This window comes from Ochotona princeps, chromosome 30, assembly GCF_030435755.1.
Source record: "Ochotona princeps isolate mOchPri1 chromosome 30, mOchPri1.hap1, whole genome shotgun sequence".
Taxonomy (NCBI): Eukaryota; Metazoa; Chordata; class Mammalia; order Lagomorpha; family Ochotonidae; genus Ochotona; species Ochotona princeps.
Window position 1 is genome coordinate 472,424 of NC_080861.1, and position 72,089 is coordinate 544,512.

Consider the following 72,089-nt stretch of genomic DNA (forward strand, 5'->3'; position numbering starts at 1 on the left):
CGGGCAGCAGAGGTGATCTAAGCTTCCCTTAGTGCTGCTCCATGGAAGCAGGCTTTCAGTGTCTACTTGTTTGCCCTGAATATGTGCAGCTCACTGCTAGCGAGGATTCTACAACACAGGCCAATCTGAAGAGGACTACCTTACACCAGAAACAGATGAAAACAAAACACGGTCTACCGAAAAAGTCCAACACTTCGAGCATACAACTTCTTGTTAAACATTCAAATCAGTTAAAATCCTTTCAAGAAATGTTCTCAGACAAACTTTAAAGAACTTTGGTGAATCATCCCTATTATACATGAGATCTATTACACCAGATGGTGTTTAGGGGACAAAAGCACCAACTTCAACACTCCTTTCTATTTGTTGGGAAAAAAAAAAGGGTCTGAAACTGCTCCTGCTAGTGCATACATACATAACATTTTAACAAGATGAATACAGTGCACTGAAGGTCAAGGGCAACTGTACTTGCTAGACACAAACAGAGGTGGAACAAATGTCCCTCCTGAAGGACTCCTGCTATGCGTGTGCCACAGCTCAGTCAGTGTCCTCCCGCCACACATCCCTCCTGATGGACACAGCTCAGTGTCCCCCCGCCACACATCCCTCCTGAAGGACACATGCTAGGGACGTGTCACAGCTCAGTCAGTGTTCCCCGCCACACATCCCCCCTGAAGGACTCCTGTTATGCGTGTGCCACAGCTCAGTCAGTGTCCCCACTGCTGGTTTACGCATTATCCCCACCACTTGCTGGTACTGAGATCAGCCCTGCACACAACATCTCGGAACTGAAGTGGACGGATGCTCAAAGACAAATGGCACTGGGCTAGCAGGCAGTATCAATGGCACCCAAAAAGGTACACACCACAGACTGAGACCTCGAATCTCCTGCATGTCTTCTTCTGTTTTTGGTATGTTCCTCACAAAGCTGAACTTTACCACAAAAAGCAGGGAAACTGAATTTGACTTTGGTCTCCAAATGGATTGGAATATTTTTAACTCCAATCGAGCACCTCAGAAACATCCAGTTATTGTTGACTACAAGAATTTAAGAGGGCACTACGCGACACTGGTGATAGCAACATGAGCTTGCCACGACACATTGCCCCTAAACCAATGTGAATACCTTTGGGGCAATACAGGGTATAGAATACTGAAAACATTAAAGATCTCCAAAACAATACATACAAACCCAAAAGTTATCAACTCTATTTCTGCCCAATACATGGCCAATACTTCAAAAAATAAGAATTTTAACGTGAAATTCTTATTCTCACACCCCAAAAGAAGGCCACAAAGTACATTCACAAGGAGTCATTTTTTAAGATGAAGCCATTGCAAAAAATGCAGTTAAAGCATACTGAAATGAATACCGCACTGGCGTTTATCTGTAGAAGTTCCATACAGCAGAGCAACTTCCAAAGGCAAAGCCCCTTAGAGAATCACAATAGCTTCCTAAGTGTCATACATGATACATTTAAAGCACTAGAAGGTACAGTGTCCTCAACAGCAAAATTTAACAGTTCTGTCCTGTTAGCATTCAACCTGAACGCGACCATTTACCTTTCAGAAAACAAGCACAGATTTCTTATCAGACTCAATTAAGATAATGACCTGATGGTTTGGATGGCAGAGAGCCCCTTGTCTTTAATATTTTACTGTCCCACATATTAATGTTATCTTAAAAGTAAAAACTTATAAGGGAAAAACACAAAATTACCAGTTTCTCTACAAAATAGTTAAATGAAATCTACGCAGACTTAGAAACAACTCAAAGTCTCAAATTCTTACAGTGAAAACAGGAGCCAGAGAACATCGAAAAGACTACTGTGTTCATTCACACACTCCAAGGCTAGGAGACCAGGAGAGCATGCCCAAGTCACTGACAGGGCTGGCCATCAACATCTGACCCATTTCTTTTATATTCCAAACCATTAGGGTATGACTGCTACTCTGGCAGATTAAAATTCAGAGTATGTGCAAGATCAAGCAGATGCTAGCTGTGGAAAACAAAATATTTTAGATGCTATTTCATCGGTTGTCAAAAACAGTGACTCTTAATGCCAAAGCAGTTGAGTTTAAAATATTGAGCCAGGTTCTCTTGGGAAAATGTGGCAATAATCCCAAGGTTTTCCCTAATGCTGTTGTCTTAGTAAGATTATAGAAACTCACAGCCAGAGGTTAGAAATTTATGTCTGCCAATATTATCTTTGGATAGTTACAGTGTAGCACATCATAGTGGATGGCCTTGTTTAGAAGGTTGGAAAAGTGCTCACGGAATAAGCAACCCTACATTCTGACTGCTGTAAGCCAATGAAACATAACTGTCTGGTGGACATGGGAGAGAAAATGGCAATTTTGAGAAAGGGGTGCTTTGAAAGGCATTTCCTTGGAGGCAGCCAAGGTATCCCTTTTCCACATTACTGAAAGACCAAGTAACGTGGGATGGTTACTTCCACTCCAACAACCAAACTCCCACTTAGGCATAGTTACATGTTCCAAAATTGCTGTTCTTCTGTGCACCACGCTGGCTTCGATACTCCATGGTCCACTGCAATCTTTTGGTCTTCTCTCTTCAAAGCAGCCCCACACTGCTATCCATTCAGCAGGTAGACCACCAGTTCATAGGTGGCCATCATAATGGCTGTGTTTGGGATCTGTCTCACCAGATGAGTGGTCAGGCCACGATAAAGAGACCCGTAACCTTCTTCCTGAACAACCAAGGACAGTGTCTGAAAGAACGACCTGTATTTTGTTCCCTCTTCACGTAGTCTTGTTCTTACAACTTCTGTTTGGGAAATCAAATTAAAAACATATTAGCTTTGCTTAAACATTACTGATATCTTCACACCATCCTAATTAGAAGCAGCACATCTCACTTATCAGTTAAAGCATATGTTTAGGAGAAATACTGATTTTAAATGTGTAGCTGATTGAAACAAGAAGCTATAACCACAGAAAGTGAACACAATGTAATGAAAATGACACACTATGACATTTTATATGTCTGTAGGTATAAAAATACAATGAAACAATAACCTACATAAACCACAATGAAATGTCAAATGGGCAAGAAAGGGAAAGTATTTATTTATTTATTATTTAAAAGTTTTACTTTTTATTGAAAAGACAGATTTACAGAGAGAAGAGACAGAAAGATTTTCCATCTGCTGTTTCACTCCCTAAGTGGCCACAACAGCCAGGGCTGAGGTGATCGGAAACCAGGAACCAGCCAGGAGCTTCTTCTTCTTGTGGGTCTCCCACATGGGTGCAGGGTCCCAAGGTTTTGGACTGTCCTCTACTGCTTTCCCAGGCCACCAGCAGGGAGCTGGAAGGGAAAGTGGGGCCGAGTACATATGGGATCCTGGCGCATACAAGGCGAGTACTTTAGCCACTAGGTTACTGTGCAGGGACCAACATGGGAAGCATTTAAAACATTAGCTGCCACTGCAAGGCCAAGCCTGGAACTGGACTAAGATTCCCAGTGGACCCTAAGGATGACTCCAATTTTTCTTCATTTGAAAGGTGAGAAATGGAAGCTACTAGGAGACTTTAGTTCTAAGCTTGGATAAGAATTTGATTTTCATTGACAAATGTAATGACTCTATTTTCCAAATATTTCAACAAGCTACTTGTTGGAGGACCTAACTAAGACAGTTCTCAGAAATGGAAAAACAAGCTACTTGTTGAAGGGCCTATGATAGCTCCTGGAAATAAAAAATGCATTTGAAACGTCCCTGTCATGTTTGAGTCACTCCAAAACACCTCATTTATCAACTTAGACCTCTTACCCTAATGACATCACTTGAAGGGTTAGGGCTCATATATATTTTAAAAGACTGACTTATTTGGAAGGCAGAGTGACAGAGAGCAAGGGAGAGAGCTTCCATCTGCTGGTTGATACACCAAATGTACCTAGTGGTTGAACCCAGGCCAGGCTGAAGTCAGGAGCCAGAACTTCACCCAGATATTCCTCATGGGGTGTCGGGAGCCCCAATACTTGGGCTATTTTCCGCTCCCTTCCCAGGAACACTAGCAGGGAGCTGCCAGGACCTGACCTGGTGCTCATGTGGGACTCCAACTTCATCGATGGTGTCTTAATGTGCTGCACTGTGCTCCTGGCTCCAAGACAAGATTTATAACTCCCCAAGTGCTACCCCTTACTTCAGCAGGCACTCTCCTACCCCAACAAGGTTGTGGAGATAGGTTTCTCTGGCGCCTATTAGTAACACCTGTAACTTGCTTCAAGAAACAGATGGGTTAGTTCACAGTCCAATTTGCAGAAGAGTTGCCCTCATAAATTATATTTTAGAGCAAATACTCTCTCTTTAGTCCTATTTCATTTATCCTGACAGGATATACAGGGAGAACTAAATGCTTAAAAATGTATTCTCATTTTCCATTTGAAAATGAGGACATTTTTGATCTTGTTCTAGTAGACCTATACTTAGACACACAGTAAGCTCTGCAGAGCATTTTATACAAAGTAGCAGCAACACATTTAAAGACTCTGCTATTGTCCCTATTTATAAATACATGCATAGTGTTTGAAAACTGAAACTTGTTGCAAGGTCTGACTCCAAAGCACACACAGGGATCACCACCATGCTCCTACAGCCTGGCACACGCTGCCCCTTTAACCAGCTCCTGACTACTTACAGATTTCACCCCATCACTAATTCCCAAGGAACTATTTTGCTACCCAACAGTTCAGTAAAATTATAAATGCTCTAGCAAGCAAGTTATTGGCTGGCACGGGCCAGATTTGTTATGTTACTCGACATTCCGGATAAGAGCTCTACTCTTCTTACCATGTGGATACGCAAGAGTTGTGGCACACGTCTTGGAGGTGGCAGCGGCTAGCATCATTCCCACAAAATCTGATGGCTCCTTCACAGACTCCTCCTCGCTTTCCATCACAGAGGCAGTCTTACATTCCAGCAGTTTTTGCTTTATACTCTCATAAATAACAAAATGGATAACAGTCTCTGATATGCCAGCATAGGAGGCAGACATGCCCCTGTAAAATCCTTTAAGTCCATCTGTCTGATACACTTTGCGAATACATTCAAAAGCACCCATTCGCTTTTCCCCACGGCTCCTGAAAAGGAAAAGGGAGATGTCCTATTGACATAAACAAATTATTACAGCTTTTCAGATAAAACATGCTATTGCAGCCCATAATGCACCAACAGGCAGCCAGGACTTGAGTTGATCTCCTACGCCGAGCAGTGCAATGCCTGCCTGCTTACAGTCTGAGCTCTAAGGCATCACTCACATTTTCTATCTCGTCTTAAATCTGTCTTATCAGATGGGTAACACATGGAGATATTTCACTTCCTGCAAAATTCGTGACACACAACCAATACTGCTCACCCATCCCTGTGAGCCTAACACTGAACTAGGCTGTGTGACAGTCTGAAGTGGAAAACAAAGTTCTACACTGACACATGACTCTGACAGCCTACAAGGCTATCAAGTGGACAGGCAGCTCCAATTTTAGGCTTAGTATTTATCAGTCATTACTTTTCAGATCTATGCTGTTAAACTGGATTTTGTTACACTGACGATTTTACTAAAAGGAGCGTTCCAGATTCAATAATGAAACATCCAATGATACTAACGTACTACACCAGGTAAGACCCTTACCACCTGACATTCCAGATTCAATAATGAAACATCCAATGATACTAACGTACTACACCAGGTAAGACCCTTACCACCTGACATTCCAGATTCAATAATGAAACATCCAGTGATACTAACGTACTACACCAGGTAAGACCCTTACCACCTGACATTCCAGATTCAATAATGAAACATCCAATGATATTAACGTACTACACCAGGTAAGACCCTTACCACCTGACATTCCAGATTCAATAATGAAACATCCAGTGATATTAACGTACTACACCAGGTAAGACCCTTACCACCTGACATTCCAGATTCAATAATGAAACATCCAATGATATTAACGTACTACACCAGGTAAGACCCTTACCACCTGACATTCCAGATTCAATAATGAAACATCCAATGATATTAACGTACTACACCAGGTAAGACCCTTACCACCTGACATTCCAGATTCAATAATGAAACATCCAATGATATTAACGTACTACACCAGGTAAGACCCTTACCACCTGACATTCCAGATTCAATAATGAAACATCCAATGATATTAACGTACTACACCAGGTAAGACTCACCACTGAAAGTACTGATGCCCCATTCCACACTTTAAGGCTGCAAGCAGCTGACACCGGAAACCCTGAACCACACTGCTTCTGGTTTTCCCAGTCCCCAGGTCACATCAAATGCCTAGGCTTCAGGAGTTTTACAATGATTATTTCTTCTGCTTCAAATGGGCTTTAAAAAGCATCTTGATCAGCCCATGTGAAGTTCTGATTAATACAACATAGCAGTGCCTATCTGTTTACTACAGATTTGCTCAATGAATGAATCTTGCTCTTGCTAAGCAGTCAATTTAAGCAAATGCAATTTACACATACGAGTGCAACAAAATCAGGCAGTAAAAAGTAAGGGGAAAAGACAGATACTTGGCACCAAAATCTCAAGAAATAAATTTATCGAGAAAATATGTCCAAGCAACTTTAAAGAATTACCATACCTTGCATCAAGCTGTAACCGAGTCTTTATAAGCCAAATGGGGTTGGTTGCTGTGATTGCAGTAAAACCTAGACAAACACGTTTAAAATGAATTCCAGTAAAAATAAGGAACAGAAACATTTAAAAATTATTCTAAAGAATATATAGAAATATTTAAAGTGCTAATTGATGGGTGCTTTACACTGCTAATTTACAAATCCACACAACCACGAACCTCTCCCTTGACTTTCAATCTGCACGGATTTGCAAGTTCTGCCTCCACTCAGAGCTTCTTTGAAGAGCAGCATGTGCTCGTGTCTAAGAGCTGGACAGCTCTTCCGCCTGCCACCTACACGGAATCCACACGGGGTCCTCTGTACTCTAGGACAGGAAGCATGCAGTCTAGGGCGGCTAGCTGGGGGTGCGATTAGGATCAAGAATCGCTACCTTCAAAATGAATTCTGTTGAAATTCAAGCATTTACTATAACTTATCTTTAGTGGATTAAATAACCAAAAAGACTACTGTTCGACCCCACAGATATTTTCTATAAACATGCTTACTAATACTATTAAAATATGATTATTACAAGTAGGTTTCTGTTAGGGTTCTAATAGGACAGATCTGCTTCCTCATCTACTTGAACACATGAAAAAATTTCAAAAATCTGAAAATCATTTTTATAGACACTGAATAAAGAAATTCACAAAAGAAATCAACTCTAATTTACTTAAATAACACAAGCATTATCTCTTAACTGCTAGTATAGGATGGTTCATTCCAAGTAATAAAGTACAACTTATGGGGTAGTAGTATGTGGCTTGGCTAATGCGTTAAGTTTACTGCCATCTTCCTATTTATAGGAAAATTGCACACAAAATACAATATTGAGATAGGAATTTAGGAAGACTGCTTTACCTACACCAAACAGGATTGTGGATACATTTAAGAACAGCTGCACAAACTTCAGAGGAACCACTCCCACCAGGCTACATTTATTCAACGGGCCTTCAAATTCAATGAAAACTGACATGAAGAAATGTCTAAGGATCTTAACTGTTTTAATATTTTTTAAAAATGAAATGCTAGTAGGTCAAGCATATCAGGTTGAGAAAGGTAGACCACAACCAGCACACTCCACATGAGTACACTACTCTGAGCAGCAAAATGCTGGTGTGCACTTAGGAACATACAGTGCAGAACCAACTGTAATACTAGCGTTTCAAAACTCCTGCAAGTAGATCTATGTATGTGAAATACTTTTAAAACTACATTCTCTACAGAGCTGAATTTGGCCTTATAAGGTTTCTTCCCTCTCCATGATGTCAGATAATTAGCTAAACTCAAATTTTACTCCATTGACCCTGTTTAACACCATAATAATGGCCAGATATTACACAAAATAATGTTCCTATTTGTGTATTCAGGAAGTAGGATAAATGGAATGGACTGTTAGTAACAATGGCCTCTTTTTCTCTTAAGTGCTTTTATTATTACATATCCAACTATAAAATTAAAATGAGAAATTCTGGAAGCATCAGCCAGCATTAACATGATATAAATGTAAAAGGTTAGACAGACCACCAGGAACATCTTTCTTACTGAAAGGTTCTCTCCATACACGTTTCTGTGGGAGGGAAGAAAACGTGCAGCTGCCAGCACAGTGCATGTGGCCTCAACTGAGAACAAAGTTCTGAGTATCACTTTTCGATTCTTTGGAATTTCATTTTTCTAAGTGAATTATTAAATTATTTTAAATTAAAGATATTTAGATTTATATTTTAAAGCAATCAGACATTATTCTGACCAAGCCCCAATTTTGTATTCATATTTTTTAAACTTAGAGATTTATGTTAACAAAATGTCTGCAATTAAGATGAAAGGCTTATTAGCGAAATGCTGCTCAGTACAAAAACAGTCTACATTAGTCACAAGGATCTTTATTAATCTGTAGAAATTTTAAATTAAAAAAAATCAGCTTTTTACTCAATTTCAGAAAAAAATATGCTGCTCCCCCAAATTCTCTATTATGTTTTCTTTCAAAAGACGTGCAATAAAGTTATCTTACTTTTAAATAAAAGGCCTACTTATAAAAATATGGCAATATCAAAGTTCTACTCATAATACTCTCCCAGGTCATAAATTCCTTAATTTGAAGCTGGGAAAAATCGACATCTATATACACAAACCTTAAAGTCACAACAAATATTTTATAATCTAAAATTATTCCCTGTACATATTAATAAACAATACAGGAAGTAAACACAGGTATTTCTCACTTAACTAAAACTCATTTCCAGGTACAAATGAACCTGTATCAGAGGACTGCATAGGCCCGAAGCTATTAAACTCTGACCCCTAACTTCTATGGCATTACTTTCTCTTGAACAAACTCAAGCAGATACTTCAGGCTAAATTAAACTTTAGTAAATAAAGAATTGAAATAAACAAAGAAAAATTGTTACCATTAACTTAGCATTTTATATATATGGTAAATACAACTTGAAGTTAGCCAAATCTAAATAATTTCCTTTCACTTCTAAGACAAAGACATACAAAGGTATTGAGAATGGTGCTTCTCAAATTTATAAATCGGTTATTACGTTTTACTTTGCATTTTAAATTGGTGACATTCTGATATTATATTACTAACTTCTACCAATATTCTGAGTATCTGATGACATATAAAACAGATTGAAGAGTATATGAGGGATCCATCTGGAGGAGAAGGATTAAGACTGCTCCATAGTCACTTAAAGTGATTATTATCCAGTGGCAACAACATTAGTGCTTTATAAGAAAGTCCTAAACAGCTTAATGCAATTTCCAGTCTTTATCTAAGAGTCCAACTGATCTAATTTCATTTGATATTGAAAAGCCAATAAAAAAACCAAATTAACAGAAAAATCTGTTTACAGCAAACTTGCTGAAAATGTTCATTTTATTAAGTGAATGACACCTGCAGTGTTTCATTTTCAGTATATTTTATTTCAACTAACATCTGGAAGAACAAAATCCATCTAGCTTCCTGACAGATAATTATCATTTAAGTATTTTAAAGTGTTATTATTAAAACTAAAACAGATAAGATCCCATTTTTTTAATCCTTCATTTACTCAAAAAATTGGTATTACGATTTGCTCTTCTGGCAAGAATTGAAAGCCAAGCACTAATGCACAAAAGAATGGAAAGCAGTGTGGTAGGACTGTGTTAGGCTAAGCAGAGAGCTCCAGCTTATCTAAGCAGTGTGGTAGGACGGAGTGCTACGCTAAGCAGAGAGCTCCTACCTTCTCTCAAAGGAGTTGCATGATGATAGCATTTACAGCTGTGTGTATGTACATGGCTATCACACTCTTTGAAGGCCAAGGCTGCTATGGCCAAGCCAAGGACCCACGCTTTTACTACGTGATGACTGCAAAGTCCCCTGTCTTTCCCCTACTAAAAGGATTTTTAAAGGGATCAGATTAAAATTTCATGAAACACTCAATTAATGCACACAATAATGCACTCAATAATAACACACAAATTCAGGAAATAAAAGTTCATTTCCCGCAGCTATCCTAAAATCCCAGGGTGTGTTTCTTACACTAGAGGCTGCAAGAGATGCTCAGATCAGTACTCACGAGGTTTAAGTTAGTCCATATTTCTACAGGAAGTGACCTGCGGGTGGGGAGCATGAGATGGCACGATCTCACTCTTTTCTCGGGAGAAATGTACAGTAAATGCCTAAAATAGACACAGGCTTTTCTGTATCATAACAACAAGCAGTGACCTCATCAGAAACATGTGTACAAACCGAATCCCATTGGAAGGATCTGAGAAATAGTTACGGTGAGATCTAACTTTTTAAAAAGTTTTAGGTTAAAAAAAGAATGGATTATTAGAACGGGCCATATTTAAAAAAATTTACGAGTACTGAAAATCCTGCCATCTAGAGCAGTTTCAGAATCCAAATACTTACCTAAAAGAAGATCAACCTTCCTTTTAAAGAAAAAATGCTAACCTTGTCAAAGGGAAATCTAAGAAAATATCGAGAGGGGAGGTTATCATCTTATCTTCCTATCATTACCTAACACAATCAAAGAGTTGAAAACATAATTCATCTTTTAACAATCACTCTTCTAGTAAATCTTTAAAAAAGAAGTCCAACAGAATACTCAGATAACTTTATTTTGGAACTAATGATAATTTCTTTTTTTTTTTTTATAAAATAAAGCATATGTTGCTACAATAGTACCTTCTACCTTTTGCACTATGGCCAGTAACATTGCACATTCATACTTATGGAATATTTTGGATTATTTTGTATTTAACTTCTTGTATTCTACAAAACAACAACAAAAAAACAAACCAGGAAGAATGTTTAAACACACAAACATCTGTGCGGCCCCCATCTGGCTGAGCTGCAATGGACAGATGAGATAATTTAAGAATGTTTCATATCTGCTAGACAAAACTTGTATTCAATGAATGAACTTTACCTCAGATAGAAAAATAAATCTTGAAAAATAAAAGAGCATGCCATAAACAAATAAAATCGAGTAGGTATGTAGAAACATTAGCAATTACATTACTGCTATTTTAAGAATTGAGTAGTAACGCATGCGTGCAGGTGTGCAGGTGTATATAGGGGCTATTCGAGTTCACAAGCAAAATCAGAAATTCTCAACAGCAGGATAAATTCAGTTCTACAACTTTGTAGCCATATGTTGGGGAAAAAAATGGGTAAAACATAAAAGCAACATCACTTGATTGGATTAAATGTTCTTCACTGGAAAGCAAATTCACAGATCAATTTTAGAGGCTTACAAATTCTCATAATAATCACTTTGTAGAGCTACAAAGAATGAAAATTCTCCTTTGCAACAAATGAAAGTTCTACTTTCAATAGACTTACTTTTTTTTTGCATCTAAAATTAAATACTTGAGTTTGCACCCAAAGTGTGAACTGAAGCTGAATTAAGAGATTACTGGAAATTAAAATTACAGTAATCTGAAATCCTTGCTTTCTGTTATTTTGGTGTGGCAGAATCTCACAGGTGGTATTTTTAATAGTTTATTTTAATGTGGATTTTACAGTGAAGTGACAAGGTTAGCATTTTTTGGTTGTTGTTGGATTATTTTTCACATGATTATCTCTAAGGAGGACATGGCACTCCCACATTATTCTTATTTAGATCTCTACAGAAAACCCAGGGCGACCTGGTGCAGGCCGCTGAGAATGAAGGGGCAAATGCTACCTCAGTGAGCCTGCACTGCCCCACTTAGTTACACCAAAACCAAAAATGGCAAAGGTGTTTGTTAATCTCATCAACAGTGCAAGCAAGCCTGAAAGCGCATTTCTCAGAATAAAAGTGCAATAGAAGTATTTTTCAAATTATACAGTCAGTATACAGTGCAATAACTCCAAACATATATAAGATTACCAGTTTATCAAAAGTCAAGGAATCTAAGCTGGACCCCCCCCCCCAAAAAAAAAGGACTACTAGCTAATATTTGTACACATTTGAGGGAAAAAAAGTGCAAAATGACAATCCTATTGAAACTTTTTGCAATGTGAAACAAATACAGGTATAAAATTCTGATGAGATATTCTAACTTTGGGAATCGACGTTCTGAATGTCTAAATTTAAATATTCTACTTAAAATGACTGCTCATCAATTCCTTGATCTCAAGTCTTTAAAAAATAAAAAATCATAAATGTATTTATGATAATCCAGAACACATTCTTACACAATCAAATGTGTTTGCTAAAAAGTTTGACCTAGACCATTCACTTTCAACTTTATACCCACGAAGAGTAAAGGTGAAGATGGTATCACTAAAACAAGCTATCTGTAACTAGGTAATGTCTATGGCACCAAATGAAAAAAGTAACTCTCAAAACCCCACTCAATGTAAACCAACTAACTCATACCACCAACAAAGGTAATAGAACTTGCACATAAATTTACAGGACTTGGCCCAAATTTTCTTCAGGGGAAATCAGAGTATTCACTTTCCTGTTGTCCTTTCAGCTTTAAAACTTGAATCAATCAACAATTTCTAAACAGAAAAAGCCCTGGAAGTAATTTCAGGGTATATGCTAGAGTTCTCACATGGTGTAGAGTATCTCACAACCTTTTCAGAAATCCGTATTTCAAACTTAACACTCAGTTCCAAGTTTTAAATATGTGCTTCAAATTGATGTAATTTATTTCTAAAAAAGCCAAGGTTTCTTTTTTCTTTTTTTTTGCAGATTAAGACATTCATTAAGCACATAGCTGATCAGAAAACTGCAGATAATTTTTGTTGCAAAGTATATGGCTTTGTTTAACATGAATGGCAAAATGAATCCAGGAGGAAACTGGCCAAGCCAATCCCCTGCAGTATATGTTCAAGGAAGTGCAGAGATGGGGGCTAGTTAAGTGCTATGTGGTCTGATTCGTGTGGAATCACAGATTTTTACACATTATTGAAACTGAGTTATTAGTAACATACCAGTCACAAAAAATTCAGCATTTCAGCACAGGACAAGATGAATACTTTACCAAGAACTGCCGGCACATTTCAGACAGAAGCCAAAACATGCAGCGAAAAGGGAAAAGGCACTAACAGAAATCGAGGAGAAAACAGTAAATTACAGCTTTGTGACATAAACTGGAACTGTGTTTGGATTCTTCCAAGTGCTCACTAAATATTCACTGGACTACCTGGATTTTATCACTTAAACTAATTCCAAAAACGCTGCTTAGCAGACTTCACACATGCCTGATCAGATCCATCTTACGCTAATAAATGCAAAAATCATCTTTGCAAGTGTTAATCAGTAAAAACTACACTCATTACCTAAACTAGTCAATAGGAACTCATCATAATTCAACAATTTCAAAAAGATTTTGTTTTTTAATATTGTACTTTCATACCTGCCATTGCGGCTGAAATCATGTGTACCTGGGTAGAATCAGGATCAAATACACCATTCAGCTTTTCCTTGCAGTTTGAATAAGCAGCAAAGTATATTGCTCTAAAATAAAAATTCAAATGTATTAATAAGTATGTTGCTTCATTTATATAACTGCAAACTTATCTTGGTTTGAGAATAGAGAAATATGAAAACAATGTCTTACCTCCATTTCCCTGAAATGCCAGATTAACTCTTACACCTTTCAGTGAATACACTGAAGTACCTTTTCTATCAACTTATTTAAAAAAGGCACTCCAAGATATGGCTCCTGATGCCCATGTTCAAACAGACCCCTACTCCCACCACTCCGGGGCCACGTGGAAACAGACTAACTGAAGCAGAGTGTCTGTGTAACATTTTGATGACTGGAAATGGCATGAATGAGCTAAGAACGTAAGGTCTGTGTGATGCTAATGCTAAACCAAGCATGCTTAACCAAGCCAAATGGTATCAGCACTTACCAAATATACAGTTTTTTTGCCAGGAGCTAGGCAACGAGATAAACCAACTGATTAAAGCGTATGTTAAGCACTTTGAAATACCATAATATATTCTAATCTATACTACACAGAGTGGGTCATGGCCAACAAAAGACATCAGGTGTCCTGGGTAGCACAGAAAATGCCTCTTGAATCAGCCCTCCTTCAACCTGGAGCAGACAACAAAGAATCACAGGACCGTGTTGGAAGTTGGTTCCAGCTGACCAAACACACATCCTATTCATCCCTGTCCCAGGCCAGTGCCAGCACACAGCCTCTGGACAGGGCCCAGAGCAGTTCTGTGGGCTTACACTGCAGTCGGCAACACCAGTGGCCGATAGATAGGCACCTGCCTAGATGCAAGGTGAGTTCTGGTCCTCCTCCCAGGCTGCACTGTTCCTTGGGCAGCAAGGCATTTCTGGGCACAGGAAATGGAGCCCAACCCTGCACAGGCTTTAAGCGGCCTACACACAGATACCCTCTTCGAGGCAATTCCTCAGCTGACACTGAACAATAACACATCAACAAATTTTAGTTTGGAATACTGCAGAACTGAACTTGTACAATCATATCAACACTAGACCTGGGGCAAACTGTGATTTAGGGTGCCACTGAACGCTAGAGCCGAAGTGGCCATAGGTGTAGAGAAACAGACTGGTCAGAAGTTCAGAAGACAGGGACGTGCCAAGGCAGATCACCAGGCCTCCCAGGAGCACAGCATCCATGCCAGCCAGCACCCAACAAATTCTAGAGAACCACGACTTCACCTAGGAACCGAAATCTCCAAATGCTTGGGTGAATATTTCAAAATAGGTGTTTTGAACAAACTCAGTAAAATTCAAGCACAGAGAAATGATTCAATATCTTAATAGAGATTTGACAGACAGGAGGAAATAACTAAGTAAAATCAGGCAGAAATACTTCCACTGATAATGTACGCAGTGAAATTAGAAACCCTACAGAAGGCCATCAACAGACTAAGAGACCAAAGAGAAGAATCAGGAGCTTGAAGACAGGGCGCTTGAAAACACACGCTGGAGGGGAACGATGAGAATGCATGGAAGGGCAGCCAGCCTAGCAGCTCTGAGATTCAAGGAGGCTTGAGAATGTCAAAGGAGCAGAAAAGGACAGAAAACTTCCCAAACCTTCAGAAAGACACGTGTCCAGCTAGAGCTACATCAAAGGACAGCAGCAACACTCAAAGCAAGTCCAGCCCAAGACATCTGATAGTCAGCAGGTTAAAAATAAAGCTGATCCTCAAAACTGCAAGAGAAAACACGACAACACCTACAGGGGCTTGGTTTGTCCGACTGACTTCACCACAGAAACCTTTCTGGCCAAAGGCACTGGGTTGGGACTTCCATAGCTCTGAGGGGGTAAAACTGGACCATGTGACAAGAAATGCTAAAGGAATTCTTCAACCTAAAAGAGATCTTAGCAAGTAAGAATATCAGAAGGCAAGCTGACTGGAGTTGAAAGTAACAATACAAATTCGAGATGATTTAGCATTTATTGCTAACATGGGGTACAAACCATTTATGTATACTTATGGTGAAGACCAAAAAGTTTACACTTGTTACATTAACATACAGATAGGAGAGAGCAAATGACATCAGGAATTCAAAAGGTGGAGGGCAGGGAGCACAAAGGCAGAGTTCTTTATCAGGACTTCCTGCCTCTATATTCCTCTTTCCCTATCATTATAGTCAGCATTAAACTGTGATTTCAACAAAGTCCATTATGCCAAATGAAGCACAAAGCAAGAATCCGGTAAAGACCTCTGAGAATAAGCAAAGTATCAAGGCAAATATTAGTGAAAACAAACCAAACAACCACAAATGAAGATAAGAAAGCACCAAGTATGAAAATGGGGGCATTAAGATCTTACCTATAAATGACTACTAGGAGAAAGTGAAAAGATGAGTCAAGAGACTAACTCCACCTGGCTGTCAGAAAAAGAGATTCCGGGCCCGGCGCCGTGGCCTTTGGCTAAAGTCCTCGCCTTGAACGTCATGGGATCCCATATGGGCGCCGGTTCTAATCTCGGCAGCTCCACTTCCCATCCAGCTCCCTGCTGTGTGGCCTGGGAAAGCAGTCGAGGACGACCCAAAGATTTGGGACCCTGCACCCACGTGGGAGACCTGGAAGAGGTTCCTGGTTCCTGGCTTTGGATCCGCACAGCACCGGTCGTTGCGGCTCACTTGGGGAGTGAATCATCGGACGGAAGATCTTCCTCTCTGTCTCTCCTCCTCTCTGTATATCTGACTTTGTAATAAAATAAATAAATCTTTAAAAAGAAAAAAGCATACCCAAATACATACAGAAGGTATTAACAGACCTAAGGATATTAACACATAATCACAGCAGGGGGCATTAACACTGGTTTCAGAAACTGAGACATTTACACAGATGACCAACAAAGAAAGTCCAGCTTTTCCTTTGATCTACTGGACCTAACAGGCACCCAATAATGCAGAGTGCATACTCTCAACAGCACGTGGAATGATTTCCAGCAGAGATCAGGCCAAGTAAGAAAACAAGCCTCAATACACTTAAGAGTGCCTCAGGATAAAGGTGACTTTGCTGACCGCAATACAATAAAACTAGAAAATAACAGCAAGAGACACTCTGCAAATCATACAACTACATGGAAGCTAAGCAATGTATTCCTCAACCATCAACACAGCAAGCAAGAAATCAAAGAGGAAATTTAAAACTGTCTTCAAGTAAATGGAAATGGAAACATGCCAAACCTGTGGCATACGTGCAAAGCACAAGCAAGAGAAGCTTTAGCAGTGACTGGATACAACAAAGAAAAAATTCACTTCCAATAAACCATCTAATGATGCAACTCAAACACTTAGAAAAGGAAGAAAACAACAAACCTACACTTAGCACGAGGCACAAAAGATAAAAAAGAAGAGTTGGTTTTTGGAAATAACAGACAAATCTATACATACAATGATTAAGCCTAGGTGCTGTGAAACAATATCTTTAACTTTATAAAAAAATGTGTTTACCTGGAAGGGGCTACCCCTACTAAATTGGGGCCTAATCCTCTAAACAGAGAGCGAGGCCCTTCTTTTTCTAAGATTACCCTGAAAGAGAAAAATATATTAGAACAAAATAACCTTCCAATGCTGGTACTTTAAAGATTTACTTAAATGGCAAAATCAGAACGAAATTCCATGCTTGTACTATAACACAATATGCTTTTGTGGTCACTTAACCTTACTTAGGAAAATCGGCTTTTGTATGACATGGTAAATCATTAAAGATTAATAACTGATTTACTAGGGTTACTAAAAATACTCAGTTCAGGTTCTTTCCTAAGAGTAAAAAAATACACACTAGAGAGTTCTACATCTATTTCCCCATGACTGCTATTCTTACTTCAAATTTTCTCAATTTTAGGTTCTTTGCCAGCAAGTCCAATTTCCAACAAAAAGGGAGAGGCTGTGATGCAGCATGTGGGGCGTTGCCTGTGACACTAGGGTCCCACACAGACACAGGCTTGAGGCCGCAGTCTGCTCCCAGGCCTGGGAGGGCAGCACAAGACTCAGGAGGCAAACCCAGCTGGAGTGCCAGGCTCCTTACTTCTGGCCGACCCGCCCTCAACAGTTGAGGGAAGAGCCCTCTCCCTCCCTGCTCCCCTCAGTGTGCCCTTTCAAGTAAATAAATAAATCTAAATCTAAAAAGAAAAAAGAGGTGGGAGCCCGGCGTGATAGCACAGCAGTTAGGGTCTTCATCTTGAAAGTGTCAGGATCCCATATGGGCACTGGTTCTAATCCTGGCAGCTCCACTTCCCATCCAGCTCCCTGCTTGTGACCTGGGAAAGCAGTTGAGGACGGCCCAAAGCCTTGGGACCCTGCACCTGCGTGGGAGACCCAGAAGAGGCTCCAGGCTTCGGATTGGCTCAGCTCTGGCTGTTGCAGCCACTTGGGAACTGAACCATCGGACGGAAGATCTTCCTCTCTGTCTCTCCTCTCTGTATATCTGCCTTTCCAATAAAAATAAATAAATCTTTAAAAAAAAAAAAAGGTGGTTCCTTTGAGGTTTTCAAGTCTTCCATTTGCGCCTGAGCAGCTTAGGGTATGGCAGCACCCGTCCCTGCCCTCAGCCGGCACCCGTCCCTGCCCCCAGGTGGCACCCGTCCCTGCCCCCAGGTGGCATCTACTGTACTCTGCATGGATTGGAGCAACAGAACATGCCAAGCAGGCCTTCACACCGAGAACTATGCTGAGCCAAGTAACAGACATTCAGCAGCAAACTCTGAACACCCCCAGATACACATATGCTCAGCAGAGCAAGCAGCAGAAGTGTGCCTGCATCACACAGGCTTTCTAAGAATAACACATTCAGTGAAGTTCCAGAGCTGACAAGAACACAAATTAACATAGTTAACAGACCTGCTACGCAAAAACAGTTCTCAAACATTTACATGTTTAAGAATGATTTCTTGGGCCCGGCACCGTGGCCTAGCGGCTAAAGTCTTCGCCTTGAACGCCCCGGGATCCCATATGGGCGCCGGTTCTAATCCCGGCAGCTCCACTTCCCATCCAGCTCCCTGCTTGTGGCCTGGGAAAGCAGTCGAAGACGGCCCAATGCATTGGGACCCTGCACCCGCGTGGGAGACCCAGAAGAGGTTCCTGGTTCCCGGCTTCGGATCGGCGCGCACCGGCCCGTTGTGGCTCACTTGGGGAGTGAAACATCGGAAGGAAGATCTTCCTCTCTGTCTCTCCTCCTCTCTGTATATCTGACTTTGTAATAAACTGAATAAATCTTTAAAAAAAAAAAATGATCTCTTGATGAGTGGTATATTTTTATTTTATTACTGTTTATAGCTCTTCCTTATATTCTTGCTTAACTATGCTCTTTTTATTTCTTATTTGTTTAATGCAGCATTAAGACATTGACTATAATGCAAATTCATTATCTGAAAAAAAAGTTAAAAAAAAAACTCTCTTAAAGCAGTTGAGCTTGATGCTAAATTAAGGGTCTAAGTTGAGGGCCTGACCATGCCGCTCAACACTGCTGAGCTAACTCCAAGACACAAAGCAACCTTCCCCTCACTGAGAGAGCCACGGCAGGCCCCATTACTGGCCTCAATGAGGACTAAGCAAGCGAGCACTCAAAAAGTCTACAGCAGGGCTGAAACCCGAGGAACACACAGATCCCAGGGGCATCAGTCATGAGAAAAATGTACAACTGCTGAAAAACTAGTTTAAAAAGGTATCACAGAAGACAAAGGAAGAATGTTAAACATTTTTAACAAATGTTAAAATAGTGATATTCAATTACTTTTCTTTAAATCAGGAATCAAACAGTATCCATAATTATGACAGTTAAATTCAAAATTGTTAACAGTTTTATTCTACCTGCTGAGGTACTGAGGTAACCAAGCTTGGGGATGGGGGAAAAGTGGTTGAAATCTTCTGGTAGCCAAGATAAATACACAGGATGAGCTTATTTGCAACCACAAAGTAAACAGGATCGAGCTCAGTTCAAACAGATCGGCCCCGCGAGCTGATAAGGCAGACATGCACGGTCCAGCTATGCACACAAGCTTAGACATGTTAAACATGATCTTCATAGTAAAGATTTATTCATTATATTACAGCCAGATATACACAGAGGAGGAGAGACAGAGAGGAAGATCTTCCATCCGATGATTCACTCCCCAAGTGAGCCGCAACGGCCGGTGCTGTGCCGATCCGGAGCCAGGAGGCAGGAACTTCTTCCAGGTCTCCCACGTGGGTGCAGGGTCCCAATGCACTGGGCCGTCCTCAACTGCTTTCCCAGGCCACAAGCAGGGAGCTGGATGGGAAGTGGAGCTGCCGGGATTAGAACCGGCGCCCATATGGCATCCCGGTGCTTGCAAGGCGAGGACTTTAGCCACTAGGCCACGTCACCGGGCCCCCCGCCTTTACATTTGATTACACTTCATTATATTGCAGCTGAATTTTAAATTCAAAATTAATCGGGCCCGGCACCGTGGCCTAGCGGCTAAAGTCCTCGCCTTGAACGCCCCGGCATCCCATATGGGCGCCGGTTCTAATCCCGGCAGCTCCACTTCCCATCCAGCTCCCTGCTTGTGGCCTGGGAAAGCAGTTGAGGACGGCCCAGTGCATTGGGACCCTGCACCCACGTGGGAGACCTGGAAGAGGTTCCAGGTTCCCGGCTTTGGATCGGTGCGCATGGGCCTGTTGCGGCTCACTTGGGGAGTGAATCATCGGATGGAAGATCTTCCTCTCTGTCTCTCCTCCTCTCTCTCTATAGATCTGACTTTGTAATAAAAATAAATCCTAAAAAAAAAAAAATGTAAAGGCAAATCCTTAAAGAACCATCAGGGGATGCCACACACACTGAGCAGCTTCTAAAAATCAGAATAATCCTACTTTTAAGTCTCAGGTTACATAAAAACTAGACGGCCATTCATTGGGTGTACTTGTTTTGAGTATTTGGAAAATTAAAAACAGATGTAAAAAGAATTAACAGTATCTCAGTTCATAAAAGAATAAAGAATCTAAAATAAAATACTGATAACATCTTTAGAAAATATTCATTGGATAAAGGTAGGAAAATAGTTTAAATATATGATTAGAAACAATGTATTATTCATCTAGCCTTCTTCATTTGAAATTTCCAGTCCTATTGAATATAATTTAAAAGTAACAAAGCTGTCGTTACATTTGTCTTCAAACTTCTAAAATGTGGCTGAGATTTGCATTCCCAGGCACTGTCCGGGAAGCTGGCATCCTGCCCCGCCCCGCAGTGGGTTCAGGCCTCCTCAGGGAGCTGGCATCCCAACCCGCCCCGCAGTGGGTTCAGGCCTCCTCAGGGAGCTGGCATCCCGCCCCGCCCCGCAGTGGGTTCAGGCCTCCTCAGGAAGCTGGCATCCCGCCCCGCCCAGCAGTGGGTTCAGGCCTCCTCAGGGAGCTGGCATCCCGCCCTGCCCCGCCCCGCAGTGGGTTCAGGCACTGCCCAGGAAGCTGGCATCCCGCCCTGCAGTGCACTGCTTCTTGCTCCAATCACCTCCTGGCGGCTCAGGCAAGTGGACAGTGGCCCAATGGGTCTCCGCTATCCATGTGTTAGACCAAGATGGACTTTCTGGCCCCTGGGTTTATCTGGCTGGCCCAACTTCCAATGTCACAGTCACGTGGGTAGTGAAACAGTAGATCTCTCTTTCCCGACCTGTCCCTCTGCCTTTAAAGAATTGGGGGCAGGTGCTGTGGTATAGCAGGTGAAGCCCTCACCAGCAACTCCGGCATCCCGTGTGGGCACTAGAGAAGCAGTGCCCTGTTAATGGCCTGGGGAAGCAGTGGAAGATGGCCCAAAGTCCTTGGGTCCTTGCACCAACGTGGGAGACCCAGGAGACACTCCTGGCTTCCAACCATCCCAGCTCTGACCATTGCAGAAACTGCAGGTAAGACCTCTCTCTCTCTTTCTGTAACTCCATCTTTCAAGTAAATAAATAAATAAATAAAAAAAACCTACATTATTATTTTTGAGCTACATTATCTTAAAAACCAAAATGTGGCAGAATGCGCACACACGGACCCCACAAGGTAAAAGGACTAAGAAGCACGCTGGGCACGCTCTCACTTTAGGCAATGGAGAGGGCCCGGTGACACGACACGGTTGACGCTGGCCCCGGCCGTGGCGTTGAGCTGAACTTCAGAGATGTACAGTGTCACGGATGAGGACTGCAGCCTTGTCTTCACAACCTCCAGCGGACATGTCAGAATAGCTCCCACTGTACCGCCACATCTGCAAAAAGAACAGAGCTCAACACTCAAGCAGAGCCGCAGCCCAATGTAATAAAGCTAAAAATAAGAACGGTAAATTTACAACTGCATACAAATGCCTTCAGTAGTCAAGAACAATCAAGTTTAACATCTACTTAGCAAAGTACTTAGGTGAAGACTTGAAAAGGTTGCTAAGATTCACTAGCAACTTATTAGGTATTTAAATACCACTTGAAGGGGGATTTAGTGTTCCTTGCCTATGACGAGCTGTGGTTCTGCCTCCTCTTAAAACACTTGAGGTACAACCATCTTTCAAATTCAAGAAATGGTCCTTTGATAATCATATTTCAAAGAATCTGGACACTCAGCATCAGTACCCACAGGTGATGCATGGTTGAATGGTAGGCAGACTCAGTTGTAAAATCTATTTGAGGGCCTGCCATGATGGTTCAATCGGCCAATGCTCCCCCTGCTAGCTGCTCCACTTCCCATTCAGCTTCCTGCTTTTAGCCTGGGAAAGCAGCGGAGGATGGCCCAAAGCTTTGGGACCCTGCACCCACATGGGAGACCAGGAAGAGGCTCCTGGCTTTGGATCAACTCAGCTCCAACCATTGAGGCCATTTGGGGAGTGAACCAGTGCATGGAAGATCTTAAATCGAAAACCATATAAATGTGTATACGTGAAATAAACACTGATCATTAGAATAATACAAAAATGCTCTTAATAAATTACATAAATACTGCTTAAAAGATACATAAAAGATCAGCTGAGTAATCACGATTTTAAATGCAAGAGTGGAAATAACAGTAGCAGCTACCCGGTGAAGCCCTGGTGGCCACAGAGGCAGAGCACGGAGGACAGCAGTGGACGCAGCCAAGGAGCAAGATAGGGCAGCTGGGTGGGAGGCTACTGTGCGCCTCCACATGCACCTTTTAATACTGAAGGATGGGAGAGACAAGGTGCCCTCCACAGCAATAAACTAATTCTAAAACACACACATGACACACAGGTATAATAAATGGCACAAGGAAATGGCATTTTAACATTAATGCCAAGTAAAATTTAACATGAGAAATCATTATAAAAGATAAGCTACTTAAAACGGATCACAGAAATAACTGTATAGCTGTGGAATGAGAAATCTGACTTGGGGTGAGCAACAGAAAAAGCGTGACTCACAAGAGAGAAAACTGAGAAAACAAACTTCACTGAAACTCAAGGCTGCTCTGATAGAAAAGGGAAACAGCGACGAGTTCTTGCGAATCCCATGCCTACGTGCTCATGCCCAGAAACAGCCCAGTTAAGGAGGCTCAGACAGCTCTTCAACGACACAGAAATCCAGGAGCTGTGCACCCATCAGGGGCTGAAGGTTAAAGCTCTGACAATAAGGCTGAAGAACAGCCAGACAGCTCTTCCATGGCTGCTGGGAAGGAAAATAGGCACAGGCATTTTAGAAAACAGTGTGCCAGTTTCCCACACAATCCCGTATGTCACTTCTGGGCAATGATGCAGAAGTGAGCAGGTTAGGCCCACTTGCCTTGTCACCAATGGGCACCTGTTTTTAACAATGGCTGCTTTGGGTGCAGGATTTGGAAACATTTTAAAGTTATGTTTTATTCATTTGAAGAGACAGAGAGGAAGAGAGAGAGATTTTTCACCTGCTGGTCATTCCCCAAAGAGCCAGGAAGCCATCTTTTGGGTCACACTGAGGAGCCAGAAGCCAGGAAATCTGTCTTGCCTCTGGCTGGGAGGGAGCCAAGTAGTTAAGCACTCATTGGGTGACTCCTGCATCAGTAAGAAGTTAGAAGGGAAACGGAGACAGACTCTCCGTCAGCTGTTGGCTGTTCCACAGTGCCCCTTTGGTTACCTTTAAACAAAGGCTTGAAGAGTGAACCTGCCCACCAAGCATGGAACTCCAAGTTTCAGGAATTCAGAAAGCCTGAACACAGGAAGGACTCTGAGAGCAGCAAGCCTGTGGCTCACTTTCTGAAAGGCAGCCGGATGAATGCTCAAGGGATGGAGATTACAGTTTTCAAATTTTTTTTTTTAATTCAAAAGGCAGAGCTGCTGAGAGAGGGAATCTGGGAAAGAAGCAGGGAGGAAGAGGAGGAGAGGAACAGGAGGGGAGGGGAGGGGAGGGAGAGGGAGGGAGCATGAACAGATAATCACTCTCCGATGGCCACTGGCTGAATTAGGAACCTCGAGTTCTGTATTCCGGGTCTCTCACACGGAAGGAAGAGCTCGGGTGCCTGGATCACCTTGTGTTGCATTCCCAGGCACTTCAGCAGGGAGCCAGAGCAGCTGGAACTTGAACTGGCATTTGGGGTGCTGGACTGCAGGTGGCAGCTTAACCCACTGCACCACAATGCAAGCCTTCAAGCACCTTTCAATACTGACAAGTTTCTGCAACCAACCCCTCTCCCTCATAATAACCAATCCAGATGAGAACAAATGACCCATTCAGCCCAAGTGCCGTAGATCTGAACCTTTAAGATCTAAGGCAGAATTGTGACTGCTTCTTGCCACTCGTGTCCTGAAAAAGGGGTCATAAACCAACCAAACTGGCTTCACTGTCCACCATTCTTGCAGCCACTATAGGGTCTTACTGATAGCAGCACTCTGCCTTTACCCTTTCCCAGCTCCGTATCGCCCCGTATCCCCAGGGACTTTGTACTACTCCTTACAATAACCTGTCCAACTTCACATGACCTATTCTCACCGTCCAGGCGCTCTCACTGTAGGGCCACAATGGCATCTACTGACCAGAGCTGAAGGCACCCAACTCGCTCCTGCCTAAGGATCTCTGAGCTGTTTCTAAGCCTGCACTATTCCTGTCTCCTCAAGTAGGTGCACTGTTTCTTTCTTATCTTTGCTAGCAATGCCCTGCCTGACCACTGTGTAAAGACCACACTCACCTTTCTATTTGCCCTCTAACCTGTTCTCTAGCACAAATACTGCCACCAACACAGAAACAGGACATTTGCCTTATCTGCCCTAGAATGTGAGTATCAGGGAGGCAGCAATTTTGTTCCATCTGTGACAACACTTAAGGCCCAAAAAGCATGGCTAAGTAAATGAACATCACAGCATTTGCAACCTAAATGTTAAAAGGCAGGAGACTGTATCTCGTTCAGCTTTGTAGGCAAAAACATACAAGCTTTTTTGCAAAAGAAGTTACTTGCTCCAAGTTAACAGCCAGTTAAAGAACAAACTGCTGCCTGCTTCTCAGCCTTGCTCTCTCCTTTATCAGTGGCTTTCAAATCTTTGATTTCAACAAATGAGAAACGTTTTATATTAAAACGTGGCTCACCCACAAGCATACACAAGTACTTCTTGGAAATGAGAGCGCTTCATAAAGCTGTGATCCAGAACCCACTTCTGCAGCACAGTTCTGGGTCCCTGTGCTTCATAAAGCTGCGATCCCACAGCACAGTCCTGGGTCCCCGCCTAGCTTGGTTTCCCGCCAGGCTCCCTGCCAATGTAGATCCTGGGAAGAACAGTGAAGCACCACCCGCTCATGGACACCTGGACCCTGACCCCAGCCAGTGTGGGCCTTCAGAGGAACAGGCAGTTGGATGCTCTCTCCATTTCTCTGTGTCTGCCTTTCAAAGCATATTTTTTTAAAGTTTCATAGAAGAGCTCCCATTCACAAATAAATAAAGCTTCATAGAAAACGGAATTAAGGGCCCGGCGGCGTGGCCTTCGGCTAAAGTCCTCACCTTGAACATGCCGGATCCCTTATGGGCACTGTTTCTAATCCCAGCAGCTCCACTTCCCATCCAGCTCCCTGCTTGTGGCCTGGGAAAGCAGTTGAGGACGACCCAAAGCTTTGGGACCCTGCACCTGCGTGAAAGACCCGGAAGAGGTTCGCGGTTCCTGGCTTTGGATCAGCACAGCACTGGTTGTTGTGCTCAATTGGGAAGTGAATCATCGGACGGAAGATCTTCCTCTCTGTCTCTCCTCCTCTGTATATCTGTATTTCCAATAAAAATAAATAAATCCTTAAAAAAGAAAGAAAACGGAATAAAAAGATGAGCTTATTTTGACATAGAAAATTTTGAGATCAATGCGTACATTTATCCTTGTTGAAAGGGTGGGTTACAGGGCCAGCCAGTGTGGCTTCAGAGCAAACTAACACTCTGCCTCCATTGCCAGCATCCCCTATGGGTGCAGGTTCATGACCTGGCTGCTCCACTTCCCATCCAGCTCTCTGCTTATGTCCTGGAGAGTAGTGGAGGACAGCCCAAGCTCGTGGGCCCCTGCACCCACAAGGAAGGCCAGGAAGAAGCTCTTGGCACCTAGCTTCAGATTAGCTCAACTCAGCCACTTGGGGGTGAACCAGCAGACAGATCTATCTCTTCTTTACTATGTAAATGTGTTTTTTAAATAAATACATTTTTAAAAAAGAAAAAGAGTCACAAATAAACCAAATGGGTTTCATAACCAACTAACAGGATGCTCTGCAATTGGAAACACCTGTGGTATAATTTAGGTGCAATTTGACCAGAAAGAGTATGAGGTTAGCTACAAGGACCAGAATGGGCAAAGAAGGCAAGCTTTTCTACACTGTGATTACTACATACCTTCTGGAACTTGAGGGTAAAAGATGTTTTCACAGGCTTGTCAAGTTAGCGTACATTACAAGGAGCAAGGCCTCTACCAGAGGCCTCATGCCAGTCTCCCACAGCAGTGTCGGCAGCACAGGAATGTGCGGCCGGGCATGGGAGATGAGCGGAGCAGAAGCTGTGCACGGGACTCACATGGACAGCAGGCAGAGCAATCCCAGCCCTGTGCAGTTAGGACCCCCGGTCAGGGGCTCAGACACGCAGCCCTTTCAGCCGGAGAGCCTCCTGCCTAGCTTCCAAGACCCTTCCCAGGCTGCGGGGAGACCTGAGGCACTCAGGGCTTCTGCAAGGGAAGGTCTAGAAAGAACAGTCGTCAGGCGTGTTCTCAACAGCAGCGCTTCGAGCACACGTGACTTATACATGGACAAAATATTTTCTGATGAGATCCAACAATTAAGTGTGTGATAGTGTATATTTAAAAAGGTACTTTACAATTCATTTTTGCTTACTTTAAGCAAACCTGCTCTCAGACAACCAGTGCTTAACTTTTTAAAACAATAGGTTCAAGTATCTTGTCAGTTTCCTGCTCACACAGTCTCCACTGCAGTTCACTTACTTGGCCCTTGGCCAGATTAGGAAACACTCACTGCAGGCTCCGCTCAAGTGCGAGCCAAACGCAAGGAGGTTTCTGGTCTCAACATGTATAGCCTAGCTTGGAAATTCTATAAAACCCATTAACAACATTCTGCCAAGAAACTGTAGTAATATTTTCTCCAAAGCTTGTGTTTGGGCAAGAAACAAATTTTTAAAATAGTAAGGGAAACAAACGTGAAATGAGGTAGATACAAAAACAAAAGAGACTAAAAGAATATTTTTAAAGATACATGTAGCATTTTGGGACAGGAAAAAATGAAGCTATTCTCATTTTGAATGCTGAAGCAAGGCCAAAGTGCCGGTGAGCAGCACAGAAGCACAGATGGAAGCACAGATGTACACGGCACAGCGCACACACTTGCAGTGTCCATCTGCAGGAAAACAGTGAACTGTCACCTCACTACAGAAACACCACTGCTTTGCGTCTTTGTTCACATGGATAGGAAATTTCAAAAGGATACAATTCTTGTCTCCAATGTCTCTCCCACAGCCAGGAGACTCTGGCTCTCCTGCCCTGTCTGCCACCAAGAGTGCCCCCACTGCTGTGGGTAAGAACTTTCGGAGCTCACTATCTATGAGAGCGGCAGCGGACAGCTGGACCCTCACTCCTTCCTGAGACACATTTGCTTCCTACAGATCTCAGGACATCACATTTCTTGATTCCTTTCGAGCCTAGTTCTTCCTCCTCTTCTTCTTTTGTAAAGCTATTTATTTTTATTGGGAAGGCAGATTTTACAGAGAGAATGGGGAGGAGACAAAGAGAGATATTGCACCCACTGGTTCACTCCCCAAATGGCCGCAATGGCTGGAGCTGAGCTGATCTGAAACCTAGGAGCCAGGAACTTCTTCTGGATCTCCTACGCAGGTATAGTTTCAAGGCTTTGGGCCAGCAGCAGGGAGCTGGCTGGAAGTGAAGCATCCAGGCCATGAACTAGTACCTATCTGGCATGTTGGCACCACAGGACACAGTGTAAGCCTGTTGAGTCATCATGTTGGCCCTGGTTCTTCCCCTTGTCTTACTGGGATCCCCAGCCCTTGGTCCTTTCTTCCGTAATTTCCCTCCCTTAGTGACATCTAGGGACTGATGGCACCACCTGTGGTCCGATGCCCATTTCTATCCAGTCCACCTCTCTTTCCTACAGATCACTGTATGCAGTCACCTAAATAACTGTCCACGACCTCTTCACTCCTCAGACTCGGGACGGGGGCAGGTATTTGCCATCTGGCTAAGGAGCTTTTTGGGGTGCCTGGGTTCACATCCTGCCTCCATTTCCAATTCTGGCTTCCTGCTGATGTAGATCCTGGGAGGCAACAGATGATGACTCCTGGCTCTGGCTGTTGCAGGCACTGAGGAGTGAACTAGCAGCTCCAAAATCCGTCTCTCTAAGGGAAAATTTTTCTACAGAAACACAAAATTAATTGGGCAGGTCTAAAAATGGAACTTTTGCTCTCTCTTCCTCCAGCCCTGCTCCATCTACAACCCTGTCCATTTCAGCTAACAACTCCATCTTTCTGGATACCCGGCTAAACACCCTGAAGTTACTCTTACTCTTTTCCCCTACATTTAAAACCCAACCAGGATCTAACCACTTCTTACAGTGTCTGCTACTCCCTCCAATTTAGTTGGACCTAACATTCTTGGTCAAACAGCCAAGTTTCCTCTACTTGGCCTTGTGTCAGGTAGTCAGCCAGGGCAGAGGGGAAAGGAGAGGGAAAGCCACTCCCTGACTGCTGCTGCAGGCTGAAGTCAGGAACTCCATCCGGCCCAGTCTGCCCAGGTCCTTGAGCCATGCCCCATACTTATCCCAGGCGCATTAACAGGCAGGTGCAGAAGAAGTGGAGCAGCTGGCACTCGAACAATGCCCCCATGTGAGATGCTGGCATTGCGACATTTAACCCACTGCCCAGTGCTAACGGCCCAATAAGGCTCCACTACTCTGGCAATACTGCGCTCATATCTTAGGGTCTTTTCCTGCATAGTTAGTTCTCTCCTGTACTACCTGTATTTTTGCTACCAAAGCAGACACCCGAGAAAAGCAACTTAGAAAAATTTCAGCTCGTACTTTGGGAGGTTTGATGCAGTACCTCAGCTGGGGTGGTGTGTTGATGTGTGTGCTAGGTGGGAGAACGCAGGAGACGGCAGGGCACCCTTCCCTCTATGCCATTACAACAACGCTGTCCCTACCACACAACACTCCAAAGACCACTCTTTTTACCCTATATGGTTAGTATTAAAGTGAAAACAATGTTAACCTCCAGTTTACATAATTCTATCAGAATAAGCATTTTTAAGTGAGAGCATGCTACAAATGACTGCTTCAGTTAAGAACAATGCTACCAACAACTGGCTGCTTTGTGTTTGCACAATGCTAAGCACAAACTTCCAGAATATTCCAAGGAATTGAATTTATATGAGGGCTGGTAGGATCTTACAGGATTACTTAACTTTCACGTTATAAGCACAAAAAACGGCCTGATCTTGAATAAGGAAATGTTTAGACTTTGGTATTTTTCCATATTTTGAACAGACTAATCCAGCTGGCTTTCCTCACCTTCCTGGTTCTAAAGTCTCACTAAAAAAGCCTGTCAGATGAAAAGCTCTTTTGCAACCACACAAACACAAAACTAAGATGCAGGCACAGCAATGACCCAGGCAGGGCAGCTGCCGGACAGCACGAGCACCTCATTTCACGCTCCACAGAACTTGCATACAAGTCTTACCTGGAAATTCCCCCTTTATCCCCTTCCTCAATTCCTGTTTATACAAAACACATCTACTATCACTTCTCTCACAAAAAAACTACATGCGCTGGTATATACAATAAAGTGGTAGACCTTGAAATCCAAACTTTAAAATTCTTCCAATTCAGTCAACATGTATCTCAAAGGAGTGTGCTTCACATTTTAACAAAATTTGACATGTGAATCCTGAATGCAGGATTAACAGAAATATTAGAATCTAAGGGGAAAAGCTTTTGAGATCATACACAGTACAATCCCCTCATTTTACAAAGAAGCAATGGAAGGGCTTGGTCCACTTAGCACAGAATGCGCAGGGGGCCCTTTGAGAAGTTACCTCAGGGGTAGTTGTTGAGGGAATGCAACTATTTGCATAACACTGCAAACATCTACACAGCTTCTGTATTCAAAAACAACTGATCAATTCCTGGCAGCATATCTTCTAGAAAGCAAACTAAACTGGGTACCATGAACTAAGGGAATCCATGCTAAAACTATGGCTGCCCCATCATTGATATTTCTTCGACAGTGTGTTCTGACCTAAGGAAGCTATTGCCACACTGTGACAGTCAGCTAGTGCGGCTCACCCTGAACACCGCTGCATCTTGTATTTCTTCAATATTCTTCTTGCTGCGTATCTAAAATCAAACTGCGGGCCTCAGGACGCGCTACTACTTGGAACAGATGTCTAGGCTAGTTCAGCTTCGTCGTCTCCGCCCATCAAGAACTGGTAAAAGGCTTCCAAATCTGGAGGAAACAACCCTACAGGGAATCCTTGCCCAGCTCGGTGAGCTAGGGTGGCCATTCGAGATCTGAACTCCGGGTTTAGTTCTAACCGGGTACCCGGAAAACCTTCTCCAAGGCGTCTGACCTCTCCCACCCCTAATCCGAGTAGCAGAAAAGCGGCGACTGTGCACAGGAGGGTTGCTTTCCACCCCAAGACCACCCCAGCTGCACGCCATCTCCCACCTGCACCTGGGAGCCAACCGGCACGCCCCGGGCACCCGAGCACCGCCCAAGCCCACTCCCCCCAGGCAGCCGGAGCCCCTCAACACCGCCTGAAACCCCCCCAGCACCATCCAAGACCGCGAGCACGGCTCAAGCCCTGCCTGAGCTCCCCCGGAAGCCGGAACCCCCCAGCACCGCCCGAGACCCCCCGAACTCCCCAGCACCGTCTGAAACCCCCCGAGCACCACCCAAGATCCCCCAGCACCGCCCGAGTCCCCAACTTCGCCCCAGGCGGCCTGCCCGGAAATCGGCAGCCCGAGTCCGCTGCGTGAGCGACGTGCGGCCGCGGGAAGGCGGGGACGCCGGCGCCCATTTTGTCCTGGGCCTCCGCACTCTTCGCGCGGCACGGCGGGGCCCAGCAGCCCGGCTCGCTCGCACCTCGGCGGGTGCTCGGGGGGCTTCGGCTGCAGCCCCTCCCCGGGCCCAGCACAGCTCCCCGCGGGGACGCACCCCCTCAGCCCGAGCTCCCCGCGGGGACGTACCCCCCAGCAAACAGATGCACCAGCGTGTCTCTCTGGCTCATTCTCCCTCCCGCATGTCCTCCAGGCGCCGAGGCGGGGTCGCGGATCCGGCCGAGGCGGCGGGCCTGCACGCGGGCGCCGAGGAGCCGGCGGCGGCGGGCGAAGCGCCGTGATCTCCCGGAGCCGCAGCCTGAGGGCCGGCGGGGGCGAGAACGTTCGTCGGCTCCCGCTACGCCGCGACATAAACAGAGGCCCCCATTGGCCCGGGCCTCGTGACGTCGCGCGCGCCGCTCGCCTCCCTCACGTGATGGCCGAGGGGTTTCTCAATGGAAGGGCCGCCGAGGCGGCCGTGGCTGCCCCTGACTTCCCCCACCGCCCGTGACAGCCCCTAGGACTGCCCCTGGCCGCCCCTAGGACTGCCCCTGACCACCCCTGACCGCCCCTAGGACTGCCCCTGACCACCCCTGATCACCCCTGACCACCCCTGACCGCCCCCGACCACCCCTGACCACCCCTGACCGCCCCCGACCACCCCTGACCGCCCCTGACCACCCCGACCGCCCCTGACCGCCCCTGACCACCCCGACCGCCCCTGACCGCCCGCGGCTCCGGGGAGAACGCCTGGGTTCCGAGCCCGGAAGCCCATCTCGTCTGGAACCCGGACAGGCATGGATTGTGCCCCGCAGTCCGGCTTCCCCGTGTCCATCTCCGGGTAGCCCTCGCACCCCTGCTCAGGCTTGTGCAGGGAGGCCCGCGGACGGCAACCGAAACTTTACGGTATCCCAAAGGACACTTGGGATAGCCGAGAAGGGCTCGGTAGCGGGAAGGAGAAACAAATGGAGATTCCCAAAATGGGATCGTGAGCAGCAGCGACACGGCGGCGGAGATGCAGAGAGAATAAATGTGGAATAAGTCTGCAAGGATTAAATAAAACAGGCAAATAGAATTAAAAGCACCTTTTTTATTGTACTGATCAGTGGCTGATTCTTTTATTTGGACAAAGGAAACCCAGCAGCTAAGGGCGAGTGCTTAGCGTTTCACAACATGGTGATTATATTTTAAATGTGTAATTAACTGGTCATGATGTTAAGGTGCAGAAGCATCTAGGAAATAGCGGGACACAGCCACCCAGCCCAGTAAGGAGTAAAACACGGTTTTTTAGCCTCCTGGCTCGCCTGCCTCCTGGCGCGGAGGGACGGTCACCCCTGCCAGGACAGTGCCGCCCGCCCGGCTTCCCTCGCACCCCGCCCAGGGGCCCCGGGGCCGCAGGGATGTCACCAGCCTGCCCCGTGATATCTGGCTTCCCAGGCCCTAGCCGGCTGCAGGAGAGGTTTCCAGGGCGCTGGCCTGGCATGCAAACACGCCCAGGTGCCTCCCCAGGCGAAGGACTCCAGGGGCGGGTGGATCCGAGACCACGCGTATCTGTCAGATGCGCCGTCACGTGCTCCTCCCAGTGCCTGCCCGGGGGTCTTCTGGGAGTTGTAGTTTCTCTCAGAACAGGGACCGCTCAAAGGCTCCAGGATGAAGCTAGGATCTAGCCTCGGGTTCGAGCCCTTCTTGGCCTCTGGGTTCTAAAAGTTGATGAAGGTTTTGAGCCGGAGAGTGACAAACAAGCAAACACTTCTGTGTGCCAGCTGCATTAGTGGGAGGTTGGGAGAGGTTTTTTTTAATCCTCTCAGAAAGATGTCATTGTATTTATTTTTCTGCATTTTATTTTTGATAAAAAGTAGCACATTCAATGGCAGGTGCTATGGCACAGTCAGTTCAACTCCAGCTTGGGAGAACCATGTGCCATCATATTGGAGTCCCTTGTTGGAATCAAAGCTATTCCGTGCCTGTGTTCTGTCAAAATGCCTGGGAGGCAGCCGATGCTGGCTCGGGTCTGGAGTCTGCCACTCCTCAATCGAGAGCTAGGTGGAGTTGCAGCCTCTGGGCTGCCACTTGGCTGGACTTGCCCCACTGTACAGGGGTGGAAGTGCACACTCTCTCTCGACTTTTCAAATGGACACACCCTTTCTTTAAAGGTCACAAGGCAGAGATGACCTCCTCTCTCCAGCCTCCCTTGTGGCTACTCTGCGAGGACAGTGACCCTCTCCAGCAGTCTTAGCTTGGTAAGCACATGCTGTGTGCCAGGCAAGGCTGCACGTACTAGGCAAGTGTCTAAGCTAATAAGGGTCCCTGAGACAGAGGGGACACTGAGCAACAGCAAATTAGGGCATTTGTCAAAGTGACCCAGCTAGCAAGTTGCTGACCTGGGGAAGTCTAAGTAGGTTGGCCCTAGAGCCTCACTCCTACAATAGGATGACAGAGACAGAGAATATAAACTATAGTGCCTGGGTTATGTGGGAAGTTAGAAACTCGCCCGTGTGTGCACCTGTAGAACGAATGTAGCAGCTGCCAGCAGCCAGGGAAGCAGGCCTTGAAAGCAGCCCACACTTTCACACTACGAAGTTTCCCAATCACTTCAAAGGTGGCCCTAGTCTTCCCCCAAGGAGAGTACCCCAAGCAGATTCCGTTTGTCTGGTGCCAAGATGGCTATCCAGTGTGATAAGATGGATCATAAAACCGTGGGAGGAATTTGACCTGTTTCAAAATCCAGCAAACTCTTTGTCCAGGAGAGGGCGGGGGAAGGAGGAGTCGTGCAAAGACCTGAACCTGGTTCCTTTAAAGGTCCCCGTCTGAGCACACACACTGCACTCTCAGCCTTTTCCGAGGTGCCCACCTGCCCACAGATGTCCTTCAGCCCTCAGCTCCTGGTTGTTAGCTAAGATACCCACCTGACCAGCCAGGTAATTTCTTACCACTAAACTACTAAATGTGCTTATCCCCATCTGAATGGCTGGTCATTCTGAGTCAATCTGGAGAGGGGCTTACCTGCCCCATTACACTAGCTACCTTGCTTACCACTGATCTGTCTCATTCCTGAATTCTTCCTCTTGCAAAGACAGGAACTTCTGTCGGGGGAGGGGGTAGGATGGGGGAAGACTGGTGCGATGGCTCAGTTGCCTAAACATCAGCCCCAAAAACCTGCACCCCATATGAGCACCAGTTTGTGTCCCAGTTGCTCCACTTTCCATCCAGCACCCTGCTTATAGCCTGGAAAAGCAGTGGAGGATGGCCCAGAGCCTTGGGCCCCTGCACTGTGAGGGGGACCTGGAGAGTCTCCTGACTTCAGACCAGCTTAGTCCAGCTGTTGTAGCTTTTGGAAATGAACCAGCAAATTGCAGTTCTTTCTCTTTGTCTCTCCTTCTCTGTAGATCTGCCTTTCCAATAAAAATAGATTTTTTAAAAAAATCCCCTACCAGCCATTTCTGCTAATATCTATAAAAAGATAAAGAATTTTTGCGGAGACATCAGATGTGGTGTCCAGGAAAGACAAGACATGCACTTACATTGGGGCCCCAGGAGGAAAGTTGCAAGGGCAGTTGCTGCTTAATGCAGGCTTCATTTCCCACTGAGCTCCCATCAGCCATGCATTTCTATACAAGGTGTGTAGTGGATCTTAGCTATGCTAGGTATGCACACTGGTGTTACACAGAGGTAGCACTGAGGATTGCTGAGAGTGGATTTTACCCGTAGTGAATCAATGCTCTCCTTGTAGCAAGCACCAGCTCTCAGATGTGACTCAGGAGCATGTACTAGCAGCCTTGGAAAAACAACAGAAAGGAGTGTGGGAAGGTAGGGAGGCTCCCAAAGGCATGATTACATTTTGCTTAAGTAAGAGTGAAACCCTTCTTTTGTTTTGCCTAAATATGCCTGGAACTTGTTCATGACTATGTTAGGTCCTGCCTGGCTCCTGTTCAAAGTTCAAGAGTGCTGCTTTGAAACCCAACAGACCTGCTGGCATTTAGATCTTTCTCTTTTCTTATTTTTTAAAAATTATTTGTTTGGAAGAGTTACCCAGAAAGAAGGGAGAGACCAAGACAAGAAAGTCCTCCATCCTCTGGCTCACTCCCCAAGTGTCTGCACCAGGCTGAAGGCAGGGAACTGGGAGCTCCATCTGGGTCTCCCAGGTGTGTGGTAGGGCTGAAGCACTTGGGTCATCTTCCACTGCTTTTCCCAGGTTGTTAGCTTGGAGCTGGATTGCAAGTGGAGTCAATGGGACACAAACTTGGGAACCTATGGAATGTTGCATCACAGATAGTGCCTTTACCAGTTATGCAACATCACTGACCCCAGGGACTTGCTTTCAACATCAATTCTCTATTTTATTGAAAAGTAATAATCGAACAACACAAATGAATAATGAGTAAAAGGCTTGAAAGTACAGTTATCAAAGGAGGATGTATAAATGAAGATAAGCTGGTCAAAAGGTATTCACCATCATCAATCATTAGAACACAATCGAAATCACGATAAGAACAACATCATACCCAGTAGAATGGTTATAACCAACAAAAAGACAAAAGCCATAAAAATGCACTTGTTGGTCAGGATAAGAGATATTGGGATGTGCAATGGTGCAATTCCATGCAGCCAAGCATGCAGATATCATGCCATGTGGCAGTTGCACTTCTGGGTGTGCGGCCAGAGAACTGAAAGCAGAGACTCTAAGTGGATGTTCCCACGACACAATCCCCAGCATCTCAGGGGTGAAACGGGTCATCAACAAGTCCAGCCATGATGAGTAGACAAGACGTGCTTTCTGGATACAACAAATACAATTAGGCCTAGACAAAACATAAAACATTACGCTTAGTGGAAAAGCAGACAGAAAAGGATAAATACTATGTGTTTCCGCTTATATAGATGTCATGTTGAGTATTCTGGCACAATATGAAAATAAGACAATGTACATGGTTAAAAAAAAAAAGTAAATCTGTAGCCCTAGGAGTTACAAGTACAAACTTAGACTCCCCACCCCATTTTGCACTGGGCAAAGGATTTACTGGATGTGAAATAGGTCAAATTCCTCCCAAGGTGTTATTCTCAGTCTCATCAGAAGGGGCGGCCCACTTGGCATTGGGAAGAGAAGACTACTGAGACGTTTTCCATGGCTGGACCATTGGCTTATGAGTAGGACTTAGCGGTGTAAAATACAGGGCTGCCTGCTCTCCTCTCCACTGGTTGTGTTTTCCTTAGGCCCTTCTCACACACCAAGCCCAATTTCTAACTTGTTACCTAACAATTCTGGTCTGAAAATGAGCATCTTACACATGCCCTTGGATTGTTTTTCACATTGTCTCTCGCAGGTGCTTCTTTGGATCTGTTAGTTCCAGATATTTCCTCTTCTTTATAGAACCTGCACGGTGTTAGCATGAATCAGCAGTCAGGATCAAAGGCCGCTGGTAGAAAGGGTCCATTTCCGGTCTGGCAGCCATACTGTGAGAAGCAGGAGCTGACAAGTGGGAAAGTGTTAAAACAGCTTCATTTTGAAAGTAGCTTATTCCATTGTGCCTTGGATTGGAGAACTGGTTCAGCATCTTTCTCTTGCTCTACCTGCTGTCTCCTGTTAGTTGGCCAAACAGTTGGGTGAACAAGTAGGCAATGAGGAATGTCAAGAGGTCAACTGTGGAAGAGAAAGTTCTTCAGAATAAACCTCTGAGACGCCTCAAAATGTCCCAGCAATGTGGGGTACTAAGTATTTGTTTGTACTAATTATTTCTCTTAGGCCTCTCAATCCTCTAGTGTCTTCTGCCAGGTCCTTAACAAAACCATCACCATCTAGTTTCCTAGCCACAAGTAAACTTTCTTTTCGATTGACTCGGAAATCCTTAATATGGTTCCCAGAGCTTTTCCATGGTTTTGGCTAAATGAGATACTCACTTTCAAAACAGATGGTGCAACAGGAACCAGATGTAACATAAAAACTGGGCAAAATACGTAAACCTGTGATGTAACACATAATGAGAGTCAGCGGTTCCTGCGAGACCAGAGCCAAACAAAGCCACAGGATTGCTCAGCTTACTGCTTGGAGGGACTGTTCAGGTTCCAGTGCAAGGAGATAGAAACCAGGTGCCCTGGCAGACTTCCTGGGTGGCGAGTGCCTGGCTGAGAGTCCAGCTTGGGGCCGAATGCTGCCAAGTGCATACACAGAAGGGAAGGGCCCTGCTCAGAACACTGGAGGAGGTGGTACATGGCCTTCACTCTTCCCAGGGCCTCTTCCCAGCAGCAGCTAGGGGGACTGTCACCAATCGTGACGACACTCAGAATTCTTAGAAATGTCTTGTCTCACTAGTGGAGAAAAAAATAGCGCTGGACTAAACTGTGCTCTAGAGCTGCCTAATAACGCCAGTCATTTTAAAAAGCATATGCTTTACTTGTTTTGTTATCTAAATCATGTCAGAAGCAAGGGTTAGAAAGATTAGGCTGTGTAATTTAATGCATCCCAGATTGAAGCTCAAAAATACAAAAATACATAATATCTAAGTGAAATCAAATGCACAGTACCTGACGTTTGACTGAAGGTTATCAGGCAGGCAAAGTGTCAGGAACACAACATTCATTACAGTACAGGAGCACCTGGCAAGCGGAGCTACGTGCTAGCAGAGTAAAGCCTGAAGTCCCACGAAGACGACAGAGTTAAAGTTGATCAGTCAACAATGGATCCTAAAAAATGCAATAAAATGGGGCCCAGCACTACGGCTCAGTGGCTAAATCTTCACCTTGCAACCACCGGGATCCCACAGGGGAGCTAGTTCATGTCCCAGCTGCTCCACTTCCCTTCTAGCTTCCTGCTATGGCCTGGGAAAGCAGTAGTGGATGGCCTAAAGCCTTGGGATCCTAAATTTGCATGGGAGACCCAGAGGAGACTCCTGGCTCTGGATCAACTCAGCTCCGACAGTTGCAGCTGCTTAGGGAGTGAACCAAGAGAAGCAAGATCTTCCTCTCTGTCTCTTCTTCTCCAATAAAAGTAAATAAATTTTTTTTAATGCCACAGCACCAACCTGACAAGCAGCATCTTAAGTGCTGTGTCATGATGCCCATCTCCTTTTTAAATGTTCATTTTTCATTTGCAAAATGGATAGGAAGAAAATTTACTTTCTTACTTGTAAAACAGTGGGTAGGGAAATAAAGAAGGAAATTTAATTTCCCAAGTGTGGTACTCCAGTCTTTCATGGTGAAATCCTTCCCTCCCCTCCTCTCCACAAGCACAGGTCTCTCTTGGCTGACGGCACTGTTGGCCGTGCCCATCCTCACCCGTATGTGTGCTGCTCCACTTCAGACGGGCCATTTCCTCTGCAGTACCTCCTCCCCTTCTTCCTGCTACCACACATCTGTGCTGAGGTCTACACCATGCTCTGTCTACACCCCAGGCCCGTGCCTCTCTGGGGTCAGGGCTCCTGGCACACATCTGTGCTGAGGTCTACACCATGCTCTGTCTACACCCCAGGCCCGTGCCTCTCTGGGGTCAGGGCTCCTGGCACATAAAAGGCCACATGCCACCTTGAGCAGAGACCATTTCATATTTGTTTCCACAGCTTGTTTGGCACTTGGCAATAAGGATGCTCAAAAACTAGTTTCCGTGTGTCTGCTTCTGTGCTAGCAGGACGATAGACTGATGGTGCCAGCTCGCATGGCAGCTCCATTCTGGTGTGGAGTGAGTTGTGAAGCCGTGTCTCACTAAGAGGACACTGTTTCAATGGACAGATTAGGCACAAGCCCTGGAGACTGGACATCTGTGTGAAGAGAATGCTAAGATGGAGCCACCCACATCCTCAGACAGCACTGCCCCATGCCCACTGCCTCATGTCCTGGGGCTCCCATTGCTGCCCCACCCACATCCACAGACAGCACTGCCCCCTGCCCACCGCCTCACTCCCTGGGGCTCCCATTGCTGCCCCACCCACATCCACAGACAGAGACAGCACTGGCCCCTGCCCACTGCCTCACTCCCTGGGGCTCCCATCGCTGCCTGCTATGGTGGCTGGGGGAGAGCTGCTGGCTTTCCCCCTGTGCCCACAGCTATTGGCTACTGTCTCAGATCTGCCCTTGGAGCAAGCTCAAGTGTGGAGACCTTGGGCTATGGGGCTTTGTGAGATGGATTCTGAAAGGGAAAAATCAGATGTCATTTGATCAAGTAGCTCACTCCTCTTCTCCCTGTTAAATACTAGTCTTGAGTTCTTGCTATTGCCAAGTCTGAATAATTGGCTTATGGTGTTCTTGAAAGAATCGAAACCGTCTGATTCTGTTTTCAGAGCGGGATTCCAACTCCTCCTCTCTTTCTGTCCTGTCAGAAACATCTGCTCCACCCACAGAACGCTTTGCTTACTCCCATCCTTCCTTCTTCCCTGGGGAAGTCGCAACCCACTTCTGTCTTTTTCAAAAAATGTGTATTTGAGGAACAGAGATTTACTTCTGGCTCACTCTCCAAGTAGCCGCAACAGACACAGCTGGACCAGGCCAGGCAGAAGCAGAGATCCAAGAGCTTTACGTGTGTTTTCCACATGGATGCAGGGGTCCAAGGATGTCGGCCGGCTTCCTGCGCTTCTCCAGGTGAATTAGCAGGGAGCTGGATCAGAAGCGGAGCAGCTGGGACACCAACCGGTACATGGCCGGTGGTGCAGGCAACAGCTTCACTCACTGCATCACAATGCTGGCCCTGTAAATGTTTACGAGAAATAAACAACGTATTTCCTGGGAAGGGAGGGAAGTGGTAGTGGGGTTCAGGAGAAGGCAGCAGTCACTAACAGGAAAGACAAGTGGTCACGGAGGAGGGGGAGCAAGGACAAGCAGAGGCCAGGCTGAAGAGCTGCTCTCATCCCCAGAGAGCCGAGGACATGAACCCTGTTCCGAGATGTCTAGCTGGGGGCTGAGGGAAGGCCACCTTCCACCCTCGTGTGGCTTTTGACTGCCCAGGAAGAGTGTCAGCTCTGAACACCAAACAGAAATGGTTATTGTTTGTCCATGGCCCACAGCACAACAGCTGCCCATCTGTCTTCATGGAGCCCGGGGCTAGGAACACAGTCTGTGGACTAGAGGGGCAGGCAGCAAGGAGGAGCGAGTGACCAGTACTCCAGGAAGGCATCCAGCAACTTGTGGAGCTGGGGCAGGGCACGGTTTGCACCCTAGGGCGTTCCCACCTTCCGACGGGCCAAAACAAGCCCTCCTACCAGATGGGGGAAGAAACAGCGCAGGGTGAAGAGGCCTTCTGAGAGGGAACTGGATCCACCCAGTGCAGAATGGGCAGCCAGTCTCCAGAAGCTCCCTGGGCAATGGTCTGTTCTTAGGGAATCTTTGCAAAAATTTCAGCTCAGCATGGCCACACAAAGACAGGTTCCAGTCAACTCCAGGATGTGGTGAGCCCATGTTCAGAGATGCCTTCTCTGACCTGTTACATTTGAGAAAGATGTGGTGTATAAATACCCCTGATTTTAAGTAACCACAAAATGCAAATTTTTAAAAATATCTGGGTTTTTTTGAGATACAATCAAGAATTTAATATAAAAATGGTATTTCAAATCAGTACAGAAAAATGGATTATTCAATAAATCCTGTTGCAATAACTGATCATTCCATCTGTCAAAAACAAACAAACAATACTTGGATTCTCAACTTTGCTTCTTAGAGCAAAACAAATTCCAGATGGACCAATGATCTAAATGCAGAAAGTGAAGCCTGAATCAAGAGACTGAGAAGACAAAGTCACAATTGGCAGGAAATAGTTGCAGAATGTAGCTCCAAGACAAGACGGTTATTCAAAACACACAAAGAACTCTTAGGACACCACACTAAGAAAATCCACTGCCCAGTCTTGAAAACAGGCACGAGATCTGAGATCCCAAAGACAGGCACGTGGCAAGTGGGCACGTGAAGACAGGTTAATGTCAAACGGGGCTAGGGAACTGTGCATTGAAACAATGGGACCCCACCGCACATCTCCAAGTGGGACCACAGTGTAAAGCAAGGCTAACACCAAATGCCACGAGGAGGTGGAACAGCAGGCTCTCTCCGTGGTCGTTGCTGGGTGTGTAAAACGGTGCAGCCACTCTGAAAGACACACGATCCATCTCTTTGGGGTTTCTCCAAATGAATCGCAAGCTGATACCTGCACAGAAGCCTGCACGTGGATGCTTGCAGTAGCTTAGGCCAATGGATACATAAACTGTTGTACTTCTTGAGAACGAATGTTATTCAGCACTAAAAAGGACTGTGTCGTGAAGCCATGGAAAGACATGGGGAGAATTTAAATGTGAAGGAAATGTAAACATTTCTTCCTGCAAAATGTGAAGGCTTATCGAGCTGAAAATTGCCAAAACCCCAGGGAGCACTCTGTCTTCTCCCTGTTGGCCTGAAAACAGGACGGGGACTGAAGGGAGGACTGTCTGTCCTCTGCCACCCCCCTTTTCTGCCTAAAGACATGTTGCTTCTGGAAGAATCAGGGAGTAGACGTGCCTTCCATAAATTTGTCTTCCCCCAGTTTTCCCATCTCTGAAGCCTGGGTCGGCTTTCCTTTGTCTTGTCACCGCTTGAAAATGTATTGTTCTTTGTTGAAATACAATCGAATATGCTTTCTAATCGGGTGTCTTGAGCTGCTTTTCTCCCGGGAGCTCCGCACTGCCCATGTTAATTAAACTTGCTTGCTTTGCTCTTGTTCATCTGTCCCTTAATGCAGAAATCAGCCCCAACAATGAGTTTATCAGAGTTGAGGGAAAATGTTATATATCATTCCCTTTCAAAAGAATACTGCCCTGGAACATGAGTCCAACTCTACGGTACTCTGGAAAAGGCAAAGCTGGGATGACAATGCAAAGCCTGTGGCTGCTCACGAATAGAGAGGATGACCAGGCGGAGTGTGCATGTTGTGGGGGACAGCGAGGCTCTTTTGTATGAAGCTACCCAACAACTGCTCCAAGAGTGAACCCCAACATAAACCACGGACTTCCAGTGGTATTTAATGTGCATACAGGGACCCAGCATGGTAGCCTAATGGCTAAAATCCTCGCCTTGAATGTGCCAGGATCCCATGTGGGCACCGGTTTGTGTCCTGGCTACTCTGTTTCCCATCCAGCTCTCTGCTTGTGACCTGGGAAGGCAGTAGAGGACAGCCCAGGGCCTTGAGACCCTGCACCTGTGCGGGAGACCTGCAAGGGGCTCCTGGCTTCGAATCGGCGCAGCTCCGGCCATTACGGCACTTGGGGAGTGAATCAGTAGATGGAAGCTCTTCCTCTCTGTCACTCCTTCTCTCTGTATATCTGACTTTCAAGTAAAACAAATAAATCTTAAAAACAATTAATGTGCATACAGGCTTTCCAGTTACAACACGCTTGTCTGCAGGGTGCAGGGAGGCCAACATGGGCACAGGATCTGTGGATGTAGCACAACTTTGTGTTTGCTACTCATTATAGCTTAAAACTCATCTTAAAAAGAGACTGTGAGAGAAATTTAAACATAAGAAGCAAAACTAAACAAAGTCAAGTTAAGCCAAATAAACCGATCCACACTGGGAAGCAGCCAGCAGGGGAGTGACTGATCAGATTATGGCTTATCCAGGCAACAGAAAAAGGGGAAGACTATTCAGAATAACATGGATGTAGCTCATGCACTATGACTTGGTGGAAGACACACAAAGCTATACATGATACAAGTCCCCATGATGCTCTTAAATAAATAAATTTATCCTAAAGGAAAACACACCCATGACTGCCCAGCGTGGAGGGATGACCAGAGAAGACCCACAACTACCAGGGCTGAGAACTGACCAGTGGAGACTGCTGGTCTGTGGATATTTGTCAAGACACATTCAAGTATGCAATTGAAATGGACACCCTGAATTGTACATAAGTGATGCCCTCATAATGTTGACTAAAAATATGAAACCATTAAAAAATTAGAAGAAAACATGGGAGACCTTAAAAAGATACATTTTACTGATGAGGAAGTTTCGCCAAAACAACAGAAAACCTAAGTGGCATAAAAGATTCAGACATTTGATCATAAAAATAGAAATTTTCAGTGTGGCAAAGGAACATGATATGCAAATAAGAAAATAAGTGATGAGGGCATATGCAAGGGGGGAAAATGTCTGTCATGTGGGTTGGATAAGAATCCTGCCAAGACAAACTCAGGTGTGACTGTAAATTCACTGATTTTTAAAGCAATAAATCCATGTGGCTGGTGAATGATGAGGAAGAAAGCTTCTTCACCCCTACAGGCGTAATTAGCAGTTGGGGACGCTGGCTCAGAGACCTGCATCTCCCGTCCAAGTCCTGGGCTTCAGTTGCAGTCTTGTTCATCATTCTGGCTTCCTGTTAACACGCATTCTGGGAGACAACAGTGACAGCTCAACTAGTTGGATCCAGGCCACCCATGTGGGAAACCTAGAATGAGTGTCCGGCTTTCAGACCTGGCTGGGCCCCGACTTGGCCACTGTAGGCATTTCATGACTGAACCAATGGATGCGATCTCGGTCTTTTGCCATCTTTTTGTCTCTTGAAAGAGAGAGAGAAGAAAAAGAAGAAAGATGGGACTGGGGCCAATGGTGTAGTAGGTCAAGCCCTACCTGTGGTGCAGGCATCCCATATGGTACTGGTTCTAGTCCTGAAGGCTTTGTTTCCAATCCAGCTCCCTGATGATGGCCTTGGTAACCACAAATCTGTTTTCTGTCCCTTTGGAATGGTTTTGCCTGTTCTGGGCAAATGCTTGGATCATTGCACCCAGGAGGGAGACCTGGAAGAAATTCTGGCTACAGATAGGCCCAACTCCTGCTGTTGTGGTCATTTGAGGAGTTAACCAGCAAATGTAAGATCTCTCTCTTTGTCTCTCCTTCTCTCTCAGCAAATCTGCCTTTCAATTAAAAAAAAAAATCTATAGAAAGAAAGGAAAGGAAAACCAAAACAAGGGACAAGCTGAGAACAGTACTTATACCTTCGGTTTTTCAGAGTACTCTAAGAGGTTAAGACAGGGTATGGCTATAAATGTATAGAGTTTCCAATCGACTAAATGAGGAAGATAAATTCTGAATATGTCATGGATTGAGTGAAGTTGGGCTGGGCTGAGGGCCTGCCTCATTGGAGGAAGAGATTGGTAATAGCAGGATCAACCTGTCCCTTTTGAACAATCCCAGCCAAGCCTGAGAGACACAATGATATTAAACTCACGGCCATGCTTGGATCCCAGTGTATTGTGCTGCTTGAGTGCCTGGGCTTAGGGCATGTGTGTAGATCAAAGCTAAATCCAAGCGGATTTCTGTTCCCTCTTCCTCTTCTGTACCATTCCCATCACCTTATACTTAAGCATCTGGCAAAGTGCTTTCTGATTCACTAAAGCCTGGTCCTGAATTAGACGTTGACCCTGCTGGTCATTCACTTGGCCCTGGACTCCCTTCTCTTGTGGCAGCTCTGTCTAGATTTTAAATAAAGAAAGCCCATGACTTCTAGGTCAAGGTTGATTGTGTTGGGACAACACCATGGCCTGGCTGAATGCCCTGTCCTGTCCAGAGCTAGCTCTTTGCTCTCAGACCTGGGCATGAGCCCTGTGTCAGCCTCTCAGCTCACTCAATAACTGCTGGATGATATTCAGGATATCGGAAATTTAAAAATTTTTAAAATTTATTTTTAAAAAGAGCATTTGCTTACTTATTTGAAGGGGAGAAAGAGAGAGGTGAGATAGCTGTTCCATATGCTGGCTCATACTCCCAGATGGTTGCACTGGCTGGGGCAGGCTCAAGCTGAAGCCAGGAGGCAAGAACTACACTGAGGTCTCCCTTAAGGGTGACAGTGACCCAGTCACTTGGGCTGCTTTCCGAGGCTCATCAACAGGGAGCTGGATCAGAAATGGGATAGCCAGAACTCAATCCAGTTCTCATATTGGATGCAGGCGTTGCCAGCAGTGACTTAAATGGCTATGCTGTAACACTGGCTCAGGATATCAACCAATCTTGGGAAGCCAGCAGCAAGTAGGCACCCACTCTGAGCTTAACAAACTCTCAGGAAAGGAAGAGACAAGGAGGGAGGGGGCACGTGGCCAAGTGTGGTGAGCCCATGAATCGGAATCTCAGTGCTTAATGTTATTTTTCCCTGTTACCATTTTGTCGGCATTCCAAATTAACTGCTAAAAACCCCAGCGTAGCTAGTAAACAGCAGGGACGCTGTGTAACCAGAGTGGATTCATGTCTTTAAACAGTGTGAAATTAGTCTGATTTCTGCACAGGAAAACAGCCTCTTGCCTTTCAAACCTTTGCTTAAAATATACCAATCTAATATTAGTCCAAAAATATAATGTAAACAGTTTTTCCTGCAAGGCAGTAATGCAGCTATTTAAAAATCCCAACCCTATGTTTCTTTCCACAGCTGACAACATATTTATCAATGTGGAAATTCTTTTGCAATAAGGAAAGAAGGGTTCCATTCAGGCCTCAGGCGAATGGACTCGGTGGTGACTGCAAGGGCTATTTTAGGGTCTTTGTGACATGTATAAAGCCTATGTTGACAGCTCCAGCTTCTTGTTACCAAATGGGACCAAAATGAGTCCTCATTAAAAAAAAAATGAATGTTCATGATAAAGTCAAATCGCTTGTTCCTTTTATAGTGCTTGCCGTTGTGAACCTGAAGAATGTGTGTTCTGTGCATATTTTGTGTTGGTGTAAGCTCCTGCAGAAGCACGGCATGGAATGCCACTCTGGACATGACCTAAGCACTGAGTCGTTTTGTGGGGGAGTGATGAAGCCAAGGACAGGGCAGCTTCCCCATTAGTCGTAAATAAGCATGTGTAAAGGTTCCATTGATTGCTTCCAAGAGCCAATGGATTCCAGGTTAAGAAACTTCAACCGAGGGTCAAGTAGATGAGGGAGTTTGATGTCTGAGGTGGACACTAGGGCTGGCTGTGCACCAGGGTGCTCAGCTGGGAAGGGAGAGGAACCCTGGAGTGTTCAGCCTGTGAAGCCAGTGTGGCGAGCTCAACACGCAGTGTTTGGTCTGTTCTCATGCCAAGGTTATGGCAGAGGTAGGCCAGAGGCCTTAGGGAACAGCAGCGTTAGGCAACAACCTCTCTTACCTCTCCTAAGCGATTGCTCTCTTACTGTTCTTGTGATGAGCAAGTTTGGTTGTAGGATTGTGAGTAAATGTAGACAGAGTGGCATGGTCACGCTTGTGCCTTAACTTCTCACTGTCCTTGAGGACAGCAGTTTCAGGCAGGTCCAAAAAGAGAATGTGCTGTCCTTTCTGCTGGCCCTGTTCCTGCTCTGTAAATCCCTGTGCCCTCAGGGCCTTGGTCCCCAACTGGGCCCTCTACACAAGTCTCTCTTGCCATGCATGACCTGGGTGCCTGGTGCCTTTCTTTTCTTGCTAGTAAGAGACTGCCCTGGTGTGGTCATATCAGAAGGGTATCTGGTAAATGACTCATACCAGCCAATGGACAATAGCTCAGGTCTGTTATTCCTGGGGGAGGCTTACAAGGTAGGTAATTTGATTAGAAGGCCAGGCCAGTAGGAGAAGCATCTGTGAGTGGTGGTCTCTGCCAAGGGTGGTGATACCTGCTCCTTCCAATGATGATGGCATGAGATCTTGGAGCACACAGATCCAAGTTTGGATGCTGGTTCCCCCACTTATAGCTATGAAACAGCAGCCATGTGTGGCTAATGTGCTTGAGCTTCCCTCAACCCTTAGAGGGTTGCTGGAGTGACTAGGTGAGTAAAAGAAACAACTGGACATTTGGCAAACATTTGAACTGGCATCATGCATGAAGTAACGCTGTCAGGGTTGAAGGATGGAGTTTGGGGTTTTGTTGGTATCAGGGAGTCAGGTTGGAGATGAATTCCAGGCATGCTTGAGTGTTGTGGTGCCCTGGTGCCCAGCTCTGCCTCGCTTGTTCCACATGGGCCTCAGCACCTGCCGGCTGTACTCCGGAGGCCACTCAGGAATTCCGCCGTGCTGCTCCAGGCTGAGTGGTGTGGGCTGGTAAGAAAGCTCTCCCTCCCTCCCTCTTTTCACCCCCTCAATCTATCTAACAAAGTGATTCAAATGAACAATCTTCTGAAAAAGGAGTTTCCTTTTAACACTTTAATTAATTAATTTACTTATGTTCTTATTTTATTTGGGAGGCAGAGAGGGGAAGAGAGGAGAGTTCTCATTCATTGGTTCATGCAAATGCCCACAGCATGTGGGATTGGACCAGGCTGCGACTAGTTCAGTCTAGGTTTCCCGTGTGCATGGCAGGAAGCAGTGACTTGAGCGGTTATCTGCTTTCTTCCAGCAGGTGCATTAGCAGGAAGTTAGAATCCAAATCAGAGTTGGGACCTGAGTGCAGCTGTCCTAACTGGTGCCTTAGTCACTAGGCCAGATACCTTCCTGAGGGCACACCTCCCTGCCTGTGCTTGTCTGAGCTGGAACAGAACTGTGAAAATGGTGACCTCAGGAAAAAGGAAGACGGTTCTGTCGGTACCATAGCACCCAAGGACAGGCAACCCCCAAAAGGTTTTGGATGCATGTGGGGTGCTGTGATTTTCACCCAGTGCTGGTGAGAGCCTGTGGCTTCCAGGTTCTTCTGCCGCCAACTTGCTTGCCATGTGTAACCAGTGACCTTGACTGTTAGTCGCCACCTTGTTGACTTAGTGACCCATTCACCCTTGGAGCCCCATGGTGTGTGACATCCGAGATCAAGGTATTGGCAAAGTAGGTTTTTGGAGAGGATAGGAGTAAGGTGGGATGGTGTGTGGAGAAGGGAGTCCTGTGGCAGGGTCATTTTCTGCTCCCTTCACAGGCAAGAAACTGGATTGGACGAAAACTAGCCGGAACTTGAATCAGTTCTTTGATTTGAGATGTCAGTTTTGTAAGCCATGACTTAACCAATACGTCACACTGCTGCTCCGTGCACCCCCACCCACACACAGCATTTTTTTTTTCTTATTGGTCCCGCCTGGAGTCTGGGGGTTGCCTTTGTAAGATTATCTCATTCTTGGGACACCCCTTATCCAAGTAGAGGATTTTTATTTTCTTAATATTTATTTTATTTTTATTTGAAAGAATTATAGAGAGAAAAGAGAGATAGAGGTTTTCCAGCCACTGGTTCACCCTCAAATGTCCACAACAGCCAGAGATGAACTGACCCGAAGCCAGGAGCCAGGAATGTCTTCTAGGTGTCACACATGTGTGCAGGTGGCCTAAAGACTTGAGCCATCCTCCACTGCTTTCCCAGGACAGCAGGAAGCTGGATCAGAGGTGGAGCAATTGAGACACAAACTGCTGCCCATGTCGGAAGCAGGCACCACACACAGAGGCTTCACCTATGACCTGAGGGGTACAGGCCCAGGAAGGAGGGGTTTGTTTAACTAACAATGGCTAATGTTTTCATTTGCAGACTAATAAATACAGTTTAAGTAAGCAGCTTCTCTACCTCCTGAACTTCTTGTACTATTTTCAGAAAGTTACAGATTCAGGCACACTGCTAAAAATTAGTTTTACTCCTTAAATCTGGGAATAAGAGATGTAAGAAGAGAAATCCTAGGTTCAAGCACTGTTTCCAGGGTGGTGTGGGTGCCGTGATGGCGGCGCCTGGGACACTGCGACCCTTTCTGTGCCTGGGCTGAAGTCTCCCCTCTGCTTCCCATCCCAGCTTCCTGCCCGCGCACACTGGGAAGCACCTTGGGAAGCAGCAGGCATGGCTCAAGGACTTGGATTTCTGCTGTTCTGGTTGCAGACTGACCCAGATTCATTCCAGTATCCAGGAGAGTGAGTCAGTGAATGGAAGATCTCTCTCTACCTTTAAAAGATTGATTTATCTGTTTGAAAGGCAAAGTTACAGAGAGCGAGGGAAAGATAGAGGCAGAGAGAACTCACATCTGCTGGTTCGGACCCAACGGCTCCCGCAATGCCAGCATCACATCTTTGTATCTCTCTTTACCTTTCAGGTAAAAGTGAAAATATAAAAAAAGAAATAGTATTTAAATGTCCTTGTTCAAAATATTATTTTGCCATTTGCTTAGGCAGCAAGCCAAAGAAATCTTAAGTTCTAAGAACGAAATGCCGTCTGTTTCTCAGCCTTCCTGGTAAGAGCTGGAGGTGAGTGCCTAATGCGTCGATCTGGAAAGGGGTGCCTAAGGGACAGCTTTACCCTAGATGCAGCTCTCAATATTGCTCAGCCCAAGAAGTAGACAAGACCACCGCTGGGTGCTTAGACGGCAGCTTCTCTATTAAATGGAACTGAGAGAATCCGTTTCCTTTTAACCTCCGAGCTAAATGGACTATATTTTAGTGCTCAGGAAGAAATTCGGAGAAGCCCCTGGGCAGATGAAATTGCATTGAGCCTGGGTTCCTCCTTCCCTGGCTGATGGAGAGAGAAGTACAGAAAAGGACTGGGCGCTTCTCACTCTTCTTCGGCTCCTCTCCCAGACCTTGTGACCGGTCTGTGTTCCAGGAGCCACGTGGGGACTGACCTCCCTGGTGGCTCCGTCCTCTTGCACCGGCTTGGGCTGAGCCAGTGGAAGACGCAACACAGAGCTGCAAGAAGCAGAGAGGTCAGGCCGTTTGTGGTCTGTTTTCTAACGGCTCAGTAACATCTGCATTACGCACTTACTCTCTCTTCACAAGGACAGCTGTCGATGCTCCCTGAAGTCTGAGGAACACAGCTCGACCGACATTCCCGTAGAACAGATCTTCCAACAGACCTGCTCAGATTCCCCTGGGCCCCGGAACTCCGCCTCTGCCTTTTGTCCCCGCAGCCCCAGCGGCTCCAGGTGGAGCTCAGGGCCTGTCTCCTACGCTCGCGCAGCTCGCTGCCGTTCTTTCAGTGCCACGAGGTGCAGGCGTGCGGATGTAGTGCTCAATGGCAGTCCAGTACTCACAGACACAACAGCATCTTCAGGAGCAGCGCGGGAGAGGACTCGCCTCCCGCCTGCTCAATCCCCAAGGCTTCCCTAGGAAAGCATGCACATTTGTGTTCTCCACAGCTGTCAGTATCGCATCTGCAGGAGGCCAGAGTGAGTTCAGGGGTTGGGGACTGCAGGCCTGGAGGGCAATGGCAGTGTGCCCAGCTCTTGGGCCCAACAGAGGGCCACGTGTGGCCATCATGGAAAGCTGGGCTGTCTGCCAGTCAGCATTAGAGAGATTTGGAGTGTTCCCTTCCTGCCTGGCATTGTCTTCCCAGCCTTGACAAGTCGTTCCTAAAGTAGTGATCCTGGAGTGTTTTAGGCACTCCCGCCTGAGCTTGTTCCTAAGTGGTTATCCGGGAGAGCCTGAGGCAACCCCTCCCTGAGTTTGCTCCTAAGTGGCGATCCTGGGGAGGCTCTTGGCCCACCACCCACTAGCAGTCCCACCCTGAGTTTATTCCTAAGTCCAGGAGTCCCACCCTGAGTTTATTCCTAAATCCAGGAGTCCCACCCTGAGTTTATTCCTAAATCCAGGAGTCCCACCCTGCGTTTATTCCTAATCCAGGAGATCAGGCAGGCCTTGTCCCAGTATCTCTGCTCTACTTCCCAGAGCACACACACACATCGCTGCTCTAGGAATGTTTTAGAAACACGAACCTGGTGCAGACTCAAGGCTTGTGGGATGCTACCGGTGAGGGCAGGAAGAGGTGAAGGACTGAGCTGGGGCAGTCCGGCTCAGAAGGGACTGCACCTGCAGGTGACTTGCTCGCAAAGCCGTCAGTGAGAAGTGCTCACCCCGATTGTTTTCTTACGTGCAAGCACAGAAGTATTTTTTGTCCCATTTTAATAAACACAAAATTTTCTAGGGACACAACGGTTGTGTCCCTTAGAGAACAACATGGTTTGTGTTGTGAGGAACCTTGTCTTGTGTTTGTGTCACCAGGGCAGTGTGTCCATCAGCTTCTGACGCCCTGTTCAGCTTTGCTTTATTGGTCTGCATAGAAAGCTGTTGTACCTTATCTTAAAGTGTGATTCCTTCATTTATTTGAGGCACCACACACACACACACACACACACACACACCCCGACACACACCACACACGGTTGTGGGGAGGGGAGAACAGATAGACCAACGTGCAGGTTCACACAAAAATGTGTACTAGATTGGGCCACTCAAACCAGACCTGCCTGTGGTACAGGGCCCTGCCAGACCTGCCTGTGGGTGCAGCACCCAGCCAGACCTGCCTGTGGGTGCAGGGCCCTGCCAGACCTGCCTGTGGTGCAGGGCCCTGCCAGACCTGCCTGTACTCAATGTACCCAACAACGAAATGATGCCTAGAACAGACAGAAGCAGAATGGTGGCACCATTCAGAGGCAGGAAGATCCAAGAGGGACCTCTCCGAGCCACGACCAGGACAGTGTCTAGCTGTTTGCCTGTTGACGTCCTATTGTGGGCAAGGTGTGATGGGGGTCAACACTGGCCACCTTGGGTGCCTGTGTCTGGCATATGGAGTCACTCTGTGCAAGTTAGCATGAGTGAGGGGCTGCCCTCACTCTCCAGGGGATCATGTAGGCTTTGGGGAGGAAGCGTGTGTTTGTCAGGTGCTTAGTTATGCCCACGGTCATTACTAATGACCCCTGCTGCTTGTTTCTCACAATATGATGTTCCCAGAAGACTGTCGAGAACAAGAGAGGCAAAGGTTGAAGCTGGGCCCTCCAGGTGCCTCAGCTGAGCTCCGTGGTGTGGTGAGCTCGTTGCTTGAGAGGAGCCGGAAGAGAGTCTCACTGTTAGTTCCAATCTGGATATCAAAGGTGCAGGTAGGTCGGGGCCCACGATGACGGGCTGTGAGTCAGCTGTGAGATGCAGTGGCTGAGAGCCTGAGGACGCCCTCCACATTCCCGCAACGGCCTGCAGGACTCCAACAGTGGGGGCTGAAGTCAGAGCATGTGCCAAGACATCGCTGCTGGGGCAAATGGCTTGACATAAAGCAAACCTGTGAACTCCAGGACAGAAACCAAAAGTGGATGTGTTCACATTTTCAAGACCTAATGTTTAGATTCTGTACATTGAAACAGTAATATTTCGGATTTATTTGCAAATGAGTAAAAAAAAGTCATTTGTCTTGTCAGAGTCCTTTTACTTTTAAAATGGAGTTCTCAGAAAAGCTACAGGAATGTCCGAGTTCAGACAAACACAGAAATGAAGTTTGTGCTTCATCCTGGATCCTGTCTTAAAGCACCAAAGCTGGTCCTTCACTGCTTTTCCTTTCCGTGCCTGCCCTCTAGTGGTAATTTGAGAGAAACGCAGGTAGATTCCTATCAGTGCTACAGATTCTGGAAAGGGGGTCCTGGCCGCCGCTGGGCCAGGCGGGAAATGTGGGCACGAGGAGATGGTGGGACTTGGGGAGCAGGGGCAGGCTGGGGATTCTGCAGAGCTCACACCCGCCCTGCCCACAGGGGCTCCACCTTGACCGGTGGGTGTGAGACGAGCTCCCAGGCAGGGGTCCAGAAGGGAGATGGTGGCCTGCTGGCCTAAAGATGCATGTCTTTATTGAACCCTCCTAATCAAACACAGCCAGTGTTTCAAAATAGGTTAGTTCATTGCATGTAGAAATAATTTTATTTCTGACTTTTTAAAAGACTTATTCTATTTATTTGAAGGGCAGATTTAGAGAGTGAGGGCGAGAATGAGAGAGGATGTTGTCTATTAGTTGGTTCCTCAAAAGATTGCAGTGACTAAGGCTGGGCCAGGCTGAAGCCGGAAGCCTGGACCTGCACATCAGACAGCAGGGACTTAAGCAGTTGGTCATCTGCTGCTGCTTCCGTCAGGTGTGTTAGCTGGACTGGAGCGGAGCGGCCAGGACTCCAGCTGGTACCCTCGTGCCATCCTAGGTAGTGACGTTCCTGCTGCGCCACAATTCTGGATCCAATTGCTAGCTTTTCTCGTAGGCATCCGGGTATCTGGCAGCCCCAGGCTCATGCTGCCACTCAGAAATCATCCGGTGCTAGGGTGACTGTTGGAAAATGGCAGGGGCTCAGTGTGATGGCTCATTGGTTAAATCCTCACCATGCAATCGCTGGGATCCCATATGCATGCTGGTTCTAATCCTGGCAGCTCCACTTCCCATCCAGCTCCCTGCCTGTGGCCTGGGAAAGCAGTCAAGGACGGCCCAAAGCCTTGGGACCCTGAATCAGCTCAGCCCCAGCCATGGCAGCCACTTGGGGAACGGAACACACACCAGCACATACATGTACGTATATATGTACACTAACACACATATACATGTGTACACATACACACAGGTACACACACTGCCCCCAAGGTATGTGAATGATAAAACAGGCAGCCTTCTCCCCACCATTGCTCACCATGGAGGGTAAGTGTTCTGTAAGCTTTGTCATCCTCTCGCTTGGCTGAATGCTCCTTATCAGTCACTTGTGGTTACTTTGGGTTTTCTGTTCAGACAATCACTTTATCTGAGAAAATTGACTTTTTCCTCTTCCCAGTTCTTTCATCTGTTTCTTTGGGGGCAGCTTTGTTTGATCTCTGACTTGGAAAAAGACTTCTGTTTCATTATTAACTATAATGTTTGCTGTAGATTTTGATAGGCACACTTTATTAGGTTAGATAAATTTCCCTGTAGTTTCAGTTTGCTGAGAAAAGCAATTATGAATGAATTATAAATGAGTGTTGAGCAGGAATAAACCAACCTTTCCCGCATCTATTAAGATGCTCATATGTTTAACATTTTCTTACGGGGATTCTCAAATATACGTAAGAGTAGGGTCTTAAATGAATCCCTGTGCCTCGTCACCTGACTTCTGTGATTGTCAGCTCTTCTCTCTTCCCTCCGCTGTGCTTTTGTTGGAGTGTTTTAAATACTCCAAGCATCATTGCTTTATCTGTGAATGTAGTAGTATGTGCTTCTAACAGATTAGTACTTTTAGAATAGTCCAAACATTTTGTTTGCATTTTATTTATTTGAGAGGCAGACACAGACGGACACACGGACAGACTGACATGCAGAGAGTCCCCATCCTTTTGCTCATTCCCAGGAGTGGGGCCAACCTGAACCAATTCCTAGGAACTCAGCCTGGGTGCCTGTGTGGGAGACAGACTTCTCCTGTGACGTTGGAGTCAGGAGTGAAGATTTGGGAACCTTGTGTGCCACAGGTGGTGTCCCAGCCACCATGCCAGGCACCTGTCACAGGCAAGGTACTCATGCAGCTCAGGGGTCCACTCCTGACCAAATCACCCTAGCTGGCTTGCCCCAGCCCTGGTTCTCATGCTCTGTGGGGAGTATTGCACAGGGGGTCCACTCCTGACAGTTTTTTGAGCATTTGCTTGTAATGAAGGAATCATGCCAGCAGGAGGTGACACAAGCCTAATAATGCAGGATCCCAAGTCCAGAGCTTTCTGGAGGGCGGGATGGGACTTGCAGCTGAGTCTGTGTGTTACCCGACCCTCCGACTCTTCTACCTGGAGGGTTCACCCTGGTTTCTTTCAATGCAATGTCCCCATGGCTCTGTGGCTGCTAATCGCCAATGATGCGATAGCCCACCCCACTCCTGAGTCCTTGTCAGCCCCTCTGCTTGGACGGACCCCTCTCTCTTCCCCATCTGGTAGGGTCCTGCTCATCCTTGAAGACCCAGCACAAGGGTTACCAACAAGGAACCTGTTCTGCCCTCACCCCTGATTTCCAGGAGTGGGGACCTCCTGTCTCTGTGTCTGGCCTTCTAGCACTGTGTCCTTGGGTACTTCTCTCGTTTGCCATGCCTTCCCCTCTCAGTGCTGGTGCCTGGCAGAGAGCTCCAGTGCGGCTGCTGAAGGGAGCATGCGCATGGAGCATCCCTGACTGGTCCTGGGAGATCCTGCCCAGGGCTTCTGTGAAGCCTTGAGGTGCAGCGGGGGGTGAGGCCTCTTCCCTGTCCCTCACCCAGAGCCGGAGGATAGGGCGTGAGTGTTTTCAGTTTAGAGCACTCCTTGCCTTCTCTCAACAGCCTCTTTCTAAAGACCTCCAAGGAAGGAGGCATTTTCTCAGGATGTAAAAAAGGGTAATTTAAATAAGTGGAAGGAAAATGCATTTTAATTGCATTATTATACTAATTGATGTCTCCTGCCCCCCTTAAAACAGTACTTCGTCTCGGTATGGAGGCACATTAGGGCCGGGAGTTGAGACTGATGGCTGCCCAGGGACCACGGCACGGCTGCTATAGCTTTCAAAGCAGGTGGGAATCCGAGGCTGTTTTATTCTCTCTGCAAGGCTGGAGCCGGCGTCCTGAGCTCAGGGCGGCAGCCGTGGTGGTCCACCTAGGACTTGTGAATGAGTAAGAGTGTGGGGAGGGCTGAATCCAAGAGCAAGGATGGCTGAGGGCCACGGCTGTGTTCAGAGCAGGAGATGGACGAAGGTCTCTTGAACTCCTCTGAGATGCCAGATAGAGGCTCGGTGGTCCTAAACGACTTGCCCGAGGTCTCCGTGTCAGAGACGGGAAGCGTCAACTGGAAGGCTCAGTGTGTCTGAATCCACATGCAGGCGTCCCCTGTCTCCAGAGTGAGGCTCTTTTAAAGCACACCGAACACCGCTTGACTCGGTCCGTTCTGAAACCTATGAAAATACCAGGCACTCAGTGGTTCATCCACAAAGTACCTCTCTTGTGGAAGCTGGGAAGGCCGCGGTTAAGGTGGTGACAATCCACTTTCTCTGATGTGGAGTGTCTTCTCACGGGGTCCTCACATGGTGGAAACAGGACCCCCTCACAGAAGGCCACCCATCCCAACTCATGAGGGCTGGATCCTCATTCCCTGATCACCTCCCAACGTCATCCCCTTGGGAGTTAGGAATTTGAGGGGATGTGGCTTCCTGAGTTCAGCAGCAGCCATGAGCCAGGACTGAGTGGGGCACCTGCTCTGTGTTATCGCCTCCTGTGGTGTACAGTGAGGACCTGGTACTAGGCAGCAATGCTTACAACAGCCTTTGAGGAAGGAGCGAGCCAGTGCTTGCCAGGCTTCCATAAGACGCAGGCTCTGCTCTAGTAGTTTGGAGGTTGGCCTGAGCTCTGCACTGGAGGCCAGTTTCCTCATGCTGGCCTGGGGACGCACTTGGAGCCCGTGGGATGCAGACAATGGAACTGAGGTTCTAGGGGAAAAGTGATTGGCCAAGGACACTCTACTGCTGGGTCTGGTGCTGAATCCTTGGCTCCCACATTCTCTGCCCTCCCTCCGGCCAGCCCCAGCTTGAGGGTAGACTCTGCAGGCCTGTGCCCCTCACCTATGGTCCAGGCTGCTCCCCAAGTCAGCACCACTGGCTTCCAGGGGGAGGTGGGTGGAGGACACCCCAAGACAGGCTGACTTGCAGACCTTTGTGGGGACTTCTCACCGCACTCCTTTCTGACCTCCGCCTAGGTCCAGGTTCCTGCTGATGCAGCCCAGCCTACAGCTCCTGCTTGTGCTGCCTCCAGTGTTGCTCTCTGCTCCTCACGGAGCCTCCTATGCTGCACTCAGTAGGGAAAACGCTGGGTGGAGAGGGAGAGTTTCTGTTGTCATTCTGCTCCCCCAAAGGCTGAGAATCCTGCAACAATCTCTCCTGCCACATGCTAAGCCTGGGGCATGGGGAGTGGTGGAGGCGAGGAGGCATTGGGACTGGAGCCCCTCCGAATGCTGTGTGGGACAGCTGCTCCTGCTGCTAGTGACTCTGTGAACTTAGGATATCTATGGAGCTTTTCCTTCAGTGCTGGACTCCATGGAGCCTCAGGAACAAGGACAGAACCCCCTAGCCCACTCAAGATGCTGTACAAGATCACGGACCAGGAGGCTTAGAAACCACAGGCGCTGCTTTCTCACCAGACCCAAGTCCAAGCTCAGGATGCTGATGGATCTGGTGTCTGGGGAGCCTGCTTCCTGGGTTGCACAGGTGCCTCCTCCCCGCATGCTCTTGTGATGTGTAAGAGACCAGGGTTCTCTCTGGGGTCTCTGTAAGACACCAATCCCATTCCTGAGGCTCTGCCCTCATGTCCTATTCACCTCACAGGCCTGACCCCCGGACACTACCAGCCCAGTGTTAGGGTTTAAACATGCACACTTAGGGGACACAGTCTCAGACCAGGCACTCGCATAATGATACCACAGGGCATAGCGCACGCTTCCAGGCCACCTGGTGGGATGAGCAAGAGCCATTCAGGCTGGGCAGATGACGTATCTGTAAATGCAAATGATCTCTGAATAAATAGTGTTTCCCTGGGTTGGGGTTTTGGTGTCACCCGCGTGGAGACATCGAGGTAGGGAAGCTGTGCTGGTCAGTCCAGAATGGCTGGCTTGCACTTTCTCAGCAGGTGTACACCTCGCCTGCACTGGATCTATCTGCTTTTGCTGCTTGGGACACAGCTCCCAAGCCACTGCTCAGGATCCTAGCAGGAGTGGAGTGCCCTTGGACACACTACCCAGCCTCAAAGCCCGACTGTGTTAGCCATGGTCCCTGAGGGAGTCAGCTCCAGAGTCCACTTCTGTGAACTGGAACATTCACATGACCAAACTCACAGACTTACAGGGAACGAGAAAACCAATAAGGCACGTGACTTATGTGACCTATGTGTGAATTAAGGGCTCAACTGTGAATAATCTAACATACTAATGTGAGTACTGCCTTCTCTGCTTTCGAAGGAAGAACTTGCTGGGTGTGGAGAGGAAGCCCAGCACCAATGGGATGGAGATCTGAAAGGCTCCTGGCCTTGGCAGCCTGTCTTCCTCTGAGTGTCCTGGATGCTCACGGGGTGGCCCTGCCTGCCCTCTGCTCCAGCCCACAGGTGGAGGAGAGATGAGATCCGGCTGATCGTGACCATGGAGGGCAGGGTTGTACAAGCTCGGCTTTGTGTGCAGGCCTAGGCAATAATGACAGCACCTGTACGTCTTTACTCTCTTATCAGCTCCGTCAGAAGAGAATTGCGAATCATAGCGGCTCTTCACAAAACTGAAGGCTACTGGAACTTTATGATTCAGAAAACCCACAGACGCAGGAAAGAATTTTTTAAAGTTCCTTTTGAGTTAACGTCTCAATTTATGGTGATTCATAAATACAATGAATGAACTATGAGTTTCTCCCACTCTTACCAAGTATTAGGAGACGCCACTGTTTTCTTAAGTAGAATATCTGAGTATATACATAAAGGGCTATTATTTAGGTGAATAAGCACAACTCTATAACATGACAGAAAACCTCCCACCAAGAGCGCACAGCCCAGCCCAGCTATGTCTTCCCTGGCTTAGGACCAATTCCTCTGCTAACGAGTCAGCCGATCCAAAGTTCTTTGCTCATTCAAGGACTTGAACGCTCAACGTCCTCATCGTTTTGCAGTCAGTGTTAATTGTGGAAGTGTGTCTGGATCTTTGGAGATGGTTCTACAGTTCCCCTTAGACATGATTTTCTTATTAGAGGGAGAGGCAGGTTCTGGTCTCATCCCAGCAGGATAGAGCGAGTTCTCTGCGCAGCCTACGGGTCTGGAACCTAGGAGAGGGTGCCAGCTCCGGATGCCATCTGGCTGCTTCTCAAGCATGGGCCCATGTCTCAGACGCTTCACAGGCCTCAACCATTCCTGTTCCCGATGCCCATCTTCCGCCTCTCAAGTGGATCCCTCTTACTTAGTGGAAATCCTGCCTTCAGTTGGCCCGGTCCTGTTGTTGGCATCTGAGGGTGAACCAACAAATGAAAAATCTCTCTCACTGCCTCCCAAATAAAAATTAAAAAAAGATAGATTGCTTAAAATACTGTCTTGATTGAACAAAGATTATGGAAAATGGAATTGAAAGATAAGTTTATTTTGATGTGAATACAATTGAAATCCAAGCACAGCCTTTCACACAAGCATCCTCAGCATTTTGAAGGCCTTTTGGGGTAAGTATGTCAATTTTTTTGCACAATACTAAGCTCATCTGTTAGTGCAATTGTTCACAGAATTCTTAGAAGTGCCTTTGTATGTGGAGAGGTATAATAATTATCTCTACTTTTTAGAAATTCTTTCCCTGCTTAATTTCCCTCATCGTTTGCAGTTTTTCAGTGTTTTTGAGCTCGTTCTGAGTTGGTAGCCTCGAGCCTTGTCTGTTGGGCAGAATCGCACAGTTTAAGTCCTGGTTCGGCTGCGTGTTGGGTCATATGCTGACAACTGCATTTGCTTGGCATTTGAGGGTTCTCCCCACATCCTGTGCAATGCTGATGCTCTTGTGAAATCTGGACTATTTCTGTGCCAGTGCAGCTGTTACGTTGTGTTGGAAATCCACCTTTTGGCTCTGGCAGTTCAGGAGATCTTCTCTCTGTCTTAGTTGCCATATCCTGTCATGATGATGTGTTCCGGTTTAGATTTATTAAGAGTTACTTTCTTACTCATGTGTTTCTTAAACCTCAGAATCCAAGTTCTCAATTTTTTTTAAAGACTTACTCTATTGGAAAGGCAGACCTACACAGAGAAGGAGATATAGAGAGAAAGACCTGTCTGCTGGTTCACTCCCCAACTGGCTGCACCAGCTGGAGCTGAGCTGATCCGACCTGAAGCCAGGAGCCAGGAGCTTCCTCTGGATCTCCCATGCAGGTGCAGGGTCCGAAGGCTTTGGGACATCCTTGACTGCTTTTGCAGGCCACAAGCAGGGAGCTGGATGGGAGATGGAGCAGCTGGAACACGGACCAGTGCTCATATGGGATTACGATGCATGCAAGGTGAGAATTTGGCCACTAGGCCATTGTGCCATGCCTGTCCTCATCAATTCTGGAAAATTCTTACCCATTATTTCTTCAAATATTCCCTTTGCTTCTTGTTCACTCTGTCTTCTCTCTGGAAATCCTGTTAGCTCCATGTGGACGTCATCCTCAGCCTCACAAAGATCCTCTTATTGTTTACATGTCATCTCTGTGTGGAGTTTGTGGAATTGCCTCCAGTTAATCACCATTTTATTCTGGTTTTCTCTAGTTTTTACTTTGCTAAACTGCTCTCAGACTTTATTATTTCAATGATAGAATTTTAAAGACAATTCTTATTTTAATACTTTTTATTAATTCATTTGAGAGGGAGGATAAGATAGACAGACATGTTTTCCACCTGCTGGGTGACTCACCAAATGATGACACGGGCCAGAACTGGGCTGGTTTAAAGGAGGAAGCCAGAAGCTTCTTCCTGGTCTCCCACCAGGGTGCAGGACCATTCCTCTCTGCCTTCCCAGGCACATTAGTGGGAACAGCCAGGACTTGAACCAGCATCCACATGGTATGTTAGTGCCCCAGGTACAAGAGGCACTGGGCTTGTCTCAGCTGTGTTTCTGAATCCAGCAACCTGCTAATGCACCCACTAGCAAGTGCTCGGTCCATGCCACCCATGGGAGGCCTGGATAAGGTGCTGGGCTTCGTCAGGGATGCATGTCCGTTGTTGTGGGCATTGAGGGGCAAGTCTGTGGAGGAGAGGGTCTTGGAGTCTGTCTCTGCCTTTCTGATAAAATGGAAGCCATAACTAGAGCATCTCTGTCCCCTGCTTCTCCCTCTCCTCGCTTAGCGGTGGGGCAGCCTTTCCCCGACGCACAAGTGACACGCAGACTGAGGAGGGTGGTGAGTCAAGCTCCTGGAGCCTGAACACATCTCTGAGTGGCATTCTCATTCTTTATGCTCCAGAGGTGAGGCCGCACGGTGGTAGTTACTGTCCTGGTTAATAACAAGATCTTGCAACTGCTTGAGTGATTAATTGGAGAAATGAAAGCGAGGCGCTCATGGTGGTGACCACAGCTGGTGATGCGGCTCCTGTGGTCTCAGGAGTTATCTCATTCCTTCCCGAAACAGCTCTGACAGAAGCAAAGCAGGTGTGACCCACACTCCATACCCATGGAGATCAAAGCCAAGAGATAGTCAATGAGGGATTTTCTAATTATAAAAGTGATACAAATTCATTGCACAAATAGTGGGAAATACAGGCAGAGGTAAGGGCAACATCACTTGGAATTTCCCCCTGGAGGACATATTGGGACATTTTGCACTGGCCTCTTTGTGCAAGGACAAGTCCATGCACGCAGGTTGAATAAAATCCAGACTTCACTCTAGGGGGTGATTTGATGTCTTTTTATTAATTTTTTTTCTTAAATGATTTTCAAAAGGTCCTGTGGATTTCTGCTGCAGAGACCAGGGTGAAGCTGGAATTACCTCCTGCAGGACTAACAGCAGCCTGGGTTAAGGTCGTCTTGGCAGGATAAGAGCCACTAGGCACTGGTGTTGTCAAGGCCGGCCTGCCCTATTCTTCCCAGGCATGCTTGCCCACTGTTTCTTGGCACTTTAAATTTCTGTATTTGCAGAAGCAGAATAGATACAGTGTCCTTGTCACCTCATCTCTTGGAGTCTTCGTTTTTCTCATCTGGCATGTCTGGTTCGTGATGTGACCCGCTGGGTGGGAGGGTCCAAGGTGGGGTACTGATGTGACCCGCTGGGTGGGAGGGTCCAGGTGGGGTACTGATGTGACCCTCTGGGTGGGAGGGTCCAGGTGGGGTACTGATGTGACCCTCTGGGTGGGAGGGTCCAGGTGGGGTACTGATGTGACCCTCTGGGTGGGAGGGTCCAGGTGGAGTACTGATGTGACCCGCTGGGTGGGAGGGTCCAGGTGGAGTACTGATGTGACCCGCGGGTGGGAGGGTCCAGGTGGGGCACTGATGTGACCTGCTGGGTGGGAGGGTCCAGGTGGAGTACTCATACAGCCTGCTACAGGTCTGACTGTTTGACCACAGCAGTGTGTACTTTCATTCTTTCCTTGTAGCAATACGCATTTCACCTCTGCTCTTCCCCAAGGAGGATTCCTGGCATTAGCAGCAGCAGCTGGGCTGTGCACTTGAGAAGATGGTGAATTTCAGCTTCCCCGAGAGACACAGGTCCCACGAGGGCCTCGCACTGCTCCCTGAGAGACACAGGTCCCACGAGGGCCTCACGCTGCTCCCTGAGAGATACAGGTCCTATGAGGGCCTCACACTGCTCTCTCCTCAGCCTTGACACTCCTCGTCCTTGACACACTTGCTCATGAACTTGCCAGTACCGAGTCATGACTACCAAGGAGCGTGTGTCTTTTGCATGAATGTCAAAACCTTTTATTTTCATTATTTTTTTGTCCCCTTTTGAGCTGCCGGGAGACTTTCTTCTTCATTAACAGTGTCGCACCGAGAGCCTGTGCCGCAGGCTTTGATCTAAAGCTGTTGAAAGTGGAAGCAGCTGCTTTTGCTGAACAGTTCCAGGCTCAGGCCCCCCGAGGACGCAGTCAGATAATGAGACCGTCAGACCAGGGCTCTGCTGGCAGGGGTGGGGGTAGGGTGCAGGGTGTGCGCTGTCTGCCTCAGCACATGCTGGCCCCTGCATTCCTGGCTCCTTCCATCCCTCCAAATGGTTCCCAGCCCCCTTCCCAGCTGTAGCCAAGCCCTGGAGAGTCGCCTGGCCCCAGGAACTGCCATGTTCCCGCTGGCACTAACATCCCTTCAGGCCACCTCGGTCAGCTCGTCTGCCTTGCCAAAGACCCGTCTGCTCAGAATTAATCTGCTCTGCCTTGCCTAGGAGGCCCTGTGCGTTCTGCTGAGGTTAGCTCTCTGCCGCACAACTCCAGGAAAGGATGAGCAGCCCTGCAACCGGGGCCAAGAACACTCACAGAACTGATGGTCCCTTTCCTTCTTGGACTGCACGTGAAACAAGGGCGGTGTGGCTCACCAGGCAGTCCGACCCTGTGACCACCCTCCATTCTCTTCGCTGGGGGGCCTCCGACCCACCCATCCCTGTTTTCTAGTCAAGTCTTCATTCTGAGCAGATGGATTTCTCAGATCTTCTGGTCCCTCACCCATTCTGTCCAGATGGGGAAGCTGAGGCAGGGAGGGAATGTGATTTGCAAAGGGGAGAATTTGTAGCCAAGGAGCTGCGGCATGGGCCCAGGCAGTGCTCACTGGCTCTCTGCGTAAACATGTGGCTCCTGGAGGGGCAGCTTGGCCCCTTCTGCTCTGCTAGCTTGCAGCCTGTTTCTATATTATTGACCTTTGTCATCTGAGCAAGAAACATGATGAGCCATTGTGATTTCGATTGGAGCTTCCTTGATGATCAGTAATATTGATCACAGTTTTGTTTTGTGCTTATTGGCAATTGGAGTATCGTCTATGAAGAGTTTTCTAATCCAATACTTTGTTTTTTAAGTTGGGTTATATACCTCGTGTGGAGTTTTGGTAGTACACACGTATATCCTAGACACAAGTATCTAATTAGATATATAATTTGAAATTTTCTTTGCCCATTCTGTGGATTATTTTTTCACTTTCTTGATATTATTCTTTGAAATATAGAAGTTAATATTTTTGATACATTTTAATCGTATATTTTTCTTTGTGTTTTTGATATCACATCTAAGAAACCATTGTTTAGTTAAGAGTTGAATTTATGCCTCTGTTTTAAGACTTCAACAGTTTTAGCTTTTATATTTAAATCTTTGATGTATTTTAATTTTGTGTAGGATGTAAAATAGGTGTCAAAATGCCTGATCTCTGAATTGACTTTTTGGATTTTTGTTTCCTCTTTTTCAACTTAATCTCAGTTTTACAAATCTACATTAAAAACCTTTGTTGTTTTAATAGACTCATAACAATACATAATAATTTATGGGATACAGTGTAACATTTCAGTACATATTTAAAACACAATGATCAGGTCAAGATAATCTCATATTAAAAAAAATTCAGCGATTTATTTGAAAAACGGAGGGCAAGGTGAGAGAAGAGAGAGAATCTTCTCTCTGTCTCTGTGTTTTGTCTGGCATGGTCTGGGTCCCTATTTTTCTTTACATCATTCCTATATTTGCTTGTCATAGTCTTTCTGAACTAGTGATGGCACAGACATTAGACAACACTGCCAGGATTTCATAGAAAGGAGAAGTACAGAGACACTGGTTGTGATGCGAGGGATTCTCCCAGCAACCAAACAGCTCTTGGTGCTCAGAGCAGGTGCCCTGGGCTTTGATTGTTTGGGAAACTCATGTCTTGGATCTTAGCAGCACTCTAACCAGGAAAAAGCACTATGTTTGTGACACATCAGGCATTTCTGTAGCTTAGCTTATCCGTGCCTACATGTTGTGTAATTGAGACCATCACTGAAAAGGCTCCTGCCCCATTCTTTCTTCTGCAGCGATCACCGAGAACCAAGAGACGTTGGCCGGAGTACCTGGTGGCCTTGCAGAGGGCAGGGTGTTCATGTTCTCAGTACCCTGTTAGCCCAGTGCCTGGGGGAGGCGCAGGTGTTTGCTATGCAGGCCAAGCACAAAGGGAAGGTTCTAAAGTTGTTAAGTGTGAGCTGCAAGATCCTAAGATTAATTGTGCTTCACTCTCCAGTGAGATTAGTGTATTATAAATCATAGAGGCATATCCCATCAATCTGGCGCCTGGTGCAGAGAACACGATAACTCTTAACTCAGCACAAACGCACCTTCCATCCATTATGGCGTTTCTCCTGGAATAAACCGTGTGCCCCTCAGATGGGGCCAGGGTAGTGGCCAGCATTTTAAAGACATCTTACAGATAGGGTGGAAAACCATTTCTGTGGTTCCTTGACTTTTTCTGCAACAAGGTTTGGAAAAGTGTTTTCTTAACGCTTGGTGCCCGCTCAGCTCTGAGGATGCGCAAAAGAGAGAAAACAGATGCTCCGAGCCTTCGTGAGCCACGTTGGTGAGGAGGTACACCAGTTCTCAGCATGTGGTGTTGCTACTAAAGAGCTGTGACTTACCAAGCTCTTACTATGTGCATGCCGATAGGAGACACTGAGAAACGATTCATAGAATGCATGTAAGTTGTTGATAGGCAATGCAACACTGTTGCCAGCCTGAGGAGTGGTAACAATGGGGTGGGCGTAGTGGTGGGGCAGGCTATTGGTGCTGCGTGTGGGAGGCCCCTTTGGAGTTCTGGGCTGCTGACATCCAGCCCTTGTTATTGTAACCATTTGGGGAGTGAACCAGTGGATGGAAGGGCTCTCAGATCTGTCTCTCTTCTTCCCCTTCCAACCTCCTCACACATAAAAATCTTTAAAAAGATTTCGGTGACAATTGTGGATGGTTTTTCTTTAAGGTTATTGGGTTCCAAAACCCAAGTAACTGTGGTTTCACAGTTCCTGATTGGTTTGTGAAAACTAAGGAAAATGCATTGAATTCAGAATATCTGTTCTCCTTCAGAGGATATTTGTCAAGTCCCCTCAAACTGTGAACTCGTTTGCCATTGACATGGTAGTATATACTAAAACTCAAGGGAAGCTGCAATTGATGGAGCATTCAATAAGGAACCAACATTGATGTAAACACTCAACACTCATACTTTTATTGAATTCTCAAATCTCTCTGAGAATTAGATATTATTAACCTCACATTATCCCCAAAGAAGCGGAGGTATAGCATGGTTAAGAAATTGACCTACATCAGCTCCATAGAAATTGATTGATTCCAGCATTAAGTTCAGGATTGTTGTATTTCAAGGGTCGTGCTCAAAATGAGTAAGTGTGTTTCTCAGCTTAAAAAGCTGGAGCACAAGAACACGGAGGAGAGGCACATGGCTGATTGTTCGTTCCTTCAGGTGCAGCGTCTGCAGAGGTGCACAGGACCAGGCCCTGTGTTCAAGGAGCTCACAGTCCCGCAGAGCTGGTTTAAAAGGAAGTGTTCCAGCGACATCCTCAGCAAGTGCTCAGTAACGCTGAAGAGGCAGACTGAACAGCGCCTTGGAGCCAGTGCTGTGCAGGGAGGTCACGGAAGAGGCGGCTTTTCTGCCTGTGCACACTGAATAATGACCAGTGATCAGACCAGTGCTCTGGGTTTAATTCATACTTTCTAAGATCTGAAATTATTCTCACCTTGGCATCATAATGGGGGTGAGGAGGAGGCAAGGGTTTCTGGAAGTCTATTGGGCACAAAGTCCTGTGCTCAGCCCTGGTCGGGCAGAGGTTAGCTGCCTGAGCAAGCCAGGCTCAGAGCAGTTGGGACTTGCTGGAAGGGGAATATTATCATTCATCCAATGTGTTTCCCAGTCTGTTTACTCATTTAAGAGTTAGCTGAGCATCTATTTTGGGTCACGCTCTGCATTTGGTGCTGGGTAACAGCAGTGAAGCAGAGAAATAAGCCTGCCCCTCACAGAGCTTCTCATCTAGTAAGGAAATGAGGAGTTCCTAAATTACAGCTACATTTATGTGTGTGTTTATATATATGCATGCATGTGTAAGTAGTCTTTAAAATATCTATGGAAATTGTACATTATAAATAACAATACATAGATTTCTAAGTTTTAAGCCAAAATAAATTCATGCTTTAGCTGTGTTTTCCATGAACTTTTAAAAGTACTCTGTGTGGATGCAGGTATGTGTGTAAAATATGAACACAGCTCTTTCTTCACGCTGCACATCTTCCACAATTTTTGTGGAGGACATTGTGGAAGAACTTTCTGATATAAATGTGATTCAGATATTTTATACCTAAACAGTATCACCTTTTAAAATTTTTCTTTAAAAATTTATTTGAGAGAGGGAGACAGAGAAAAACAGATGATAGATAAATAGATAGGTACATAGATAGAGGAATGGATGGATGGATGGATGGATGGATATCAACATCCTGCCTTCTGCTGGTTCACCCTCGCAAAGCCCACAATGGCCTAGACGGTCTGTGGTTGAAGATAGGGGCAGGAACTCAATTCAGATCTCCAGCTGGTGACAGGAACCAGTTATCTTAGCCGTCACTGCTGGAGTCAGAAGTAGGGGTTAGCAATCGAGCCTGGATACTCTTGACGTGGATTCAGGGATGCATAAATGGTTTCTTAATGGCTTGGCCAAAGGCTGGCCCAAACATTTCTAGTTAAAAGCTTTATTTAATATTTGAAATATAAAGTGAAAGAGAGAGAGAAATCTGTTGGTTTGCTTCCCAAACGGCCACAAGCCCCAGGGCAGGGCCAAGCTGAACCCAGGAGCCAGGATCTCCATCAGGTCTTCCATGCGAGTGACAGGAGCCCAAGCAGTGAGATCATCTTCCGCTGCCTCCCAGGTGCATTAGCAGCAAGCTGGATCAAAAGCAGAGTAGCCAAGACTTGAACTGTCACTCTGATAAGAGGTGTTGGTGTTACAAGCTGTTGCTCAACCCGGTAGCATACCAGTGTCAGCTTCCCCCAACATAGGTCTTAATTCCATTTTTCCAAGAAGTGTTAAAAGTACCCTTGCACAGTAGCAAAGTAATCCATCCTTTAAGAAATTTCGGATGGGAGCCTTTGGGAACATGCCAGAATCAAATTCCTGTGACTAGGTTAGAGGGGGATGCAGTCTTATTTGCTTTTGGCTCTTGGGAGGGTGTCTTCTACACCTCTTTGCCAAGCTGGGCAGCCTCATCCACACGTCCTGTTCTGAGGTTCCCTGTCTGTGTGGTGCTGGGCCCTGGGGACAGGAATGGCTTTGGAGATTACCATTCTTGTCCCGGCCCTGCTTGGATAGAAGGCCCTCCAGGGAGTTAAGTGCTTGCATCTTTGCCCTGGGGCAATGGGCATCCACCTCCTTGCAGCCCAACAGACTTGGTGGGAAGTGCCTGAGGATGCTCATCAGGCTCTCCCCCATTCGCCCACCCCCTTGGGAGGGTGTCTTTCCTCTTGCTTCCCAGACTCTCCTCCCCCTGACCTCTAGTGTGCAGTCTACACAGCCCATTCAAGCTCTTGTTGCCTCTAGATGCGTTTCTCCCAAGGTGAGCCAATTTGAGGGGATAAAGGGCAAAGCGAGGAAGAGTGTCGCTCTCTCGTCCTGCTATGTGGAGAGTGATGGCTTCTAGGACCCTGCTTTGGCCAAGCAGCTCGCCAAAGAGTGCGTTTGACAGCCTGGTGTATTTTGGGTTCTAGGGATCTTGCATCCCAGTTTCACCTTGGTCCCTCCCTGGAAAGCATTCCTATATTCATTTTGAGACCACAAACCCAATCCATCACAAAGTGTGTGGATCTTTGTATTTGTAAAAGCTCACAATTAATATTTCATGGGGGAGAGGATTAATAAAACATCATGCAATTAGCTGCTTCACTTCAGCGATCACAGCTCATTAAGAAGTGGCAGGAGCATGGGGGAGGGCAGCTGCAGAAAGGCTGAGCAAGCAGCCTGAGGGCCTCCACCGGCAGGAGGGGTCTGCGGGGTTAGGGGAGCCATAGTAGGCTCCACCCTGCTTGGAGTGGTATGGTCATTCACTCAGCCATCCCCTTAATCTGCACTGGAAACGTTTTTTATTTATTCTGTCACTGATTCCTTCCTGTGGTCTTGTACATGAACATGCTTCCCAGTAGTCATGGGAAGTGTGTGTTATGAAAACACTGTGCAGAAATGCAAAACACTTTTTATACCAAAATAAACACATCTCTTCATTCCCCTTTCCTGCAGCTGGGTCTTGTACTAGGCCATGGGGTAGGAGCAGCCCGTGCATGCCCTGCGCTGCCAGGAGCTGGGACGGAGAGCGGAGCCAGGACTCGGACCTGGGCACTCCAACGTGTGATGCGGATGCTCCAAGCCGTCTTCACACCTTTGCCAGATGTGCAACATTTATTTCCTAAAACTTCTTGGGAACCTGTAACTATGTAAAAATAAACATTTCAATGCAAAAAATGGATAAACTGCAAACCCGCTTAGAAGTGAAGACAGAAGAAAGAAGCCAAACAGGAAATGATAAATGTGTGTGTGTAAATATACAGTTTGGTTCTGTTTTTATAAGGCAGATCAGCGACTGGATGGGGTCAAAGGGAAAGGTGGTTGGAAGAAGAGCAGAGGTGAGGAAATGACTTCTGTCCCGGCTGTGGTGACGTCAGTTACTGCGGGTAACTGACACTCACTTCACAGATGTGGCTCATTTTCCCTAAACTGTCTCTCAGTAGGACCGTCCAGAATCCAGGGAAGGCTCCCGACACACAGGTCTGCAGGTGATGCCATGGTAAGTCTCTGACCAACCAGGAAGGACGGGTCATGGCCCCCCAGTTATCGGTGGCTTTATGACCCAACCTAGGAATTAACCAGCAAAATTTTAATTTTCTTGTACCCAGGAGATTCTGAATTGGTGCTCGTCACAGGAGAGTACAACATGGTCCTGGGTAAATGGAGATCATCAGCTGTGTCCCAGATCACGCTGGGCAGAGACTGCCAGCTTGGGTACAACTGTGCACCCAAAACCCATCACAGAAGACAAACAGCGGGAATGGTAGGCTCAGAGAGGGCAAGAAGGCTGAAGGGGATTGAAAAAGGAACAAGTGATACTCCCCCTTCCCACCCAACAACAGTGTTAGCTACCACATGCGCTCTTGTGTACTGTGACTTGAAACATTGGTCATGCTTGCTTTTTCTTTTATTCTATAGCCTGCCAAGTTGGGAATCCTGTAGATTGTTAGCATAGAAGATCTGCCAGCTTCTAGACTCCTCTTCCTTCTTCCCTCTGCCACTTCCCCAGGCCAGAAGCTTACCAACCCATGCCTCTGCGTCCCTCTAGCACTAGGTCTTCAAACTTGTGTGTTCATAACTTCAGGTTTTCTAGAAGCAGAGCCGAAGATAGGGATCTTTGTTCAAATTATTTAACGGAGCAAATTCTCTCAAAAATTGGAGTTGAAGAAATAGAATGAGGCAGGATGAGATGAGGGGAACTCAAATCCCTTAAGCTTAGGTCACACTCTGTGTATTTGGAAAATACCCATTATGAAGGAGGTGTATTTTCTCCCGTGTATGGCATGTCTTTTCATTCTCTTGACATTGGTTTGTACAGAGCAAACATTTTTAATTTTGACAAAGTCTAGCTTCTCAATTCTTTCTATTATGGATTGTGCCTTTGGATACTAGAATGATTTCTTCCTGAAGAGTCAGTAAAATCTACCAGTGAGCACAACTGTGACTGGGTTGCTGATTATTGGTTTAATTTCTTTAGTAGACACAGCATGTTCAGATGGTCATTTTGACTAGGTCCATATCATCAAGGTTATCAATTTGTGAACATAGTTATTTTTAGTATTTCTTGCTTGTCCATTTAATGTCCATGGAATCGAATCTACATTGATAACACCTTTTCATTTATGACATGGACAGTTTTCTTTTTTATTAGTTATCCTGGTTACTTGCTTATTGGTTTTATTGGTCTTTCACAGGAACCACCTTTTTGGTTAGGTTGATTTTTTTCTTACTGATTTTCTGCTTTTAATTTTATTGATTTATGCTCTAATTTTAGTTCTCCTGCTTACTTTGGATTTGACTTGTTCTTTTTCTAGGTTCCTAAGGTGCAAACTCAAGTCATTCATTTCCGATCTCTAGTCTTTTGTAATATATTCAGTCAATGACATAAATCTTCCTTGAACTACTGCTTTTGAAATGTTCCATAGAGGGCCCGGCGGTGTAGCCTAGCAGCTAAAGTCCTCTCCTTGAACACCCCGGGATCCCGTATGGGCGCCAGTTCTAATCCCTGCAGCTCCACTTCCCATCCAGCTCTCTGCTTGTGGCCTGGGAAAGCAGTCCAGGACAGCCCAAAGCCTTGGGACCCTGCACCCATGTGGGAGACCTGGAAGAGGTTCCTGGTTCCCCGCTTCGGATCGGCATGCACCGGCCCGTTGCGGCTCACTTGGGGAGTGAATCATCGGACGGAAGATCTTCCTCTCTGTCTCTCCTCCTCTCTGTATATCTGACTTTGAAATAAAATAAATAAATCTTTAAAAAAAAAAAAAAGAAATGCTCCATAGAGTACGATAAATTGTCTTCATTTTCATTTAGGTGAAAATACTTACAAAATTCTCTCATGACTGGCATTGTGGCCCAGCAGGTTGGGCCTCTACACATTGGATTTTCATTCTTTTAAACTCATTAAAGTGCGCTCTGTGGCTTAGAATTGATCTAATTAAAAATGCTCCAAGCGAGTTTGGAAGAATGTGTCACCAGCTGTCCATTGATGTCTGTTATATCCAGCTAATGAATGATGTCGTTGAGTTCAGCGGTCCTTCTTGGTTTCTGCCTGTTGAATCTGACCGTTTCTAATGGAGAGGTATTGGAACATCTAGTTCTGGTGGATTCAGATGTATACCCTTGAAGTTGGCAGTCTTGCTTCATGTACTTTGAAGCTCTGCTTTTGGTCATACACAATTTGAATTCTTATGTTTACATTTTAAAGACTTATTTATTTTTTATTGGAAAGGCAGATACAGAGAGAAGGAGACACAGAAAGAAAGGTCCTCCACCTGCTGGTTCACTCCCCGAGGGCTGGAGCCAAGCCAGGAGCCAGGAGCTCCCTCAGGTCTCCCATGCGGGTGCAGGGCCCCAAGGCTTTGAGCGGTCCTCCACTGCATTTCCAGCTAACAAGCAGGGAGCTGGATGGGAAGTGGAGCAGCCAGAACTCGAACCAGCACCCATATGGGATCCTGGTGCCTGCAAGGCGAATATTTAGCCAGTAAGCCATTATGCTGGGCCCAAATTCTTATTTATTTATTTATTTTTTGAGAATTTATTCCTTTCTGTTTTCTAGAGTCACTCTTTATTCCTAGCAATTCTCTGTTTTCTTTTCGGAATTGGTTATGTTATCCCTTCCCTTTGAACACTGAGTACAACATTTTTATGTTCTAGTTAATGTGAATATGTTAGGAATATTTTGGCCCTCTTACACTTTTTTATTTTTTTTAAAAGTATTCATTTGTTTATTTTGAAAGTGAGAGAGTGCGTGAGCGAGCGAGAGCACAATCCTCCATTCTCTGGTTCACTTCTGGATGACCAGGCAGAAGCCAGCAGCAGGTTCTTCTAGGTCTCCCCTGTGGGTAGCAGGCCCAGATACTTGGCTGTCCTCCACTGGCTTTCCTAGGCCATCGACAGGCAGCTGGATAGGAAGAAATGCAGCCAATGCATGAAACAGTGGCTATATGCAATGCCAGATTGCAAGTGGTGGCTTTACCTGCTACCCCACAATGCCTGGCTGCCTGTTCTTCTTAATCCTATGAAGAACATTGACTGTCTGCCAAAACAACAAAATCAATGTGGTTATTTTAAAGTGCAAGTGTTTTCTTGCCATCAGCTTACTTTTCAAAGCCTTTATTAGGCTGTGTTAGGAAACTGGAGGGAGATGCTACTATAGTTCAGCTTTCAAAATCTTATATTGAATTGA

At 46.2% G+C, this 72,089-nt stretch overlaps 1 protein-coding gene across 1 annotated transcript; it reads right to left on the bottom strand.

Annotated features, from left to right (window-relative positions):
• Positions 1-2,416: 2,416 nt before the first annotated feature.
• Positions 2,417-31,546, bottom strand: SLC25A36 (solute carrier family 25 member 36). The gene is made up of 7 exons (XM_058657021.1): positions 31,238-31,546; positions 21,646-21,810; positions 17,061-17,138; positions 13,521-13,621; positions 6,638-6,704; positions 4,812-5,101; positions 2,417-2,788 (listed from the first exon to the last, which is right to left on the bottom strand). Exons 1-7 carry the CDS (start codon positions 31,276-31,278, stop codon positions 2,595-2,597), a joined length of 936 nt encoding a protein of 311 aa, XP_058513004.1. The 5' UTR covers positions 31,279-31,546; the 3' UTR covers positions 2,417-2,594.
• Between the last annotated feature and the right edge of the window lie 40,543 nt (positions 31,547-72,089).

Excerpts from the sequence above, each read along its gene's own strand:
- SLC25A36 (XM_058657021.1), bottom strand. The coding sequence starts at position 31,278 with ATGAGCCAGAGAGACACGCTGGTGCATCTGTTTGCTGGGGG. Across the intron at positions 5,102-6,637 it reads CGGTTACAGCTTGATGCAAG|GAGCCGTGGGGAAAAGCGAA; the intron begins GTATGGTAATTC and ends TTTCCTTTTCAG. Across the intron at positions 2,789-4,811 it reads AACTCTTGCGTATCCACATG|AAGTTGTAAGAACAAGACTA; the intron begins GTAAGAAGAGTA and ends TTTCCCAAACAG.